The 72,089-nt window shown below is 34.2% G+C and overlaps 4 protein-coding genes across 4 annotated transcripts; 2 read left to right on the forward strand and 2 right to left on the reverse strand.

The window, feature by feature from the left end:
- Window positions 1-22,490: 22,490 nt before the first annotated feature.
- On the reverse strand, window positions 22,491-25,757 carry LOC120082054. The gene is made up of 4 exons (XM_039037273.1): window positions 25,218-25,757; window positions 24,833-24,985; window positions 24,511-24,716; window positions 22,491-22,830 (listed from the first exon to the last, which is right to left on the reverse strand). The coding sequence occupies exons 1-4, from the start codon at window positions 25,680-25,682 to the stop codon at window positions 22,623-22,625; spliced, it is 1,032 nt and encodes a 343-aa protein (XP_038893201.1). The 5' UTR covers window positions 25,683-25,757; the 3' UTR covers window positions 22,491-22,622.
- Window positions 25,758-25,995: 238 nt separating this feature from the next.
- On the forward strand, window positions 25,996-36,039 carry LOC120082053 (ABC transporter B family member 26, chloroplastic). The gene is made up of 18 exons (XM_039037272.1): window positions 25,996-26,629; window positions 26,923-27,050; window positions 27,291-27,333; window positions 27,960-28,004; window positions 28,136-28,258; window positions 28,336-28,439; window positions 28,892-28,946; window positions 29,023-29,093; window positions 29,238-29,340; window positions 31,347-31,557; window positions 32,323-32,396; window positions 33,243-33,299; window positions 33,387-33,461; window positions 33,805-33,879; window positions 33,958-34,239; window positions 35,098-35,162; window positions 35,313-35,373; window positions 35,706-36,039. The coding sequence occupies exons 1-18, from the start codon at window positions 26,177-26,179 to the stop codon at window positions 35,784-35,786; spliced, it is 2,106 nt and encodes a 701-aa protein (XP_038893200.1). The 5' UTR covers window positions 25,996-26,176; the 3' UTR covers window positions 35,787-36,039.
- A 1,818-nt stretch (window positions 36,040-37,857) lies between these two features.
- On the forward strand, window positions 37,858-49,341 carry LOC120081123. Its single transcript, XM_039035796.1, has 17 exons — window positions 37,858-38,148; window positions 38,350-38,398; window positions 38,801-39,241; window positions 40,276-40,637; window positions 40,721-40,912; window positions 40,981-41,166; window positions 41,311-41,385; window positions 42,075-42,141; window positions 42,276-43,356; window positions 43,436-43,492; window positions 43,962-44,072; window positions 45,759-45,927; window positions 46,139-46,479; window positions 46,587-46,839; window positions 47,299-48,015; window positions 48,120-48,366; window positions 48,498-49,341. The coding sequence occupies exons 1-17, from the start codon at window positions 38,062-38,064 to the stop codon at window positions 48,929-48,931; spliced, it is 4,869 nt and encodes a 1,622-aa protein (XP_038891724.1). The 5' UTR covers window positions 37,858-38,061; the 3' UTR covers window positions 48,932-49,341.
- A 165-nt stretch (window positions 49,342-49,506) lies between these two features.
- On the reverse strand, window positions 49,507-53,844 carry LOC120082000 (inorganic phosphate transporter 2-1, chloroplastic). The gene is made up of 3 exons (XM_039037203.1): window positions 52,895-53,844; window positions 50,695-50,886; window positions 49,507-50,567 (listed from the first exon to the last, which is right to left on the reverse strand). Exons 1-3 carry the CDS (start codon window positions 53,648-53,650, stop codon window positions 49,743-49,745), a joined length of 1,773 nt encoding a protein of 590 aa, XP_038893131.1. The 5' UTR covers window positions 53,651-53,844; the 3' UTR covers window positions 49,507-49,742.
- Window positions 53,845-72,089: the final 18,245 nt, after the last annotated feature.

Raw genomic sequence — 72,089 nt, forward strand, 5'->3', positions numbered from 1 at the left:
TATTTTTTATCACTGACTATTAGTGATAAAAGTATATCTTTTTATCACTATCTATCAGTGATATAAAGCTATCATTATCTTCTATATATCACTGTCTATTAGTGATAATAACTTTAAGAATAATTTGTAGGATGAGAGAATCGAACTATGGCAGTTGGCAATTGAGTTATATTCATTTCGACTTTAAAAAAGAATTTGAAAGTTCGTTTGCTAACAAATTTTCAAATACCCATACTTTAATATATACTTTTTTTTTTATGAAAGTATTAACGAATTCCAAATTGATAAACTTAAATCCACTTATTTATTTTCCATGATGAATTCAAGAGAACTAAACTTTAAAAGGGGAAACGTACTTGATCTATTGCAAAGTTGAAATAGTGGGAAAATGATCTTCCAAATCTAGATAGATCGCGTTTTCTTCTTATAGCTGATCTCCTTAGTTTCTCCTCATTTTATAGGTAGAAAAATAATTTTCTCTAATGATGAAAGAAAACGACGTAATTGCTACATGACGTTGGGGACCATTAATACGATCAATTTAATTCTAGTGCATTCCCTCGTTAAATTAGAATTAGTATGGTTATTAATGTAGGTTTGAAGAAACACGCAACGGAAGAAAATAGAATCATTAAGCATTCTAATTCCTCAATTTTGACTTCAAATTAAGCATGTTCATAAGGTATTAAGAGGGTTTCAACACATACCTTTGAAGATCCTCTTCAAACACGAAATTCAGCTGCAATCTCCTTGAATTCTTGTTGTGGATCACCACTAGAGCTTCCCTACTATTCTCTAGAAACCTTAAATTGAGTTGTACGATTGAAAACAAACAATAATTTAGGGAATTTTGTGGACAAGGTGGCTGATTTTTCAACTTGGTGAAGAACACTTCTTCAACCTCAAGACCTTTAGCAATATGATCTATTCCACTCAATCAAGAGTGTATTAATGGAGGAGCTTCATGCAATCTGAATGCATAAAATAATTCCACCTCCACCTTCATTTTTGAGCTATAAAATGGAAGTGGAAAGTGATTAACCTCTTTACTTGAAAGTGGGAAAATCCCACATTGGGATTTTTCTTAATTGTCAATTCTCCTTTTGTTTTTTAAATTGATTTTTCAAAACAAAACTTTTCTCAATAAAATTGAAAATGTTAAGTTTACAAAAATTAATTCAATAATCAATTTTTGTAATAAAATTAATTAAACAATTTAATTAATTCTATTAGTTTTAATTTAACCATCAATTACCATGAACCCTTATTCATGAAATTAATATTTAAATCATATTTAAATATTAATCGATTCTCCAATTTCGTTTAATTCTAAAATTAAACGTGTAATTATATCATACATAATTATTAATTCCCTTAATTCGAATTTGAACTTTTCAAATCAACTTACCACGCTATTGTAAGGCTTATTCCGTTTGTGAGCTGTTAGGAGACCTAATGGACCTACAGATCATGGGCTCCAACAATCCAAGATTAATTGCTAAACTCTTTATACCGAATTAACCCTCATTCATTAACTACCGAGTCACTCCACTAAAGTCCAGTAGTTGCACTCCTCTCACTGTAGATATATTGTGTCCACTCGATATAATCATGATTAGTAAGTAACCCTTCACAGGTTATTCGTAACAACAATTGGGTCAAAAGGTTGTTTTACCCCCGAGATTACCTCTTGTTTCTTAAGTCACACTAATCCTCTAATGAACAATTGATTTGTGATATGATCATTAAATCGAGTTCCTCTCGAGCCAATGAGAGGGTGTGGCCCCTTGTTAAAAACCTGGAGTTAGTACTTAAGAGAACAATCTCTCTATAAAGCAGGTAGGAGTGAATTCTATTTCGCACCCTATGTCTCCAACTATCTACCCAATCTTACCCCTAAAATGGTCGAAGGCTTATGAGCTAGCGCTGTTGAGCCAACCTTTACCTTTTGCAAATCTAAGGATAATCCCGAGTAAACAGGAGTTCATAGATTAAGGTTAAGTTACCTAGGTCATCGTTTCGAAATAGTCACAGTAAACAACATTATAAAGTAAGAGTGACTTATTTCTTGGTCCGATTTTGAGCAAACTCATTGCACATGATACCTTCACTTTTCATATCACTACATGAACGAATCAGGATCACCTCGTTTGTAGCACTTTACAATTCCTTGTAACAACTACAGAGTGGGCCACATCCGATAGTGTTACCAGAATAAAACATCCAACCTTATTCGTATACTATAGATCATTTTGACTATTTACTCGAATCTGATCCAATATTATGACTCCACATAAAGTTCAAGTACTCATGGAATAGTCATGGATTTTATAATTTATTGGATTTATTTTTAAAATGAAATAAGCAATTCATAAATTCAATAACAAGTTTATTGTTTACAAACCATAAAATTCAACAATTAATACATATACCTTTATAGTTCATATTCTTTTGAAATGTATAATTATTTAACTCCCATTTATTAATTTAGATAGCAAAAATAAAAATTAATTCATTAACGAACATGTGGGCCCATAATAAATTTCCAACAACCTCCCACTGGGCCACATATGTCAATTAATAATGTGTTTGACCTTATAAGCTCAAAAATTGCTAACCCAAAAGGGAGTTAACTTAAACAATCTGGTCCATCAGCTATATTAGTAAGGGTCAAAGAGGATTTCTTAATATTAAAAATAACTAAACCATTTAGTAGGCACAATACCAATATTCTAAATGAATAGATCGAACCTGAAGGAAATCAAACACAGGGATTTCCATGAGCAGCGGAAGGGATCGTTCCAAATTTCAATATGATTGAACATAAACAATTACAATATAATGACAGGTATCTAATAGATCATGCACAACAAGAAATTATAGCATGCTCAAAGATGATACAAGGGATAGAAGATGCATACATTTGAAGAAACATTCTTCACGAATCCCTCGATCAATCTACAAGCATCCAAGAACAGCAACGACCAGACTGCTACCAACAGTACGAACACAACGAACGCAGACTCCACAAACCAATTGAGTCTAACTCGATCCACAAACTGAGTGAGGACACCATCATAATGGTTACCTTGGTATTATCGGTGTGAGAATCCAGAAGTGGAGTCGTGGACTTTGTATGATCTTGGCTTGAGGAAGAGACTAGAGGACTACGATTGAGTAGACGATTGAGCAAGTAGGAGATAATACACTGTCTATCGTATAGACGATGTGCTCAATCATTAAGTAAACGAAAACCTATCGCATAGACTTATCACTCGATCTTTTAGCATTGATCAAAAGATCAACGATCGTATTGATAACTCTTAAACGATCATTTAGATACGATCAGCTGAACAACTATCGTATAGTCAAAGGTAAGCGATCGCTTAGCTAATCGTGTAGTCTCTCAAAGATATCGCTTAGTGAAAAACTTGCACTTGATAGTTTATCTGTGAGTTCTTTCCGGATGATGCAACTCTTCATTTTAGGAAAACTTTTTTCCTTTTATCTCATGGTTGCCATAAAACCACCAATAACCTCCCACTCAATCGGTTATTAGAGAAAAAGAAATTAATTATCATATAATTAATATATTATAAATAATTATGATAACCAACTTACCATATTATATTTATAACCTATAGTTTTAGTATTTCATCGCAAGAAATATACAAATCATAGTTTTTTCTATTCTATGGCACTTAATGTAAATCATATTTACCTTAATTTCTCCACTTGATGTATCTCATACATCACACCAATTATATCATATATAATTGAATTTTCTCTTGTTATTTTGAACACTTCAAACTAACCCCAAGAACTGATTCTCAATTTGAATCTATTGAGCTACTAAGGGGACCTTATGGACCTGTAGCTTGAAGCTCCAACGGTACATGAATAATTGACTAAACTCTTTAGTCACAGGATCCACCATCCGTTAACTGTCGGGCACTCCACTAAAGGCCGACAGCTACACTTTTCCCATTACATATATATTTCTGTGTCCATATCAACCAATCAACAGTGCAATAACCCTTTACAAATTGCTCGTAGTACAGCTGGACCAATTTTCCGTTTTGTCCCTGTAGTTACATCTAACTCTTTAAGTATCACTGATTTCTCTAATGAACAATAAGTCATAGTCCTACTATGATTGAGTCCTCTCTTCCAAAGAGAGGATGTGGCCACTATGTTTAAAACCTAAAATCAGCCCTTAAGGGAGCAATCTATCTACTTACTCCTGCTTCGGGAAAGAAGTGAATTTCGTCTTGTGTAACTGAGTGTCCAGCTTCCCAATCAGAAAAATCCCCAAAAGGTAGGCTTGTTGAGTTGGCAATCTGACCACTCTCACCCATACTAATCAAAGGACCACCCTCATAGGCAAGAGTTTCCAAAATATTCAAGATTAAGGTCATGTCATTTATGGTCGTTATAGTGTAATATAAGTCTCAATTATCAACGGCGTTATATAAAGACGCGGATCATCTCGTGGTTCGGTCTTCTACAAACTCTTTGTATAGGACACCCCTGCTCGCATGTCTCCACATGAATGGTTAATATTGGACCATCTGTAGTAGTTCACAATACTTGTAAACCTCTACAAAGTGAGTCGTATTCGTAGTGTCACCAGGATAAAGTATCCCTCATTTATCCTTATACTACAGACCTTTTAGGTTATTACTTAAGGCATTATCCACTTGTATATCTCATATACATGCTTAAGTTTACATACAATAACCACAGATCTTTGTTTATTGGATATAAATAAATGAAAATAAAATAACTCTTATTTCATTAATAACAATGTGTACAATGTTTACAAACTACGAGACTCTAGAAAAATTAGGACACCAATCCCAACAGAACCATGAATGTATAGCATGGAAACTACATGTAATATAATACGTACATGCCTATTTCCAACTGGTCCTTTCTTACTTGAGTGAGATCAAAATTTCAACATAATAGGGCATATTAAAAGGAATTTAATTTATGATCATAATAATTATTCAAAATTATATAATAAATATGTCCAAATCAAAATGAAGTAGTTCAAGACCCAAAATCAGCCCTTAAGGAAGCAATTTATCTACTTACCCCTACTTCAGGGAAGGAGTGAATTCCGTCTTGTGTAACTGAGTGTCCAGCTCCTCAATCAGAAAAATCCCCAAAAGGTAGGCTTGTTGAGTTGGCAATCTGGCCACTCTTACCCATACTAATCAAAGGACCACCCTCGTAGACAGGAGTACCCAAAATACTCAGGATTAAGGTCATGTCACATATGGTCGTTATAGTGTAATATAAGTCTCAATTATCAATGGCGTTATATAAAGAGGCGAATCATCTTGTGGTCCGATCTTATACAAACTCTTTGTATAGGACACCCCCGCTCGCATGTCTCCACATGAATGGTCAAAATTGAACCATCTGTAGTAGTTCACAACACTTGTAAACCTCTACAAAGCGAGTCGTATTCGTAGTGTCACCAGGATAAGGTATCCCTCATTCATCCTTATACTACAGACCTTTTAGGTTATTACTTAAGGCATTATCCACTTGTATATCTCATATACATGCTTAAGTTTACATACAATAACCACAAATCTTTGTTTATTGGATATAAGTAAATACAAATAAAATTACTCTCCTTTCATTACTAACAATGTGTACAATGTTTACAAACTATGAGACTCTGGGAAAATTAGGACACCAATCCCAATAGAACCATGAATGTATAGCATGGAAGCTACATGTAATGTAATACGTACATGCCTATTTCCAATTGGTCCTTCCTTGCTTGAGTAAGATCAAAATTTCAACATAATAGGACATATTAAAAGGAACTTAATTTATGATCATAATAATTATTCAAAATTACATAATACATATGTCCAAATCAAAATGAAGTAGTACAAACTCCCACCAAAACATGATATCCTCATGTAAAACAACCCCCATATGAGCAGTATGATCATGAAGACCTAAGGTGGTAATCCTTTTATTAGTGGATTTGTTAGCATTGAGTTTGTACCAATGTGCTCTATGGATATGTGTCCACTCTAGACTCTTTCCTTTATAACTAGAAATTTAATGTCTATATGTTTTGCCTTAGTTGAGCTTTTATTATTGTTAGTATAATAAATTTTGCATGGTCTTTCGACACCCTTTAAAATATGCAATCCTGTAATAAAATTTTGTATCATATTCCATGATTTGATGCCTCATAAAACGCTAAAAAAATTTCTATCATTGTGGAAGAAGTCATGAGTGTTTGTTTAGCACTTCTCCAAATTTTCTATCATTGTGGAAGAAGTCACGAGTGTTTGTTTAGCACTTCTCCAAGATATGGCTTGATTAGCCAACATATAAATATTTCCTAAAGTGGATCTTCTTTTGTCTTGGCATCAAGCATAATCAGAGTTAGAGTACCAATGATCTCTAATTGGTCCGATATTTTATATGAGCATATAACATTTTATCCTTTGCAAATACCTCATAATCCATTAGCTACTTTCCAATGTCATAATCCATTAGCTACTTTCCAATGTTCCATACCAGGGTTACTTAAGTATCGACCTAACATCCCAAAAAATGTATGTAATATCTGAACGTGTACATACTGACATACATTAGACTCCTATTGCAAATGAATAAGGAATCTTTTCTATTTCTTTAACTTCTAGATTGTTTTTGGGGCATTGGTTAAGACTGAATTTATTTCCTTTAGCGACAAGGGTGTCACTAGGTTTACAATCCTGCATCCCGAATCTCTTAAGTACTTTATTGATATAGCTCCTTTGTGATAATCCAAGAACACCTTGATAACGATATCGATTTATTTGAATTCATAATACAAACAAAAAAAAAAATCACTAAGATCTTTCATCTAAAAATTCTTAGATAGAAATCCCTTACTATCATGCAATAAATTTGTACTATTTGTGGCAAATAGTATGTCACCGACATACAAAACCAAAAATATATACTTACTCCCATTGAATTTGTGATACACACAATCATCTACAACATTCATTTCAAAACCAAATGAGACAATCACTTGTGAAACTTGTAGTACCACTGACAAGAAGCTTGTTTAAGCCCATGAATGGATTTATTTTAATTTGCATACCATCCTTTTTGGGTCTCCTGATACAAAAATTTCAGGTTGTACCATATAAAATGTCTCACCAATGTTACCATCAAGAAATGTTGTTTTAACATATATTTGATGAAACTCAAGATCAAAATGTGCAACAAGTGCCATAAGAGTTCTAAAAGAGTCTTTCGATGAAACTGGCGAGAAAGTCTCTTTATAATTAATTCCTTCCCTTTGAGTAAAACCTTTAGCTACAATATGTGCTTTATACCTTTCCACATTATATTTTGCGTCTTTTTGGTTTTCAAAAGTCATTTACAACCAATAGGTTTGCTACCTTCTAGTAATGGGACAAGTTCCCAAACTTCACTGTCTTGTATAAATTTATACTCCTCATTCATGGCTTCAATCCACCTTTGAGAATTTGGACCTTATATGGCTTGATGAAAGTTGATTAGATCATCTTCTATCATGCCAAGATTATTTTCATGTTCTTGGAGAAAAATGATGAAATCATCTAGAATGACTCTTTTTCTTTCTCTAATGGATATCCTTAAAGGTATTGATTATGGAGGTTGTTAAGTTTGCTCTTGAGAAATGATTGTCTCAGTTTGAACAAGGGATTGTTCAGCATTATATGGTTGAGGATCCTGATATGCTTCTTCTTCAATGACAGGTATATGAATTTGTACATTGTCAAATGCAATAGTCGGAACGACAACCAATTCTTCCTCATCAAAAGCAATATCTTTTTAATTTATTTCTCTCCCTAACCTCAACATCCCAAAAAAATGTTGCAATTCCCGTTTCAAAAATCTTTTCAAGTGTGGGATCATAAAACTTATACTCCTTGGATTGCTCAACATAACCAATAAAGTAAACTGCTAACTGTTTTGGACTCCAACTTTTTTTCATGTTGTCTATACGGCTTAACCTTAGCTGGACATCCTCAAACATGAAAGTGTGCGTTAAACTAGGTTTCTTTCCCATCCAAAGCTCATACTAGGTTTCTTTCCCATCCAAAGCTCATAAGATATCTTTGCAACTACTTTAGTTGGTACTCTATTAAGAATGTAAGTTGTTGTTTTAACTGCTTTTCCCCATAGTGACTCTGGTAAGGTAGAATGACTAACATACTCCTTACCATATTCTTAAGAGTACGTTTCGTCTTTCTGCCATACCATTCATATTAGGAGAACTTGGAAGGTTGTACTGTGGAACAATTCCACATTCCTCCAAATATTTAGCAAATGGTCTTGGATGTTGTTCACCTGAACCATCATATCTACCACATATTCACCACCACGGTCAAATCTAACGTTCTTTATGAATTTATGAATTGTTTTTTTAACTTCATTCTTAAACATTTTGAATGCATCCAAAATTGTGATTTTTCATAAATCAAGTATATGTAGTCATATCTAGAGTAATCGTCTATGAATGATATGAAATATTGTTGTCCATTCCAAGAAACTGTAGAGAATGGTCCACAGATATCTGTATGAATCAATTCGAAGACATCCATGGCTTTATTTGCACTTATATTCTTTATTTTGGTTTGTTTTTCTTTTATGGAATCAATGGGAATTTCAAAGTCCATGAAGTCAAGCGAACACAATCTTCCATCAGACACACTACAAGAAATTTTGTCTCAGCCAATAGTTTTCTTTGCCAACGCAATAAAAAATATCGATAGATCTAATTTTTGTCGACGAATTTTTGACACATGAGCATAATGATCATTTTTGATGACTAAAATATATGTGTGGGCAAAAAATTATGTGGTTTCACTAAGTTGGGTTTCTACCGACGCAAGGAGCATGGTCATAACTTTTTAGTTTCTCACCATGCAATGTGTGTGGCAAAAAACCTTTTAAATCTCATATTTTTTTCCTATACTTTCTTAAAACCTTACCCCATTTCCCTCTTCTCACTCTCCTCTATTTTCTCTTTTTTTTTTTTTTCTCACATAACCACCTACACACTCAAACCCATGACCCTCGACTTCCCCACAAGACGATCAAGACCCATGCCCGTTCAATCACTGCCACACCATCGCACGCCCATCCGTTCAATCGCAACCATTAGCTTCTCGCACTACCGTCCACTCACAGGCACTGTTAGCACGCCCGTTAAATCGCAACCATCAGCTTCTCACCATCGAGGTAAGTTGTTCCTTCTTTTTTTCATATTATTTCATATTTGTTCATATTGTTAAAATTCTAAGCTAAAAAACATACACATTGGTAAAAAAAAAAAACTGCCTTTTCCCCCTTCCCTTACCCTTTAAATCATTATTTGTACATATATATATTTATTTATTTGTAAATCTCAATCTTGATTTGGTACCAATACAATATTTTTGATATGTAGTTTAGTATCCTACCTTTCTCCTTGGGTCTTCTTAGACAAAGGTTTTTCCCCCCTCTTGATTCTTGCCGAAATTAAAGACAATTTGTAAATTGTAATATAGAAAGGCATAAAATTGAAAACTTGATTAGTTTGGCTCTAAAAATTCTTTGGCTCACAAAACATTCTTTGGCTCACAAAATCGCTACCATTAGTTTGGCTCTAAAATTAATTAGCTTGATTAGTTTGTGAAATTACTGTACCGTTTGCCTCTAAACATTCTTTGGCTCACAAAAGAAGAAAACAAAACAAAAACACAAATATATGAAAGTCAAATTATGGTATTTTTTTTTTAGGTTGGTTTTGAGTTTGAAAGTCAAACTTAGGCCATTTTAAGTTCTTTTGAGAGTTAAAGTGTCACTTAGACACTTTTTAAGAATTTTGAGGTCGGGTTTGAGTTTCAAATTCATACTTAGGCATTTTTAAATTCTTCTGAGAGTTAAAGTGTCAGTTAGACACTTTTTAGAAATTTTTAGGTTCGGTTTGAGTTTCAGAGTCACATCTAGGCATTTTTAAGTTATTTCGAGAGTTAAAGTGTCACTTAGACACTTTTTAGGTAATTTTTAGGTTGGTGTTGAGTTTGAGAATCACACTTAGGCATTTTTGGCTCATGTCTTTTGAGTTTGAGCGCCATAAGCTAATAAAGTGCCTTTTGCACCTTCAAATACTTGGGTATTTCTTGAAATTAAAGTTAAAAATCTTTTCATGCACACATGTATATTATGTGTGGCTATCCTATAGTTGTGATAGCAACTCATGCATATATTGGCTTTATTATGTGCTTGAGTTGTAATGCATTGTGGCTATCCTGCAGTTACAGTATCCTATTCATGCATATGGTACCTTTTTTATAGGTTTGTGCTGAGTATAGACTAAAGTTGCATTTATGAATGTTTTTAGTTGTTTTTGGAGTCACTTACATACTTGGACACTTAGACACTTTAAAAACTGTTTATGTTGGTTTTTAGACACTTTGACATTTTTTTTGTAAGAATTAAAGGTTGACTTAAACATTTTTTTGGAAACTTTGCCATTCATTTTTATAATCAAAATGACTTTTATGGATATCTTTTGCTGTTTTGGGAGTCAAATTGTCTCTTTGAAACTTTGTAGATACTTTTTAGGTTAGGTTTGAGAGTGAAAGTGTCACTTAGATACTTTTTAGGTAGCTTTTAGGTTTTGTTCGAGAGTGAAAGTTGCACTTGAGCAATTTTAGGTTGTTTGAACCTTGATTTTTTTGGAGGATTTGCACTTTAACATGCACATTTATGATATTTTTATAGGTTTTAGGTTGTTTATAGCATATGAGGCTTGAAAATCATGGAATTAGGTGCATGTTTTGGACACTTTTGATAGGTTTCGAGTGAGTATAATATAGCATATGGGACCTGAAGCTCATGCAAATGAATTCACTTTATTAATTTTGATACATGATTCATTTCCAACAAATAAGATCGAGCATGTTGTGCTTATGACTTCAATATATCTTTTTCAGGTCTATAGATTTTGAAGACGCTAAAAATGACCTGTTTTGTAAAGACCAACTAATCGAGCTAAGCATTTTTTGTGCATTTAATATTCTTTTGTTTAATTTGGTGTACATAAATGGAATCTAATAACTCATGTAACAAATCTAATAGTGCTAAAGAATTCGTGTTCGGATGATACATTTGTTTAAAGAATTAATGGTTGAATACATTTCCTTTTCTAAATTTCTTGTTGCGATGTTGAATATATTTTGGTATAGGAAATTTAATTTTTTATTTGAATATTGATCCTAAAGCATATAATAATATAATAATAAATGTGGAATAAATTAAATTAGTTTCTGCCAATGTTTTTTTTTTTTTTTTTGTGTTCTAGAAATACATGATGGCCACGTATCGTATATGTTGGTAGTTAAAAAGCTCTAGCTAAGTTTTCTGCATGGACGAAAATGAAACAAACACTATATGTCAACGTATCATGTGTGGGCAGAAATGAAATTTCGGTCCAATAAGGCTAACATGGGCAAATCTTCATTTCTATCGACAGATTATGCATGGAAAGAAATTAAGTTGTGTCGATACAAGTTGTTGCATTCGTAGAAAGACTTTATGCCTACGCATAAAGTGTGGGCAAAAAGTCTTTTCTACTGATGTCAGCTGCGTGGGCAGAAAAGGTAAATTGGCCCACATATTCACTTGTGTGGGCATTTCTACCAATACAACGTAAAAATGAGTGGGCAGAAGCTCTATCGACAGACTTCCGGCCACGTTAACTGTCCATTAAAAAAAGACGTCAACAAAGGCTTCGCCCACGCTTTTCTTAAGATTTACCGACGTTTTATTTTGTGTTCAAAGACCAAATTTCTTGTAGTGATACAAGACGTTCAATTCTCGATTTAGAGATGTGACCCAAGCGTTTGTGCCATAAAAAGCTGAATATTCCTAACTTCTTTTATATTTTGAACTACAAGATTCTAAATATAGCGAGTCATTATAGGAAACAATTGTATCAAACATATATAAATTGTCAAGGGCATTAAGATTGAAGGAATCAAATTTCTCAGTCGAAGCGCGTGAATGTGTGTGCTTCGAAATTCGTTTTGGAAAAACATGAAAAACAAAGAAAATTAAAATAAACAGAAGAAACATAGAACTTATATAGGCATGCTTATACAGGGTGGAAAAAAAAAAGAGAAGATGACAAGATGATTAACCCTCAAAGGCAATCTTTAATGCTTTCCTCTCTGTCACGAACACCTTGTTCCACGAGCAATTCCCTCGAGTTTAACGTACAAGAACACCACCACTGGGCCTTCCTTGCTATTCTCTGGAATAAGAATTGAAAGAGTTATGGGCTCTTCGATTTTGGTAAGGGTATCTTGGTTTGTATTTTGAAATAACAAATTATTTATTTAATAAAATAAGAGGTATTTTATTTGACATTTAGACTACAACTCAACTAAGATCCAAGGTTATGTGATGTCACTTGAATAGTATGTGGTAGACATATAAGTGGTTCATATCCAAGTTATAACCTAAAAGGTATGCAGTAAATGGATAAAGTTAGGTGTCTTATCTTGGTAACACTGCATCTACGACCCACTTTTTAATTGTTAAATAAGTTGTAAATGTTACAGAAGTCATGTTGTTCATGTGGAGACATGTGAGTGGGGGTATTATGTATAAAGAGTTTATACAAAACCGGACCATGAAGTGATTGATTTCTCTTTATAATACCGTTACTTGAAGAAACCAATATTTCACTAGGATGACCATTGATGATTTGACCTTAATCCTGAGTGAGTTGTGAACTCCTGTTTATGAGGGCAATCCTTTGATCTGTATGGATGAGAGTGGTTGTGTTAGCCGACTCAACCCTACCATTTTGGAGATTTGTCCGAGTAGGGAGCTGAGAACACACCTACACAAGAAAGAATTCACTCATTCCCGATCATAGAAAAAGTAGATAAATTACTCTCTTAACAACCGATTCTGGGTCTTGAACAATAAGGCCTCAACTTCTCATTGGCCCGAGAGGTGTTAGTTTATAGTTGGACCATAAACTGCTTTTTCATTAGAGGAATCAATGGTGCTTAAGAAGTTAGATATAACTATAGGGGTAAAACGGTATTTTGACCAAGCTGTAGTTATGAGCAATTTGTGAAAGGTGGACTCGCTGTTGATTGGTTATATCTATAGACATAGAAAAATATCTAAGTGCGAAGAGCGCAACTATCGATCTTTAACGGAGTGGCCGGTAGTTAATGAATATTGGTTGATTTAATTAAAATGTTTAATTAAATTAATCTCATATCATTGGAGCTTTAATTCTGTAGGCCCATAAGGTCCATTTGTTAGCTCGCTAAGGATAGAAAAAAGGAATAATTTGAATTGTTCAAATTAATTCAATGAATTTTATATTAATATGATTAATATAAACTATAGTGAATTCTAGTAGATATGATCTATAATCTAAACTATATTATAAGATAGATGTATTTGAATGAGATTCAAATATTAGATTTATATGAATTGGATTCATAAAGAGATATATGCATATAAATATGTGATATTTGTATGTTAATTAATTAATTAACTTTATATTAAATTTGATTTAGTATATAGTTATTTAATTTATATGGTAATTAATTAATTAGCTAAAAGGAGGAAAGTGGAAAAGCTTAGAGAAGGGGTTATGCTCTCTTCTTATAAATATATTATTATAAGCCTTTTTAGGTTAAAGGTTTGTTTTTGTAAAAAATGACCTATTCTCCACCATTTCTCTCTAATCTATTTTCTCCAAAAAGAATTTCACTCTAAAAATTCTACCATCAAAAGATCTTGGAGCCTACACTTCCAATCCTTTTTTTTATTCTAAGAGAATAACAAGGTAGCCTTAGAGGTGGTGTTCTTGTTCGTTGAGCAGCTCAAGATTGTTCATAACTTTTGGAGGGAAAACGTTAAGAAAGAAAAGAATCTACAAGGGTGAATTCATTTCTTCCCTTCTTTATTAGAAGCATACTTAGGTCCTTTTGTATGTTTATCCTTTGAATATTTTTATGAGTTCACTGATTTTAATTTTTCACAAAATCGTTTTTCAAAATTGTAAGGCGATCACACGCTTCTGCGGGAATCAGATTCCCTTCAATTGGTATCAGAATCCAATTCTTGTAATTTTATTTCAATTTTTAGAAGCAAAAATTCGAGAAAAAAGGTGGGTTGTTTTCTCTGCATTATGAATGTTTACAAATAGACATTTTTGAATTTGGCATTTTAGATTACTGTTTTTACTTGATTCAATCATGTAAGGGCCCATTGTTTTTAGGCATTTAATTCGGTAACCAAGTCAATAAGTCCGAGTCACAAGTTTTGCAAATGTTGCTGATGATCGAGATGAAAAATAGAGGATTTCGGTGCAATTTTCAAAGCAAATTGTTGCATTATGTGATACAATGTCACAACGTTGTACCCTAGCATCGCGACATTTCAACACGAAGCGGAATGCGAGAATTTTCCGTAGTGTCGCAACACTAAGGTACAACGTTATGATGCTCCGAGATAAGGCGCGCACATGACAGTCCGTCCAAGCAATTGCAAGTTCGAGTTTTCCTCCAGGCTTTGGCAGTGAATTCCCTTGTTTTTTAGTTTATTTTAATTAATTAGATTAATATAAATTAGTTATATTAATTTAATTAGTATTTTTAGAGGTTCCAAATCCGGTCTATTTCGTTATTTAATTTAATTTTATATGTGATATATGAGTAAATTAGTAATATGCATAATGCATGTCATATAGTTTAAAATCCCACTTTAGAATAAACATGTTTCATGAGTCTTTTTCCATATAAATGTTATATTGTATGGTTGCATGATTAATTAGCATGCTTATGCATCATACTAGAATATAATTGTTAAATAATATGGTAGTATGTGAATTATTTTCATTAGTAATAATATAATTGTTGTATTGTTTAATGTAAATGAATATGTAAGTTTATTTTCATGGATGATAATTATAAGTGTTATTATTATTGGATGAAAATAAACTTTACATTGAGAATGATATTACTTACATAAATATAATTGGTGTATTTGATCAATGTCATTAGATGCAAATTATTAGTTTTAATAATTTCATTATTTTATAATGGTTATAAGTTTAATGAACTAGATTAAAATCTATAATCATGAGTTGCATGCAAGCATAGGTCCAAATTAATTTTAAATGGTTTAAAATTAATTCACCTAGACTTATGTTAAAGGTATTTCTAATATCATTAGAAATAGGTTAATCTTTTAATTTGTTTTAATAAGATTAAAATTAATTTCGTAAAAAATTAATTTATAAAATAATTTCCTATTAAAAGACCTTTGTCCAAAGAACGTTCTATCTAGACTGGATAAGCTGGCGGAAACGAAACATCCCTACCTGGGAACCAATCTGGGAGGTGAATTAGTCAAATATTTTATAAGCATGCAATAAATGTTTTCATTTATTAAAGAGTTTAATAAATAAAATTACATATTGTTAAAATATTCAATATAAACATTATATTGAGTAAATTAACAAGAACTCAGTTAAATTATTTAGCCGAATTTTTCTGCGATAATAAACCTGTTTTTTTAAAACACTTAGTGGAAGGAAAAAGAAGTATATGATATGTTATTTTTCTAGTCACGTTTTCCCTAAAAGTTTACAAGGTGGGATTCATGCTCAACCTCATGGTGCCTGAGTGCACTTTCCTTTAGAAAGGTGTTTGCATGGGTCAATATAAAGGTGAATGGAGAAGTGTTTATAGTAAGTGGGAGAAGGACGTGTTTCAAGACATCTTGCAGTCTCCTCCATAGGTTTGAAATATTTTTTTCCATGCTCAGCCTCGTGACACCTTGGGAGCGTCCCTCTTAGAAAGGTGTTTGCATGGGAAAAGGACATAACAAACTCCAGAAATGGATAAGATCACTATAATTAATTGCAACAATTACGTTCTACCCTGAGGCAGACTGGTTGGGGAAAGATTAGGGTTGAACATAAAGGGTTACACTTGCAAGAAAACATTGAGGTAGTTAATGATTTCTAGACCAAATCAATGGTAATTAAATATTATTGGAATAAGAGTTATTCTGGTATAATATTTGATTGAGAATGTCTCAGTTTAGTGAAGGACTATTCGCCCCGATGTGGCATTTATTCTAAATCACTAAAGTATCATTGCAAAATAAAATGATGTTGGGGTTCATTATTTCTTTTGCTAAACTGATTGGATTAAAACGAAATTTTGCATAAGTTTATATAATATAAGTACTTAAGTTGATGGTCTACAAAACACCTCCTACCTGGGGACTATAATCGAATAATTGAGTGTTCTTAACCAGTTTTATAAGCATACATGAGCGGTGTGAGGTAATAAAACGATTTACCACCTAGACATCATAGGTTTAAATCCAATTATAAGCGTTATACTAGATAAACCACTTAGACTTAGGGTTGTTTTAATTAGCCGAAAAGAGCCTAAGTATAATTTTACCTAAATAACAGAACACTTCAGTGGGAGCTTAATAACTTATATGATAAAGTTATAAGAACACTTTAGTGGGAGATTAATAACATATATGATACGTTATTTTTAGCTCTCATGTCCCTAATAATTTACAATCAAGATTTAAGCGGTACTTCGTGTCGATTATACCTCGACTGCTCCATTCGGAAAGTATTTACATAAATCTGGATTCCGGTGAATAAAGGGAAGTCGTTCAAATATAAGAATCAAGTATATGATACATTTGATTTCAATTTTCACGTCCCTACAAAATTCACACCATGAGATCCATACAACGCTTCCTGTCGATTATACGTCGACTGCTCCATTCGAAAAATGTTTGTATGGGTTAAGAGCAAGGTGAATGGGAGAAGTAATTCATAATAAGTGGTTGAAGGATATGCGTAAACATATCTTGCGGTCTCTTCCATTAGTTTGGGCCGTGAGATTCCTATGTTGCACCTACTGGTTTGCTTTAGGCAGCCATTGCTAGTCATTTAACGACAGCTATCCCCTTGGAGGGTTGTAACATAAGATTCATAACAACTCAAACTCTAGAAATGGATAGGATTTCTTAGGTCCATTCCTAACCTTGACTCACCTTTTCGGTAGTATAGTTGGGGTCGACCTCTAATGTCTGAAAACGGAGGGTTACACTTACAGAATTACTAAAGTATTAATAATTTCATACTGAAAATAGTAACTAAACGACTATAGAAATAAGAGTTATTTTGAAGATAGTGTTTGGTCAAAATTGTTTTACTTTAGTGAAAGAGTATCTGACTACCCCTCGGTAGCACATAAAATAACCTTGAATCTTTCTTTAATAGATTGTTCCTAATATAAAATAATCAATAATTATTTTAAATAACATATAACTATGAGGTTTTAGGATATACATCCCAACAAAAAATCACCAGTTCCAACATTACTTGAATTCAAAGACAAAGTAAATATATTGTTTCCAAAAGAACAACTAAAACCAGATTTGTCCAACAAGGAAATTGAAATCAAACTCCCTCTAAATGGTGGTACAACAAAAGGGTCTTTTAAATCCAAATAAAAATAACAAAATATCAATAATCTAAAATGTCCAATTGCCTATACTGCAATCGATTAGCCATCACCCATAAAGATGTTTCTTTCAGTATCAATAGGCTTTCGGTAATTCATGCAACCCTTTCTTTTACAATAAGATTGGTATTTGATACATTCCTTCTTTGCATGTCCAAATTTTTTTACAAAAGAAACAACCTCTATTTTTTGATACTTATTGTTTCTTATGAGCTGGATTAATAGCTTTAAATTCCTTCTTTCTTTTGCCCCTTCCTTAGAGGTGTTGGCCAGAAGAACACTTTCTATTTTATCTTGATTTAATCTTTTTTCCTCTTGTACACAGTAAGAGATGAGCTCATAGAGAGTCTATTCATCCTTTTGATGGTTATAACTAATTTTAAATTAGTTAAATTGTGTAGGAAGAGAGATCAATATTAAATGCACAAGTAAACCATCATATATGTCAAGTTTAAGTACTTTCAGGTTTGATGTCAGTGAGACATTTTCATAATGTATTCCCTAATATTCATTTTCCTTTATATATTGAAATCAAACGTTGTAACAGCATGCTTGTTTCAGCCTTATTGTTTTTAGCAAAACATTTTTTTTTTAAAAAAAATTTTGATAAGGAAATCTTTGGCATTGGTTATCCTTTTAGATATCACACCCCTAAATGCCTCTGGATGCCATATTTTATGATCATTAGACACATGCAATTTGAGCGGTTCCGTTTCTAAAAAAAATTCCTCTTATTAGGAGAACATTGATTTGAAAGGGAAAAGGTTACTCAATCCTCAGTGCAAGATCTAGATCTATACATCATAAGATTATAAAAATATTTTCCTTCCAATCTTTAAAGTTGAACCATTAAGAATAGGAATACTGTTGAGGTTAGCAAATGTAGCAACGTTAGTTGTTAAGAAACAAATTTGAATGTACAAGAATGTCTACATTCATAGTGATCGATATCAAAACAATGTCCCTAATTCATAAAAAATAGTTAGTCACATTCCAAGATATTTAATACAACATTAACATTAAGTATTTGGACAATAATATTGATCATAATTGATCATAAGCAGTAGTATTGGTGAAATAATCAAATATTGACAATAAATGCAGGTTAAATAATAGGGGTGTTCATGGGTTGGGTTGGGTTGGGTTGAAAAACTTTTTTGACCCAACTCAATTGTTCGGGTTGTAAATTTCTTCAACCCAAATAATTTTTATTAAAAAATGAATCCAACCCAACCCAATCACGAAATATTTGGGTTGGGTTGGTTCGGATTAATTGGATCATTTATTTAAAATTTTGTTCTAAAAAAAAGCAAAACGTAAATATGTAAAAATCTAATTAAATTATTTTCATATATTGAATTAAGATTAACAACTTAACTTAGTGAAAAATTTCTTTCTAAAGTGCAAAAAAAAAAAAAAAAAAAAAAAACTACATTTAAGAGTCGATGAATAATAAATTATTCTTAAAATATTAGAATTAAATAAAATTAAAATCAATATATGTATAAATAATCGTGTTATAAGTAACAAAATAAAACATTTTAAAGTTAATAATAAATTCGGGTTAGTTTGGGTTGGTTTGGGTTATATTTGGTGAATCCATGAACCAATCCAACCTATAAAATTTTTGTTTATTTGAACCCAACCCAACCGAGTTTTTTGATCAAATTTTATTTTAGGTTGGGTTGGGTTGATCAGTTTTTTCGGGTTATCGAATTTTTTAAACACCCCTATTAAATAATAAAATTGTCTTTATATCGATTTATTATTTAGACACAAGAAATCCTTATAGTTGCCACATATTATCACTCTGTTTGAAATTCACATAGGTTGATCAATATTTGCATAAACATATAAAACTCGACATTTAAACGATCTCATGAATAATCTCCACAAGAGAGGTTACTTTACCAACATCAAATTTCAATTATTGATTCTATTGTTTAACATGACATTAACCATAAAATTAAAGATAACAAAACATGAATTTTTTATCTTCCTTAGATTTATTACAAAAATCAAGAAAAAGAAGTGTTAAACAACATGAATTAGAAACGATAATGATTTCTTGCCATTAAAGGTCAAAATAATTAAAGACAAAACGTAAATTTAATTTTTTTTAAAGACATTTAATAAGATATAAATGCAATAACAATTAAGTGCCACTACATGTCATTATTGCAAATTCACATTACAAATTATCGTCAATATGTAATTAAGAAAAAACAACAACTTATTTGAAGTGAAAAAAGTAAGTGAAAATAAAGTGCAGTGATCACAATTTATCGAACAATGCTTTAATTAATGCAGTTTTCACTACGAAATTATTGGATGATATTTTATTTATATATTATTATCCCAATATGCATAGAATGACCTCAAATAAAATCCAAATGCATACATACATATAATAAAAGTTATTGAGAAAAAAAATTCTCAAAAATCAATGATGAATGGACTCTAATACCATTTAATGAAGTATTAAGAAATTCTAAATTAATAAATTTAAATCCACTAATTTATTTTTTATATTGAATTCAAGAGAATTAAACTTTAAAAGTAAAAGCATAGCCAAATTTAAAGTATAGCCAAATCCATTGCAAAACTGAAATAGATAATGATCTTCCAAATCTAGATAGATCACGTTTTCTTCATGTGTTTGATCTATTCAGTTCTGCTTCTTTTATAGGTAGAGAAAGAATTCTTTCTGACGGGATAAGAGAAAACAACGTAATTTCTATCTGACGTTAGAGATCATTAATACGAACAATTTAATTTTAGTTCATCCCCTTGTTAAATTAGAATTAACGTGGTTATTAATACCTATATGTTTATAGTTCATATTATTTTGTAATGTACAAGTATCTAACTCTCATTGATTAATTTAGATAGCAAAAAAATATCCATTCAACATGTGGGTCCATAAAAAATTTCCAACAGTTTCATGTTCAAAGTCAAAGCACTAAAGTTGAAAATCTAATCAATGGCTCTTTGGTGGTAATTAAATGTGACATGTAAAAAGCACGTTTATTCTTATCTATGCACATAATATTTACATAAATACAGTGAACAAAATTACAATTCACAATTGTCAATGGCTTTTTTTAAAAAGCGATAATGAACCTATTTTACCTATTTGGATTGACAAGAGATTTTTTTTTTAAAAAAAGATCATTTTTATTTAATTTGTTTAAAATACAATTTGAAAATGTTTTAAAATCTATTTTGAATGGTTGTCAAATGCTTCAATTTTTTCTTAAAATGACTTATTTTCAAAATTAAATATTTATCCTTTATAATTCATATTATCATGGTTGATCTACATAATTTATTCTAATAGTAATAGACTATATTTCTAACCATTGTTTTTTTCCCATTCTTTTTGAATTTTAAAATTGAATATGAAGCTTCGCTTTCTAAAATATATACAAATATTGATTTTTGTAAGATTAAAATGAAATGCGGTTTCGTTGATATAATTTTGATTTCTGTGATTTACGCTCCTTCAATTTTTATCTATATACTTTCAAATGTCTAATTTTATTCCATGTCCTTTTAATAGATCTCAAAGTTATAATGCTATAATTTAATGAGAGTAAAATAACTAAAACACATATGAAAATAAAACATACATACTTCAAAGTACAACAATGCAAGGGCCCAAGTAATATTTAAACTTATAAGTTTAAATATAGCATTTTTTTCTTTAAAAAAAAAATTAAAGTCGGACAATTGAAAAGTTGGGAATCTAGCATCAATGGTTAGGATGGTATTAGATATCATATCATATAAAACATGCATGAGTTGGTAATTTACTTAAATGTGCTTGCGTTGACATAAATATAAGAATTTTTTTTATTATTTTCATATTCTCTGTCAGCTTTTTCCTTTTTTTTTTAGTATGTACAACAAGGAGATTAAATCTTAGACCTCGAAGTTAATAGTACAATTTCATGTTAGATGAACTATTCTCATATTGGCTATCCACTTATTGTCATTGGCTTTTATAATGACAATCATACATTTTACAATTCACAGGGTAATATTTAAGTTGCATAGTTTATTTTGATTTTGATGGACTATAGTTCTAACCATAGTTTTCTTTTAGTCTAATGAAGGGGTGGATATTTTGATTGAGTTTATAATGCTTTAACTAATCGATGATGCGTGTTTAGATGGACATAATTCTAACCATAAATGCGATAATCACAATAATCATAGTAATTGCTAGTTTATGCAAGTTAATCTTTGTGCTATATTTACCTTTTATTGTTTACTTATTATCACGTGTTACATTTGTTGTCACATAAGGGTTTATTACATTTGTTGTCAACTATGACAATAAGGTGAGTTGGCAATAGATGCTTTCCTAGTTTAACAAAATGAATATTGCAATGGATAATACATCATCACAACCTAAATGCTTATTAATTGTTTAAACTTTGGTTCATACCAAAGAATAAAGATGACAATTCAGGACTAAAACTCAAAGCCTTGTTTAATATCCAAGTGAAAATAAATGAATTCAATCATCTCCTGATTTTGGTCCAAATAAAAAAATACTGGTCCTCATAAAAAAAAAAAACTTAAATGCATCTAAAAAAGTACTTATCTTCGTACATCCCATTAAATTGTTCGATCATAATTTGTCATGTGACGAATCCTTCTTATTTCTTATTTGAAATATTTTAATTATTTTTTTTGATGTGGGTAACAATACAAATACATAAAGCCAAATATTAGCCTCCTCGTAAATACAAATTTTGATATTTGACAATTCTTTTCTCAAAACTTGGAAGCAACTGGCAAACTCGAGATAACAAGACAAGAATAAGGGTCGGAAGATAAAAAAAAGAAAGTAGTTTTTGATTAGCACTAAACAAATTCATTTTTAATGTTTAAAGACCTTATATTATATTATGATGATATCGTAAAAATACAGCAAAACCCACCGGCACACTCGAATGAATAATTATACATCAGGCATTGACAGTAATATTTACATTTAAAAGAGTGTTACTTTTGAAGTAAAAGGGCAGCACCAACCAAACCGAGCCACAAGGTTAGTCCAAGCCAGAAGGCTTGGCTTTTTCCCAAGCCAATCGGAGGTCGCCAAACAAGAAAGTCCCCCAAATAGTCCCTAGACGACGGAAGCTGATTCGTGGTTGACCAGCTTCCTTTCTGATCTTTGTCTTTGTTCTTGTCGCTCCACGTTGCTGCGTAGCTGCATCAATCACGACTCTTGTTAGAAACCATGTGAAGCTATGTTTCTGAATAGCGACATTCAAGAGTTAAGTGCATTTTGAACATTTTCTTATTCAAAAAGCAAATTCAATACGCAACCATCCCAGCAGGACAAGCTTGCCAAGAACGATCCTCTATAGTCGCGGAACCAAGGTTCATTTAACCATTAATCACGCTCTAGCCACAAGATGTTAAAATTTAAAGACACAATCGTACAATCTATAGAACAGATCATAAACAAGTAGGTCATGAAAGCAAATTCAATACACAATTTTTGCTTCATGTGAAGTTGTGAACAAAGACTAGACTCAGGGTTAACATATTACGTATAGAACCGGATTTTCTTCAAATGGTTGAAACAAGAATGGATATAAAAAAGAAAAGGCCAAAACACTTTTTTCAATTAGTTGATTTGGCCTTTATATGAGTTATTGACATTCAAAATCTTGTTGTATTTGCATTTGAGATATATATGAATAATGGTCAGATAACGGAAGCAGATCATATGCGGTCTATTCAGTTCACTTGATCGTCCATGTTAGGTATGTTGTTTCATGAATTTTTTTTTTATGAAACACTTTAAATCTTCTTGGTAACCATTTTGTTTTTATTTTCAATTTTTCACAATTAAGCCTATAATCACCATTTTCATATATTGATTTATGTGTTTTGTTGTTGTTTACATTTTAGGAGTGTCTTCAAAATCCAAGCCAAAATTTGAAAAAACAAAAAAAAAGTTTTTAGAAACTCGTTTTTTGTTTTTGTAATTTGGCTAAGAATTCATCTGTGTACATAGAAAATATGAAAACCATAATCAAGAAATTGTGTGAAACAAGCACAAGTTTTAAAAAATAAAAAACTTAATGATTACCGAACAGGCTTTAAATGTAGGGGCAAAATGTTATAAGATTTCCCTTGATGTCTCCCCCAATCCGGGCCTTAGGGTGGGTTCAGAGGTTCGGATATAGGAAACAAAGTTCAGACTCCCCGTTATAAAATATAAAATGTTATAGGGAGATTTTCAAAAATAGAAATATAAGGAAAACTATTTACACATAATAGCAAAAATTTAATCTTTTTTAATAGAGACTGACAGAAGTCTGTCAGTGTCTATCATGATAGGAACTGATAGAAGTTTGTCACTGATAGACGCTAATAGAAATCTATTAGTGTCTATTAGTATTTTTTTTTTACTATTTCTATAAATAGTTTGACATTTTTTCTATCTGTAAAAATTTCTCAATGCTATAAGAGTTAAAACAAGTACCAAAGGAGTATATTTTAAGTTTTCAACCAAATGAAAAACAGGTTATCAAACCAAAACAAGAAACTTCAGAGAAACAGACAAGTTATGTTTCCCCCTTTTCCCAATTGCATTTTCTTCTAAAGGAGAAGGTTTTTACTTAGGGACGTCCAGATGTCAGTAATGAAATTTCTCTAACAAGAATGTTGGAAAATGATGAGGAAATCCATAGTGAAATTGCAGACAGACATCTTAGCAGCCCAAATGCTTAATTAAAGCTCTAGGATATGTGATGATAACATTATGCATAAAGGTAAATTCAAAGTCGTGCTAATGCTAAAATTAAAGAAGAATGAGGCTCCAAGGTACTGAAAATTAGTCGAAGCAGTGATCAGAGAAGAGAAATCAGTTAATCACCTGTCGTAACTAGAACCAATTAGAGGTATTGTCACCATTTCCTCCTGAGATATCTTGATTTTTGGTGCTTGCAAAATATAGCGAAGATCGGCCGCTTGGCGCCTGATGCTGACACTGGGATGCGTCTTCTCCAATTGCTGGTACAAAGCAATGCAATCTCCATGGCGGTTATTTGCCTCATAAGCCATAGCAAGCCATATTTGGATCTGAAAACCAGAAGGGAAATTTGGGTTTCAGCCAACAATAATGAAACTGTAAACTGTAAGGATCATAGCTCGAAAGGAAAATGTTAATTGAAACTCCATTGGAGCAGTAAACTGACCTCACCACCGAATAAAGTAGGCCTGGGAATGATTGTGAGGGCGCCTTCTAAAAACTCAATGGCTCGACTGTACATGCCTCTGCCGTATGCCTTCTGACCCAATTCAAACATCAACTGAGCCGTCGCTCTTCGTTCCGCCTGTTCTTTAGCTACCTAATCAGCCGCAAACAGAAAACAAAAGTGCATCTAATCGCAATCAATTTTCACATCTCCCAAAAACACGAACGTTTATCAAGCAAACAATATAGATTTTCAGTATGAAAGCAAGAGAGAAGTTGAATATGATTGGACAAAGAATGCAATGAGATGGAAGAATAGTAAATTAATGTCCTATTGATAGTTAACAATCGACTAAAACTGCAAACGAATTAACTAGATTACTAACCTTTTCAAGCTCTTTTCTCACTCTCATCCTCTTTTCTTCCTCGGTTTCGTCTATGCCCTCGCTTCCTTCTTCCTCTATTTTACTCTGTAATTCTTCCGCTTTCTTCTCCAATTCCCTCCTCTCCTCTATCTCCTTCACTCTTTTCCGCATTTCTTTCTCCCAATCGAACTTCTCCTCTTCGTCCAAACCATTACTGTCCCAATTTTCCTCTTCATCGCTCTCAAACTCGACGCCACCGTTCTTCTTCGAATTCGATTTTCCACGAGCCACGATTCTTTGGCTCCTAGGTTCACCATCTGGTTCGAAGCTTTTGCCAACAACCGCAGCATAATAGGCGTTAAGGTCCCTCTTGTGTAGGCTCAAAACAACGTCAAGAGCCAATGGACGAGCCTTTCGATCCGCCAATACAATCCGAGGGGACGTTACGTCCAGCAACAAAGCCCAATTTCCAAGAACCACAGCCATAATCGAAGAAGAAGCTCGCTGTGAGGAGGAACAATTACAACTGAGATATCGGCTTCTTTCAGTCGATTCAGGGCAAGATATTTTTCCATTGTTGACAGTTTCTAAAAGACTTAAATACCATCCACAAGTCCACCACGATTCCAAATCCCAACTATAGATATTTGCATTTTTTGAGGGTATTTTCGTCTTTTTGACGGAATTTGGCGCCACGCGGAAGTCCCGACTATCGCAACAACACAAGATGGAGAAAGATTGATGATTGTAGACGACACGTCGTCTCGGATTATGAATATCGTTTCTTTTTCCCTTTTTAAATGTCATAAAATTTCTTTGCTCGAGCAAAATTCTACTGGCTCGGCGAGGAGTGAGCTTTTTGGTCTTTCTGCTGTAACAGGGCAGCGGCTTTTTTCTTCTTCTTCTTGTCCTTCATGAATCTTCAGATAACAATTCTGAGCTCCTAATTGATTGAATCCAGAGCCATTGATTTTCCATTCATGTCTTCGTTCATTTGCAATACACAAGTTCCTCGTCCCAATCTTTTGCTTTCTCGCCAGCTACATGTAGATAAAATTCGCTCTCGAGGATTTCCTTTCACCAACAATAAGGTTCTGCGGTGGGATCATTTCTCAATCAATTGTAGATTCCTCTTACCTCCTCCGAAGTCGGCCATTAATGGATATGGAATCTCGGTCCCGAGTTCTTCGGAAGAGCGAGAAGAAGGCCATGGCGAAGCTGAGTTTGATATTGTAGATAAGCTTCGGGCATTGCTTGGCCATCTACGTTCGATTTTGCCTGGTGGAAGCTGGTGGAGCTTATCCGATGAAGCTGAAGTCAGAATTTCGGTTCAGCCAGTGACTGTGACGCGGGCTCTTGGAAGGATGTGGGACCTCGTTGCTAGAGACCGTTGGATCATCTACTCCGCATTTTCTGTTTTGGTTATTGCGGCGGTATCTCCCTCCCTCTCTCTCTATCTCTCTCCCTTCCTCTCTCTCTCTCTCTCCAGTTGAACTTTGTATGTTGTGTTTCGTGGCATTAGTTGAGAGTCCGAGTTTTAGCATCTGATCATGAGTTTTGAAATGGTTTAAACTGATGATAAATTACTTTGTGGTTGAAATGTTTAAACGCTTATAGTTATGTAGGTGGAATGAAAGGTACTGTAATGGAATTTTAGGGAATCGACGTGATTTAGTCTCTAGTTGCTTTTGTAATGTTTTCTGACTCTTGAAAATTTATCTTTCAGCTTTCAGAGATATCCATACCGCACTTCTTAACAGCAACGATATTTTCTGCTGAGAGTGGCAAAATTTCAGTATTTCGCAGGAATGTGCAACTCTTGATGTTATTGTGTGTCACTTCAGGAATATGCAGGTCAAAATCTTGTATGGCCAAAGATCCCTTCTCTAGCTTTAAAGCTAACTCTATGCTAATAATTTTGGAACTAAACTTCCCTAATGTGTAATTTATTCTCATTGTTGGTCATTGGCAAATTAAAAATTTTATTTTAAGCTTCAATTTTTTCCCCATTTGTTGCAAGGTGACAATTTTTAGGGAATACTGCAACAGAAATGCTCATGCATTGACCTAATTCTTTATCCTTTTGAATTTCAGTGGTGTTCGAGGTTACTGTTTTGGAGTTGCCAACATGATCCTGGTGAGTTTCATCTCATAATTTTCCAGGCAAAGAACTATGTTTAAACCTGTCAGTGTCTCTACAGCATAGAACATTTCTTAATGGATGAGAGTTTTGGGGTGTGTGCTATTTTGTCAAATTTTTGGGGTGAGCATAACAATAGAACGTTTGAAGGTGTGGAGGGGGACCCTTTTGATGTATAGTCCCTCTTTAGATTCCATGCTTCCTTTTGGGCTTCGATTTCGAAGGCCTTTTGTAGCTATTGATAAACACTATCTTTTATAGTTGAAGCCTCTTTCTTTAGTTTGGACTTCTTTTTGTGGGCTTGTGTTTTTGTATACCATGGTATTCTTTCATTTTTTTTCTCGATGAAAGTGGTTGTTTCCAATAAAAGAAAAAAAAGGATGATGGTTCCACTTTCATTTTATACATTATCAAGATATCCTGTTATACCTTCTAAGGATTCTTCCATAGGATGACATGCTATAAAACAGACCTCATGATATGTGAATTACTTATTATTTGCTTTAGACCCAAAGCGAACGTTCAGATGCCAGGCGGGTAAAAATTTATTATTTTTCTATACCTCTTGTTGAATATATATGGTGTGACTTTCACAATGACTGGATGTCTCTCATAAACTGCAGGTCAAAAGAACAAGAGAAACACTTTATTCTGCTCTTCTTCTACAGGTTCTGAATAATTGAGAAGCCAACTCCTATAACTTTCTTTTCCAACTGGTGGAATTCATCAAGTTGCTTCAATTCTCTCTCTCTCTCTCTCTCTCTCAATGTAATTTATTTGGTGTTACTTTTTCTTGTAGGACATATCATTTTTTGACAATGAAACTGTTGGTGATCTCACAAGTAGGCTTGGTGCTGATTGCCAGCAAGTATCGAGAGTCATTGGAAATGATCTTAATTTGATATTACGCAACATTCTTCAGGTTTTCTTTTGTGTAACGATAACTGATGCATTGCAAGATGATCGATTCTTAATCTGATACTTTTCTCTTTTTCCTAGGGGGGTGGTGCTTTGATCTATTTGCTTCTTTTGTCAAAGCCTCTTGGTTTATGCACACTGATCATATGCTCCACTTTAGGAGCAATTATGCTAGTGTATGGCCGGTAAGAATGATGTCCAGACACCCTAATCATTTGTCCTTCCCCGTCAAAACATCCCTTTTGTTCTGAATTTTAAGCATACCACAATGTTTTAGCTATGTAAATTAAGTTTACTTTTTTTATTTTTCATTTTTCTAAGTAAATTAAGTTTACTCAAAGTTAGAATATTGTCAGGCAATATCATTCAATCTGGAGTCTGGCTTGTTTCATGATCTTATTCTACATCCTTTTTTTAGCATAGAGAACCCTATCAATTAATCAGAGTAATAGGCAGACTGGTGAAATAACCAAAAAAGTACCATTTTACTGCAATAGACACTTTTTGTATCGGAGATGTTATAGATTGACATTCATGTTTGTTAACCTTCTTGTCTTCATTCGGTTATGCTTATGTTGGAGTGATTTTGTTAGCAATTTGTTATAAGTAACATTACGATCCATGTCCGTCATCATAGATATCAGAAGAAGGCAGCAAAGATTGTCCAAGATGTCACTGCTTCTTCCAATGATGTACGGTAGATTTTTCTTTTACATATTTGGTGATGTTTTGTTTCGAATTTTGAAAGAGATTCTAATTTTCACATAGGTTGCACAAGAAACATTGTCTTTGATCAGAACAGTTCGTGTTTATGGGACCGAGAAGGAGGAACTTGGAAGGTAGACTAGTGTTACAAGTCCCATCTTATTTTGATTTATCAACGTTTCAGTAAATATAGGTTCTTTTTAAATATGTATTAATCATAATAAATCAAATAGTGTTTAGTTTTTCAAACTGATAAATGCCTATTTCTTAATGCCTAGGTATGAGATGTGGTTGGAAAGATTAGCTGATGTGAGCTTAAGACAGAGTGCAGGATATGGCCTTTGGAATTTTAGCTTCAATTTTCTTTACCACACAACTCAGGTTCTGCTCTTGTGTTGTTTTTCTTTGTACAATTGCAAAATGAATATTCCCTTTTCTTTTTCCTTTAATTTCCAACTTTTTTATGTCTTTTCAGTTAGCTACATTACAATTCGTTCATGTTCAATTTCTTTTCTAATAAACATTGGACTACGTAATAATTTGTATATATAGTTATGTATATGTTTCAGTCAGAAGTATGTTATAAGTATTGGATAAAGATTCCAGATAACTTGGAATTTGGAGATTGGAAGGAGCTTACAATTTTCCAGTTTGTTGCCCCCCCCCCCCCCATTGTAGTATAAATATCAACTTGGTTCCCATAAAATGGGTATTAGAGCACTTGTTCTCGAGCACAGATTTGGGGGTTGGTATAAACTATAAATTGGAAATGTGTCATTCGTTGGTGGCAATGAAGAGTGTTTTGGTAGCGGAGCAAGCATTGGAGGTGAAGTGCGGGGATGTTTCCTTGAGTTGATGGTGTCAAATTGAAGCTGGTTGGAGGGAGATATGTAAAACCAAATGTTGAAAAACCCAAGTTGGAAGGGCCGGGTTAAAAATGTCCAAACCCATACAAATGTATGAAAAGGTATGAATTGCGCTGAATGGTGGCTGGTTATTAGTGATGGTTCGATAGCCACTGGTGGTAGGAATGGGAACATGTCTGGTTGATGGTTCTCTATATGACTTGGGCTTGATGAATTTCTGCAAGGCAGTTCTGACTCATGTGGCTTTTGCAATTTTCGAGTGGTTTGTGTGAAATCTGATGCTAATAAGGCTGTCTTGTGTAATTGTCAAGGCATAGGAACTGCACAATCTAGCCTCAAATAATTTGGGTGAAATGTTCCCCTCGAGTTTGTTAGGGTAAGGAGGTTAGGAGATTTGGGAGGTAGGGAAGGATTTGGTAAATATACCAAAGGTATATACACGGAACTTGGAGAGTAAGGGAAGGCTCTTGGATTTCTTTCTCATTTTGCAGTTTCTTTCTTATTTCAATATGGTTAACATTTTGATTCTGTTCTTATCAGAATCTTTTATTATAAAATAGCCCCATTAGAATGAACATAGAAACATGGTGTTAAAATGACAAGACAGCATACTAACAAGAATTACAGCCACTAAGTAATGAGCTCCCATTATCAGATTAATATGGGTTCCATCTCAAAACCAATTGACAATGAAAGATTTAACCCATATATCTTAATAAAAATTGTGAGATCTCCCCATCGCCCTCTCAAGATGGTGTCTCAGGTTCACCATTCTTGAGTCAGATTTTTTTATTATTATTTTTATTTTGAATACTCAATTGGGCTTTATGAGTTTTGATACCATATTAGATAAATATGGAAGTCATCTCAAAACCAATTGTTAATGAGAGAAGTAACACATGTATCTTATAGTGATTGTAAGGTCTCCCTAAGTTTCCAACGTGGGATTCTTAATACCAATGCTATGGCATGGGCTATTTTCAAATAAAAGAAAATGAACCAACTTATTTATAAATATAGCAAAATGTCACTGTCTATCGGTGATAGACTATGATAGACATCTACCTGTATTTGATAGATGTTTATCGTGGTCTATCGGCCACTATTAGATGTCTATCACGTTCTACCATTGATAGACAGTGACATTTTGCTATACTTGAAAATATGTTTAGCAGTTTTACCATTTAAAATAATTATCCTATATATATATATAATATTGCATTTTTCAAAACCCAACGCAATGGTTGAAGGATCTATGTATTCCCAAACTATACCTTTCTGTGCATCCAATTTTTCTTAAAATTAATACAAAGTGAGAAAAGAGAAAAAAAAACATGTTTGGACTATTAATAGCACTTATAGTGAACTTGAAATCTAGATATAATGTTTTTGCTTATTAATACTCAATAGGAGATGGTGTAAACCTGCCCCAACATCCCCCACCCCCACCCACTCACACACACACATTATTATTATTATTTGTTTGCTTGTTTTTTTACATTGCATATTTTCTGTTTCTAGGTCATTGCTGTGCTATTAGGAGGAACATTTATTCTATCTGGTCGTATAACAGCTGAACAACTTACAAAGTTTATATTGTATAGCGAATGGTTAATTTATTCAACATGGTGGGTGGGGGACAATTTATCCTCCTTGATGCAATCTGTTGGGGCAAGTGAAAAGGTTTTTCAGTTGATGGATCTCTTGCCTAGCGACCAATTTGTATCACAAGGCAAGCTACTTACTGAACTGTGATGGAGATGTTAAGGTCATCAATATTCATTTGATGAAGTTAATCTGTTTCATGACTGTTTTCTCCCCTGAAATGTGCATCAGATGGGTCTGGCACATGCAAAAACCTCTAAAGCATGCGAAATCATAATGTTGTTATAACTTTTCGAACTTAGATGCGAGGCTAATACATATATACACCTAGGCACATATGAGTTTAGTTGACTAGATGTGGGAAAAGTTTCACGATGAGACCATTTGATCAGTATAGGACAGGCACTACAAATGTGTTTTGACTAGATCTTTTTCTGTTTTGAAGTCTTAGTTTTGGACTTAAGTTAGTTCAAGATGGAAAACCCCTCGAGCAACTTTTGATTGACCGAGGCACCATAAATATTCTTTCACACCAATGTTCAAAATATTGTTCTGCCTCAAATTACTTCCATTTGTTTGTGCAAAATATTTCATGATGCAGTTGCTTCTTCAGATTTTTAAAATTAGTTTTACAAAATATTATTTTATGGCTATGGCAATGCTGCTTATGCCCTTGCTTTGGGTTTTTTCCTTTTCCCTGCTTCTTTTTCTTTTCCTTCTATGATTTCAACATATAAAGCACTCCAAAGTGAGGAGTCATTTATTAACTTGAACTAATTATCTTCATGGCGTAAATCACTGAAGGTTTTTTGAGCTATTCATTTATAAAGAAAGCATAAAGAACTTGGTTACTTGAAATCTTATGTGGAATTTGTATTATTGACACTGACAGGAACAAAGTTGCAGAAACTGTCAGGACGCATTGAGTTTTTTAATGTATCTTTCAGTTATCCTTCAAGGCCAATGGTAAATTTCTTTTTAGTTGTAACATCTATCAACCATTTCTTTCAACACACTGATTTTTTGTTGTAATCTACAGCGCTCTACAACAGAATACAATGTTTTTGCTCATTTTCCGGATTCTTAAAAATATAATAGCTTGGTATTATATTTCTTATTTCTTATGTATCATGATACACCTTATATTGACTGAAAAATCTGGTCTCACTTTTATTCCTCTTGTGAAAGAATAAGCAATATGTACATTTCTCAGCCTTTTGGCTGAGATCAAATATAGCTTGTCTTCATCAGTAATTTACTAATTTAAGGGTAATATCAACAATAATTCATAGTGTCATCTAGTTGCTCATGAAGATTCTTTTGTTAAGAGTGTTTGATCCTTAGAAGTGTTTCTTGTGACTTGTGTTATAATGCTTAAACCTATAAGGTTCAATATTACCTTAATATATATTATACCTGGACTTGACTATGTCTTCCAGTTTCCAAGATGACATTTCTAGCAGTAGGAGGAGCATGCCAATATAGGTGTAGCCTATACTGGAAGATATTACTTGATTAAGTTGGCCTATAAGCAGCATTATAATTTATATCAGCTACTTTACTTTCTTCTCTCCTTTCCGCAACAGACTTATTGTGAGTTACTCTGCATTCCAACATCGATCTGCATGCTTAAAACTTTCTGCTAGGTAAAATTCAGATGATTAGCTTCCACATATCATGATGATTTCTTATTAATTTATTTTGCTGAAGCTGGCTGTATCACATTATTAATTTTATCATCATCATCATTCGAACTTTGGATGCTTTTCTTGCCTACTCTCAAGACGATTGTTGATACAAACACTTCAATAGGTCTCTGTACTGCAACATGTAAGCCTCTCAGTGCATCCAAATGAAGTCGTAGCAATAGTAAGTATTTTCCCTCTCTTTTACCGACTGATAATGGGTTCTCTGTTGACTAATAAGTTGATGCTATTTATTACCTCCTTTTTTAAGGTTGGTCTTAGTGGCAGTGGCAAAAGCACTTTGGTAAATCTTTTACTCCGACTTTATGAGCCAACAAATGGGCAGGTAATGTGTTTAGCTTTTACACCCCCTTGTAGTGATATAAATGCAACTATAATTTGTTTTTTCTTGCTGCAATTTGTGTTGGTTTAGAATAAAAGATTTTAGTTAACGTATCAAAGAAAAAAAAAAGTTCTTTTCCAATAGCTAAGAGTTATATCACCCACAAGAGTAATTGCTATTAGTTGTTCAAAAGAGGATTGGCAAAGGGTTCCATGATCCTCCTGCTTCCCTCTCATTATTTGTCATATTATTAGATTGGAATCCACAAAACTTATGCATAAATATCTTTTGCATGCCCATGCCCTTATGACTTTTCTCATTTTTGTGTAGTTTTTCGTATTTGCAGATTTTAATTGACGGTTACCCTCTTAAAGAGTTGGACATTGTATGGTGGAGAGAAAAAATCGGATATGTAGGGCAGGTACGTTAATTACTTCCCAATTAGTCTGAAGTTCAGTGTTGTTTAATATTTCTCCTTTGACGTGATAGTTTTGGACAGGAACCTAAACTTTTCCGCATGGATGTCAGTTCAAACATTAAGTATGGATGTAGCAGAGACGTAGGACAAGAGGATGTTGAATGGGCAGCCAAGCAAGCTTATGCTCATGACTTTATCCTATCGCTGCCCAATGGTTATAAAACGCTTGTTGATGATGATTTACTTAGTGGGGGACAAAAGCAGAGGATAGCCATTGCACGAGCTATTCTTAGGGATCCAACTCTTTTGATTCTTGATGAGGCCACTAGCGCACTGGACGCAGAGAGTGAACACAATGTGAAGGTAACTACTTACACAAAGCTCTTGATGCCCTCTCCCAGAGAAGTGGGAAAAAGGGAACAGAGATAAAGAACGTGATATGTGTGAGAGGAAAGAAATAGGCTAAGAAGACTTGGGCTTCATTTGAGAACTATTTGGTTTTTTGTTTTAGAGTTTTGAAAATTAAGCTTATAAGCTCTACATACTTCTATGTTATGTTATCTACTTTCTACTAATGTTTTAATTTTCAAAAACTTGTTTTTGTTTCTAGAATTCGACTAAGAATTCAATTCAACAAATGTGAAATCCATAATTGAAAAATAGGGAGGAAACAAACATAAATTTCAAAAACAGAAAATTAAAACAAAATCGTTATCAGATGGAACCTTAAATAATCAAATTGAGGTTGAAAAGCTTTATATATAGGTTACAGCTTGGCTATATTACCATATACTCACGGAGTTCAAACAATTGTGTTACAACTTACAAGCACACAAAAAAGGGAAGGATTGTGCAACCGTACTTGTAAAATAAAGACGATAATGGGTAGAGAATATTTAACAGGATTCTATATTTCTGTTGCTTCGGGAAAAAAAGATCTCTACTCTGTTTGAAGATATGCTATTCATTGTATTATTTCCCTTTAGTTTGTTGGTTATTCTTTTTTTCTTTCCTCTGCCTACATGTGCCTTTCTTCCTTCTGTTGCTTGCTCAATTCACTGCAGCTGTCACCTGATAGCTATTGTGGAGTTTATCACCTTTCTTCACCTTTCGAGAATGTTCTTGCAATTTTTCTGCCTTCTCTTATAACTTTTAGAGACGTGCATATGGGAAAAGAGAAACATGAGGGATTGCTTACATGTTGCTTTTAACATTATTCAGGGTGTTGTTCGTGCTGTGAGAAACGACTCGAAGATGAAAAGAACTGTCTTAATTATTGCGCACAGGTAAGCCCTCTACCCCTCTATTGCACATGTTTCTTGCAGGCTGAGAGCGTTAAATGACAGATTAACCTAAAAGTTTAAGTTGATAGGTTAAGGTAAATTTAATTTTATCAATACTTCAACTGAAAGTTCGAATTTTCATTACTTTAACAGACTTTCAACTATTCAAGCGGCTGACCGGATAGTGGTTATGGATGGGGGTCACGTAGTTGAGGTTGTTCTGCTCTCTATTTTGTTTAATTTTTTTTATAATATTCATCCAACTTTTTGAACATTTTAGCATGCTTATTTTGTAGGCGATTTTTGAACGTTAAACTTATAAACACTACTTCCACCTACAAAATTCAAAGTTATATTGTGAAAATTGTATACGTACGTACATATATATATACATATATATTTAAAATTTTGTTTTTGTTTTTGGAATTTAGCTTAACTCATTATGGCCCAATATTTCTCTTTTATCTGAATACGCCTGTTGCTCCAACATATTGAAATCTTTAAGCTGTGGACAAAATTGTCTTATTGATTATTATTATATCACAGATGGGCACTCACAAGGAGCTTCTACTAAAGGATGGTTTGTATGCAAGATTGACTAGAAAACAGGCTGATGCAGTTGCATGAGACTGCCCATTAATTTCCAATTTAGCTATATTCAGTGTGCATGGGTGAAGCATATTTTCAACCGCTGACCCACTCAACATTCTTAGACACTAGATTTGTAAAAGGGAAAGAAGCGTAGTATACCTATCACAATAGCAATTATAGCAATTCAAAAGCCCATGATACACTCGATTTGTATGAAATATTCAATGTTTTAAGACAGAATCTCAATATTTGTATGCGTGTATCGTTTTTTTGTACAGTGTTTTCGTAATTATTGCTGTCCAATTGATTGATGCTATAAATTCTTACTTAAATTCTATTTAGGTTTTTTGTTAACTATTAAAAATATAATTCTAGGTGGTCATATAATGGCTAGTTTTTCTTTAACCACGCGCTTCCCTCCCCACATATATTGTTGACAGGATAGAAACTTTTGAGAGATAGGTTGTGGGTTGTTTTGCCTATTGGGTTGATTGATTCTTTCCAAACAATTATTTCGATTTGAGAATGGTGAATGTCTAAAGCATTATAACTTTTTGGATAGTTTAATCTTTAACAAACTTGATGAGTTGCCAGGTTACGAACTTAATTGGTCAATACATATATTATCGTCTAAATCTTTAGAGTTCTAATTTACATAACTAGTTTTTTTCCTTTGAAATTGATTTAATCAGTTAATACATATGTTTTTGTTCAAAAGGTTTAGCGGTTTGAACCTTTACCAAATATGACAAAAGATCACCACATTTTTACTATAATTTTTTTCCTCTTGGATTGCTAAGATTTCCTAAAACTTTAGGGGGTTGATTTGAATTGGGTTGAGTTGAGTTAAACTTAATGTTTAGCCCGTCAACTTCATAAGTCGGTGTTAAATAACTCAATTTCACCAACATCTTAAATATTCATTATTAAAGTTTACACATTTATCTAAAAATTCTATATTTTCCCTTTTCTCTCTTCATCCCTCCAATATTTCCAATAACTCCACTTGCTAGCCTCTCTTAATGACCAACTTTGGCGGTAATCATCGTGGATGATGATATGCTCCAACGACCACCTTTGATGACCCAACTATGGCAACTATCTCCGATGCCAACTCCGCAACAAACCACCATCGGCGATAGTAGTCGACTCACTGTGAACAAAATGCTTCGACGATCACCCCTAACCTACAATTTGACATAAGATGCCATAAAAAGTCTTAAACCTTTTTTGACCTATTTTTTTGTACATATTACATTCATACATCCCATTAATGTGAAAGTATATTGTACTAATTTTATTGTTTGTATGAAACAATAGTGTCTACCTCAAGTACAATGGTTATATGTAAAAAATTGTAAAATATACGTAAAAGTTTTAAGTTGACATCTCAATTGAGTATTGAAAAAAAATGAGAAAACATACTTGCAATTGAAAAGTTAAACAAACAAAAATAACCATTAGAAAATCATACTTTTTTATATTACAAAAAATCAGATAAAATACCTTTAATTAATAATTCAACTCTGCATTTTAAACATAATTTTCTAACTTCAAACATAAAAAGTATACACATCAAACATATACTTTTTTAACTCCACATATATATTAACTCAATATTTTAGAACTCAACACAGGCCTGACTAATCCCTAAAAAATTAAAAAAAAAAAAAAACAAAGAACAAAAAGTATATGTTCAAAGCTATAGATTTAAGTCAAATGAATCTCAACTGATATGCACTGTATTATTGAAACATACATACAAAGAAAAACGCTCGTAAATATTAATGTGGGCTTTAGAAGGTTAGGCCCAGTTTGTAGAAGAAAGAAAATCGAAGTCGTTGTTGTCCTTTTAGCCCCCACCACCGACGGCAGGGAATCCCAATTCTAACGGCGACGTAACGGTGACAACTCGATGCAATTCACACTGGACTTCTCGGGCTGTCCCTTCCCTTTCCTCAGAAAATTCCCCTTTCCTCGCTGGGCGTAGTAATGATGTTGTAACTCCGAGCTTCAACCCTCAGCCCTTCTCCCTATTCCAAGAACAACCCCTCAATTATCTACACCTGTCTCTTATACACATCTAGATGTGTATAAGAGACAGCCCTACCACCACCAACCACCCTTGAGGCCTCCAGTTCCTCCCCAGGGTCCATGGTTCCCCAACCAATTTCAATACTCTGCATCCCCGACTCCTCCTCCGCCTCCGTCGCAGTGGGGACCGCCGCCGCCTCACTCCGACCATGCTCCGCCTCCTCCTCCTCCTCCTGGTGCTTATCCTCCACCTCCTCATCCTTATGCTTCGCAACCTATGCACCACAACCCCTTCCCGCCTCCTCGCCCTCCTATGTATCAGCACCTTCCTCCTCATTCTCAGGTTCCGCAGCCTTATTCGCAGGTGATTCTGGCGAATTTCGTTAATTAAATGATTGCTAACTCTGAAATTTCTGACTTCCCTGACTGTTTTCTTGACTTGTGAGAATGTAATGGCGTAAGTTGGTGGAGGAAATGAGTGATTGTTTGAGCCGCATCAATGTACTTTCTGTAGGTTATATTTGACCATGTAAGTCATTTCTTTACAATCTATTGATTATTGTAGGAATGGAACAATCCGAATTGGGCTCCGCACCAAGGCTGGGAATATCGAGGTTTGTTACTTGATATCTTTATTAATTTCTCCTGTCAGATTCTACCTGGAGTAGCTTCAGTTTGCAAGAATTTACCTGCCACCTAACGAAGTATAGATGCTATTCTGGATGTTCTTCAAATGCTTATAAAAAGAATAGCTTATATTTTATGATCTTGATTTATCTGTATAGCATGAAAGATAGTCAAGGCTCGTAATTTATACTATCTGCATCATTACGAGAAACAGTTTCTCCACTTTCATATTATAGTTGTGTTATTGTGTTGTTGAGTCTCATTCTTTTATGAATTTATTATTATTATTATGCTCCAAATTTTAGGATTTCATTTTGTTCCTTTGAAATCGTAGTGTTCCTTCAGTTTACTGGCTTCTGTGCACTTTCTTTTAAAAATTTTAATAACAGCCCAAAGCAATGAAGAAGATTGGGCCGCCAGAGCTAGGGCATGGGCAGATGCGAAGACTGCAATGGAGAGTCAGCAATCTCAGTTTGCACCTACAGGAAGACTTGAAGAACAGAACTATTATCATGATCAGTATTCACAGCCAATTAATTCAAATCATCCAGATATGTCTCATCAACCTCTTCCACCTACAATCTATGACCAGTTTCCAGCTTCAGCCACATCTGTTGCCCGGCCACCAGCAACTCATCACTTGGACTCCACACCTGTTACTGTTAGCAGGGAACAATCTTCTTATCCTTCAGATGGGCGTCCAACATACGCTGTTGGTGATGTTAGTTATGGAGGCAACATGAGCGCTGCTTTACATCGTCAAGGAAAGTTATCTTCAAGTCCATCGGTTCATCAGCAGGAGGTACCTTCTAGTAATTATTCTGTTACAGGTAATGATTCACTTGTGTATGAGTGTAGTTATTCCTGAAGAATCCTGCTTTCAAACCCATTTAGTAATGAAACAGAAATCTTTTTTGTATCAGTATCATTAATATTGTGCTCTGCCCCCCAACAACTCTCTTTCCTTTTAGGGAAAAGAAAAAACTCTTTGATGGGTGACTATTCTTGCAGAATGGAGATTCTTTTGGGTGCTTTTAATAGTAATTGTTTGCTATCATTGATTCTCTGTGGGCATCTATCACTATGAATTGTATTACTTTTATCATTGTATTGTTGTTGTTCTTATGTTATTATCGTTGGTGTTATAATAATAATTGCATACTGGCTTGTCAATATAATTTTCTGCATAAGGTTGGGTGGGGAGCTCTCTGGGCAATGGGCGCTTTAGCGCTTATAGGGAGCTGGATTGCTGTTGTTATGTTCTGCTAATTACTCCAAGGCGGCCTTTCTTATAGTTTAATCTATCTTTTTCTAAGTAATGGAAGTTATAATCTCTATTCTCTACAGGCTAATAAGATCCTACTTGGGAAAATAGGATGAAATAACCCTCCCTGCCCCATCCCCCATTCCTCACTCTGCATGCGCTCACAAAAAGGAAAAAAATGGTAGAACGATCATCTTTGTCGATACTTTATTCTAGTTTAATCAGTGTCCAGTCTAGATTCTAAGACTTAGAACAACTGGTCTTTGAATGAAGTACTGAGGCTTATCATTAGGGTTCTCTGATAAGTGTTTGACAAATAATCTTAGGTGAAAATTGTGTTTTATATTCAGCTTTTTGCTACCATCAAGAATGTGATTAACTTTTTCAGAATCATAATCATGTTGAGAGTTAAGTTGCCAATTGTACCCTTACACGAACTTTTGAATCTCCTGGGCAAAAGCTTATTTGAAGCAGAGATTTGTTCCCACGTTTTAAATCCTAGGAGTCCTACTATTCATTTTGACTTACCTCTCTTTATTGCTTGGTGCTACTGTTGTTTCCTCTCAATTGTTTAATTTTATCTCAAATACCTAATGGCAGGGAAAGAAGATACTATAGATCAAAATGTACAGTCTTTCAAATCACTACCTCTGCAAAATTCATCAGTTCATGATGGACCGCAGCATTTCCAACCACCTAATCCTCCGCCCTATCCATATGGCAATGAGCCAGGGCCAGTTGGTCCTGTAACGAATCTTGCAGATCAGCCTTTAGATTTTGCTCCTAGGTTCAGTCATGACCATGGTCTAAGAGCGCACGCTGGCTTTGCTCGCAATGATTCAGGTGGATCCACTAGAGGATTTGATTCTGGTGTCCCTATGCCTTCCTTAAATTCATGGTCTTCTATTGCTCCTGGCATGGTTTATCCACCAATTCCTCCTACTTTGGCTTCAGGAACACAGGTCTTGGTTTGTTATATATATATATATATATATTTGTTTTAAGTCATCAAGATAAATTCCTGAAAATTGTTATAAATATGCAGCTTGATCCTTCAGTAGCTGTTCCTTCTTCTGTTCCTGGGCACACACCGCCCCCATTTGGAAGGTTTGCTGGTTCTGGCATGACCCCTGCAGTTCCTCCTGCTGCTTCTCCATTTCCTGGGGCTGCACTTCCTCCCACAGTCTTATCTGGTGATGCATATGGCATGTCCAATATGTCTGAACGTCCAAAAAAGGTAAACAGCCACATGACCTGATATTGGAAATATGATAAACTGCTCGTTAACTGATCCTGTAAATTTAGGCTTCCGTGCCAAATTGGCTTAGAGAGGAAATCAAGAAAGCAGTGATCACAAGTTCTGTCGACCATCCTAAGGAGGATGCTGAACTCATGGAGGATCAAGGCGTTGACAAGTCTTTTGCGAAGGGTGATCAAACTGATAGTAAAAGTATCGATTCATCTAGGTCAACTGAAGAAGAAGATGATGAGGTTCTATATAATATTTTGTTTTTGGAACAATATTAGCTCCACGATGCACTATTTTGTGGCTTAGAATGAGCACTTTATTTTATCCAGATGAGACTTCCTCTGTATTCTCTTTTGATTGTGGAGTTCTTCTTTTGTGCTATGCAGGATTTTGTGGAAGGAGCAAGAACGGCAGCAATAAATCAAGAAATTAAGCGTGTGCTGACTGAAGTTCTTTTGAAGGTTTTGTTGCTAAATCTGACCTACATGTTTTCGAAAAATCAATAACCATTATCAAATTTCTTTTCCCCACATATTACCATTTCATGTAATCACAGAGTCTGGTTGTAGAAGGGACTTTGTGATATTAAACTCCCTTCTGCCGACCAATTATTTCTTTGGAATTTGGTTTTGGGTTATGACATTTGCCATGGGGATCGGAGTATGTGTCCATCTCTATCTAGATGCTCTCTTTGTTGTATGGATTTTGAAGTCATGCTTCTATTTTGTGGATTTGCAAGGAAGCTAAGATTACTTTCTGGAGTTGATGTACGTTGATTTTTTCATTTGGTTATCATCCCATAGCTAAGTTGGTTTTTTTTTTTTTGTTTTGTTTTGTTTTTTTTTTTTTTTTTTTTTTTGGGGGGGGGGGGGGGGGGGGGGGGGGGGGATTGTTGGTTTAAGCACGGGAAATTTAGAACTTTGGGCATCTCTTTTGCTTCAGTTGTGATTTGTTTCATATTACTATTTGATGAGAGGATTCTGTGTCTGCCGTACCTTCGTTTAATTAATTGCTCTTACCAAATGTGTGTGAGTATATATGTCTGCATTGAAACTTATTCTGCAGCTTAGTTGACTTAAGAAATTGCTATAAAAAATTTCTCGGACGTAATATGTTTATACGTATGCATGTTTGTATGATTTCTACACAGGTTACTGACGAACTGTTTGATGAGATTGCTACGAAAGTTCTGGATGAAAACGATCTTGCTGTAGAAGGTGCTACCTCCTCCCCCACCCCCCCCCCCCCCAAAAAAAAAAAAAAAAAAAGAAGAGTGCCTTCGAATTTCTGCTTTTCTCCTCTATCTCTCTCACGTTGCTTTTTTTTTTTCTTCCCTCCTTTTTCCATTCAGCCAAGCCAAATCAGAATGTCTCTTCATCTACCTTGCCAGTCTCAACACCCAAAGCTTCTGCCAAGATTTTGATTCCAGTCAAAATTCAGGAACCTGATAATGATGATACTAGTGAAAAGTCAAATTCCAGCTCACCTGGAGATGTACTTGGGCTTGGAAATTATGCCTCTGATGATGAAAAAAATGATGATAGAGATGGTGAAAGTCAGAGTTTAAATGTGCAAGGTTCCAATATAAAGGTCAATATGGAGCCATCAAGTCCCAAAAGAAATTTAAGAGAGATGCAGGATGCAGTTAGGAATGCTAGCACTCAAGGAAATGTTATAGAGCACGGTGGAAATCATGCAATAAGTGAAACCAATGATGGTTCAACCATCTCAGTTAATGAAACGAGTAAAAGCACATGCTCAAATAAGTTGAATGGTAATTGGGTGGATAAAGAAATGGGTCAAGAACATTCATTGAATCCAAGCTACAAAGGTAAAGATAATGAAAAAAAACTTGGTGATGGAACTGCCTCTGGGACAAAGGATATTTTAGGCATGGTATCTGACCAGCATGGGAAGAATGTGAGTGGTAAAAAAGGATCTAAAGATTCTCCAGATGGGGAAACTAAAATAAAACCTCATAAAAGTGGTAAGCAGGAGAGTATGAGGGGTTCTTCATTGAAAGACGGTGTTAAGGATGAAGGGGAGGTAAAAACTAGAACAAATGAAAAAGCAGATGAGATTCGTCGGAAGCAAGATCATAGGCACCTGAGGAAGGAAGAGATAGAAGATCAGAATACCCAAAAGGAAAAATTGAAGGACCGAGGTGTTAAGTCTGGCGAGAAAGGTAAGGATTTTGACTCTAGACACAGGTCTACGCATCACAACTCAAAGGAGGAAAGGAGAGAAGACAAGCTTCTCAGGTCTAGCACTAAAGATGGCACTGACAGAAAAAGGGACCATGCAAAGGATGAGGAAGGCAGAATGAGACAGAAAATTTCAAATGACTCAAGTAGGCACAAGAGCAGTAGAGACCGAAATAAAGACAAGGTAGTTGATCATAATTCAAGTGATGACTCAGATGTTTCTAAAAGGTATTTCTTATAGATGTTTCTATTCCTTTCCCCTTTTGAAAAGGTTATATGGAATTTCATTCGTTGTTCCTTTCGGCAGGAAGGTGAGTTCAAGAAAACGTGACAAATCCCCATCTCCAATCAGGTCTAAGAGAAGGTATTGTAATCCTAAATCTCAAATTCACTTTTGCATCTTTGACATTCCAGGGAGGTTTGACTGTTATTTTCTGTTCTTTCTATTGGAGTACAAAAACGAATATTAATTCCGTATGCTTGGTTATTTGGTCATTATGATCAAAAGTGAAGATGTTCACGGCCCTATAAGCAGTTAATCAAATACATCTCTTGGAAATTGGAAGATATGGGCATCATCGCTGCCCTGTTTTCAAGTTTATCATTTACTGCAGGAGTTGAAAGGAATTCTGTGAATTAGTACTCGGTTTCTTTTCTTGGGATTATACAATTCATGCTCGTCTCTTCACATAAAGATTGAGGTTATCTTTTGTGGTCTATGCTAACAAATAGTTTCTTGTTAAGTTTCACACTGCACAAGGCTGAGCATCTATCTTCTAAGCTTTTGCATGTTTAACTCACCAAATCAGTATAATGGATGCTTTCATTTCTAGACAAGTATCGCGGTCACCACATAGCAAGCACTCTCAGCGCAGGCATTCTCCCTTCTCTTCTCTTGAAACCACCAGGTATGCCGCAATGTCTCATAGATTAAGTTTGTGTATGTGATCTAAAGGACATATGCACACTCATCCTCATAACAGTAAGCTGCTCCAATGGATGCTTCAGATTCTTTGTTACCACTTCTTTATGTCTAACTATACATATCATTCAGGGCAAGGAGGTCAAGATCTAGGTCTCCTGCAAGACGGCGCAGATGATTGTCAAATGGCTAAGAGAATCCTAACTAATTATATTGGTTTGGAGTCTCAATCTTGATTTCAATACCTGAATCCGAGCCACTCGAACAAGATTCATAAGCTGCAGATTTTATCGGAATTGGAAGAGGTCGAATTCAATGAAAGTCTGTTTCAATGGCTTCACTAGGTGGTTGTGATACTCTTGAGGGCCATGCACGTGAAGGATTGATGCAGTCTGTTTGAACTTCGAACTGGCAATACTACATACTGATCTAGGAGCTGCTGCTGCTTTAATATAGAGATATTGGTTACTCATAGGTACGTTTCCTTCGGTGTATGACGATCGTGGATTTGAAGGGAAAACCTCAGAAGGTGTTTTGATTTTTTTTAATGGTTTGACCTTAGTTAGGAATGGGCTGCCAAAAGTGTATGATGGGAAAAAGAAATTTAACTCAAGGTTTGAAATTTTTGTGTATGTATTTGAGTTCTTAAATCCCAATAGCCCCCACCACCTGCATGTGTTTTACATCTCCCACCATCTGCCTGTGTTTTACATCTTCTGAGTTGCTTTATCCAAAGAAGAGCAAAACGATGGACGATGCTCATCGTTCATAAGAAGGCTATGTTGGTTCAAAACGATGGGTGTCGCCCATCCTAGATTCACATACCCCAAATCGAAACTTTTCCATGGGCATAGGATGGACTTCAATGGATATAGTCTGCTGCTTCTCCTCAATCTGGTGTCTAATTTTCAGTGGCATTAGCATTTAGTAAAGTTTTAAATTATGAACTTTGTTGGTTTGAGTTGTTTTTGTTTAATATATATATAGATAAAGGTAAAAGAAATGAACTCATTTTAATATTAACTTTCGTTATTCTGATATATCAAATTTTAGAGATTGTTCAAACAATCAACTTAACATGTATTTTATTTAGTGCGTACTCGACCTTAACTCGATAAATCAAGGTGGACCGAATAGCTCAGTGATTTAGGTTTTTTTATTTTAATTTGCATTTTTTTTAAAAAAAAGAAAATTTAGAGTACACTATCATAAATGTGAGTTCGAACAAGAGGGATATCTTAACGATACATCTTAACATTACGAAGTATATATTGAGCATTCAAGTATTAAATATACTGACTTGTCTATTACTTATGTAAAAATCTGAAAAACATAAGTAAAATTGGTGTTTGTTTTTTAGTACAATAAAAGTGGAGGATTTGAACAACAATCTTCCAATCATTAACCAAAATTTGTTTGTTTGTTTAGTTAATTATTTCAGCTTCTTTTTCAATTTTTATGATCATTTTTCTTTCGCTGAAATAGTTGTTGAGATTAGTGTAAGATTACTAGGTGTAACTGTAACAACAAATATCTATCGGAGAAATTAGTAAGGAAGGAGAATTATTACGACTTTAAATCGGACGTTGTTGTAATTGAGAGAAAAAGATTTATAAATGATTGAAGTTAGAATGATTCTCTCTCTTCTTTTTCTGTTTTTACGTTAAATAGCTCATAGCTTCATTAATTACGGGACTGAAAAACGCAGAATGCTGAAAATGGTTCTATTGAATTTCGATATCAAATTCACATTCATAGGAAAGAACGAAGCCTTCTCAGTGGACATTAAACTATTATTGCGTTCAGATAACGACAACCTTCACATGGCCGGTGCGGTGGCGTGCACCGTTGCTGACGCCGCCGCAAATGGAAGTGTGGTGCGTTTGTTACTTTTGCACTCCATTCTTTCAGTTAAAGTCTCACCGGCAATGGATAAGCAAAATCTTTTACCTCTCTGTATCCATGGCTGACCTTCATACACCAACATAGCAGCTCATCATGAAGGTTCTTCGCCTTTCCGATTCCATTTTGTTCCGTTCAATTTTGTTTTTTTTTTTCTCTTGATGTTTCGTTTCTGTTTCTCAACAGGCAATTGAAGCAGGACTTTGCTCAATCTGGCTTTCCGGATTGCTATTGATTGCTCTCTCGTTATATGCTACTCAATGTTTGCCTTCCTTCAAGGATCGTTTCGTGAAGCCCACGCTTCGGTCCAGAGCCTTTGGCGATTCATTCAATCCTTCAGTTTCAATTTTCTCTGCGCCTCGCGCTTTTACTGGTAATATTGGAGTTCGACAGAGCTTAGCTATTCGTTCATGGCTTGCTCTGTCCCCTCAAATTAAAGTTATTCTGTTTAGCCAAGACCCTTCCATTGTTTCTTCTGCAAGTTCTTTTAGTTCGAGGGTTTATATTGATAGCGACATTGATTTTACGTAAGTGAAATTGTTATTTTGAACATAGTAGTAACTAGGTACTGAAAATTTCAGATGTATTTGGAAGTTTGCTTATGTTCATTTTTCTACTTGTTTTATTTGTCTAGATTTCTTGGAACCCCATATTTCCATTCAATGATGGTGAGATCTCAGTCATTTGCATCAGACATCTTTGCCTTTATTGATCCTGAAACTATTCTTCTTCCTGATTTTATTTCCACTTTGAATTACGCTTACAAACTTGACCGTGATTGGCTGCTGGTTGCTTCATCGCGAAACATTTCGTACATACCATTCTACTTCAATGAGTCCAACAGTTATTTCTCAATGGAGGATCAACAATTGACAAGAATGCTGAAGGTACTAAAGTACATGTTTGGAAGTGATTTAATTTTTTTTTTTCTCGATACAATTCGCAGTAGGGGTCTAACCATAGACCTGGTGGTAACTAACACACTCGCATGTCAGTTGAGCTATGCTTGCTTCGACCGTGATTTTGAAATAGTTTAAATCACTTTTATCATATTTAAAATCACTTCGGAACACACCCACCTAAAATCAATTCAATGTTTATTTTACTCGTTTGAATGCATTTTTAATAGCACTTTTCATGCTATTAAGTGATTGTGAATGATTAAAAATATTTTTCGAGTGCTTTTAAAAATGACAAAAGTGATTTTAAGCATTTCAAAATCACTCCCAAACATGTCATAAGTAGCATTTTTCTAACAGATTTTTGGATCGAGACAATAGTGCATTAAAAGTTGATAATATATAATGAGCAGCCACCCTTACATTCTGGTTTTCTTTTGGTTTCAGGAGTTGCTCAATGAACATTGGCAATGGAGTCACTGTGGAGGGAAAGAACTATTAGCGTGGAACAACTGGGACAGTCCGTTGCACAGTGGAGTTCTTCCACCCTTCTTATATGGAAGAGGGATCCATAACCATTGGGTCATCAATGAAGCTATGGCATCTGAATTCAGGTTTGTGTTTGATGCCAGTTGGACCATCAGTAGTTTCCATCTCCAAGATCCTGACCAATCATCCAATGGAAGAAATGAACATTCAAACTCGACAAGAAGTTGGGAATATTTTGGAAATTACCTTCTTGGTTCACTATATGGATCTTCATTTCATCCCCAAGCTAAACATTCTAATCTAATGAAACTTGTCAAGTGTAATGGGCAATATATTCTGATCAACACGACTGAAAACACACTGAATCAACCATTGCATTTTGGGAGGAAGAAGAAACCTATAACTTGTGACCATGGTTTTCAATCACTGGAGAAACCACATGATTGCTCAGTGACAAATGGGATATCGTCTTCGACAACTTTAGAGCTTCCATTTTCCTTAGAGCTTCTCCTTCCCCTAATTGCAGACAAGAATAAGACAATTGTGCTGGCAATTGCAGGTTATAGTTACAAGGACATGTTAATGAGTTGGGTTTGCAGATTGCGCCACCTACAGATCCCCAATTATTTAGTTTGTGCTCTTGACTCAGATACCTATGAATTCTCAGTCTTGCAGGTTCTTTTGCCTCTTTGTTCTTTGTGTTCTTTAGGCTTCTCTCTTATGGTTTTTATTAGATTTATTTTACTTTTGGACATTCAATAGTTCAATGTTTATGCTAGGGCTTGCCTGTGTACAGAGATCCATTGCCTCCAACCAATATCAGTTTCAATGACTGTCACTTTGGAACAGAGTGCTTTCAAAGAGTGACAAAAGTGAAGTCCAGAATGGTTTTAAGGATATTAAAGCTGGGTTACAACGTACTTCTTAGCGACGTTGATGTATATTGGTTTATGAATCCTCTTCCCTTTCTTTACAGTTTTGGTTCTGGTGTTCTTGTAGCACAATCTGATGAATACAAGAAAACAGGTTTTCATTTCTATCCTAGATGCTCTTTTCTACTATTGATGAAGTACACAAAGAATATTAAAAACTAGTATTTGTTCTAAGTAAGTTATCCAATTATTTTCCTCACTTTCTGGTTTGATTTGTTTATGCAGGACCAATTAACTTACCTAGACGCTTAAACTCTGGTTTTTATTTTGCTCGTTCGGATGAATCAACAATAGCTGCCATGGAGAAGGTGGTGAAACATGCAGCAACTTCAGGACAATCAGAGCAGCCAAGCTTCTATGATACCCTTTGTGGGGAGGGAGGTATTAATCGTGTGGGTAGTAATGAATGCTTGGAACCTGAAACAGATTTAACCGTTCATTTTCTGGATAGAAATCTCTTCCCTAATGGTGCATACCAAGAACTTTGGAAAAAGAAAAATATCAAAACAGTCTGCAGGAAGAAGGGCTGTTTTGTTCTCCACAACAACTGGATTAATGGAAGACTAAAGAAACTGGAACGTCAGATGTTTTCAGGCCTTTGGGAGTATGACATGAGCACAAGGATGTGCAAACATAACTTGCAAGGTCAAATGTTGTGAATTCCTTCTGCAAGTGGAGGAGCTTCCAAGGCTAAACCTATACGGTTGGACAATAAACTGAATGAGGAGCCGTATGAGGTGAAAATCTCACGTATGGTTCTGTTATGTGGTAGTAAGGGTGACTTATCTATCAATTTCTTCACTATTACCCCCAAAAACCAAACTCTGCCTTACGTAAAGTTGCCAAGATATGCTTAACTTCAAGATTTGAAATCACTGCTCATTTACATGGTATTGGCCATAATTTACAATAACATTTTATAGTCTTAGTAAGATAGGGAAGGATTAAGGATTTACCTGGTGTGAGATGTCATTGTTCGAGGAACCCTAGATGCTTTCAAAGTAAAGGATCGTCAAGGTGGATTTTGAAATTTTGGAAGGATGAACTCCCACATGCATGAATTTGGAATAGAGATACTATTGGAAGGTAAACTTTGGGCTTGTCCTCAGATTATAGGTGCATGAAACAATTTCTTCAGATAAATTTTAAGAGTTTGATCAAATGCTCTTACTGTTTGACAGCAGAAAAATACTATTAAGTGTTAGTATAGCTATTTGATATATTGAAAAAATGATTACACTGCCAGAATAACACAAAATTCATTTCTCTTAGTTCAATCTACAGAAGTACAGAAATTTTCTGCAAGGATCCCAAATATCACGAAGGAAAAACAAGCAACACACCAGTTACTCGCTTGCTTGATGATTTATAAACAGCCATTCCCATTTGGAAAAGGAAGAAGATATGTTGAATGAACCAAGTAAACAAATTGTTCCAAGAGGCATATCTGAAGTTGTTCATATACATGCCTCATAAAATATATGACATAAGCTTGGTCAAGATCCATGTATAGAGAACTGAAAGGAAAGCACCAACAGGAATTGTCACAGCCCAAGAAAGAACTATCTCTCTTACAGTTTCTGCTCTAACACTGTTAAGTCCTCTTGCAAAGCCTACACCCATGACTGCACCAACCAATGTATGGGTTGCTGAGATTGGCAAACCAAGTTTTGATGCAATTAGAACCACAGAAGCAGCAGCAAATTCTGCTGCAAATCCTCTTGTTGGTGTGAGTTCTGTAATCTTCTTTCCTATGGTTGCTATCACTCTGTAGCCCCATATCATCAACCCGGCTACGATTCCAAATCCTCCCCAAGCTAGAACATCAATTGGAATGACAATCTCTGCCCCACCGACGCTGCCATGAAGTATGGATAATGCAGCTGCCAACGGACCGATTGCATTGGATACATCATTTCCACCATGGGCAAATGACATGAAGCAAGCAGAAAGGACCTGCATATATCCAAATACCCCATAAACTATCTCCAACTGAGTTCCCTTTGGACCTGCAATATCATCAAGGAACCCAATGTTTTTACCCTCAATCATACTTTCATCGGTCTTTTTCGATGACGAAGCAGCTTTGTTGAGTAGATGGCCAAGTTGTCCCTGAATTAATTTGTCGACAAGAAATGCACCTACTGTTCCAAAGGCAACGGCCTGCACTGCAGCCCATTTAAGATTCTTACTTAATGGAAATGATACAAATGATATTCCAGTTACGCCGAGGAATACGAGTATTGGTGCAGCTGCAGCAGCAGCCTGTCCTGGGTTCTTTGCACTGTACACAAACTGAAAAGTGCTTACAATTAATTGTGCTTTTTAGGATTTGAGTTTTTAATAACGCTTGCAGGTTATCTAATGTAAAATCAAGGCAAGAAGCTTGCCTGACTCATAATGCCAGTGAGCTGGAACATACCCTACGAATGCACTTGTAGACGAGGAATGAAACCAGAGCTCCAATTAATGGAGAAATCACCCATGAAGAAGCAACTCTTGCCAGTGAGCCCCAAAAGACAGCACCAGCTCCTCCATAGACAAGACCAAATCCAACCATTGATCCAACTATACAATGCGTCGTCGAGACGGGCCAGCCATAGTATGATGCAATCTTACAACATTGATGATGAAAGAGTAAAGTTAGAAATTTTTTGGTTAATTCTTTTATTGTTCTCTTTTAGAATAACAATTCTCTCATTAAGATAAAGATTAGGGGTATTACTAAGCCCCCTCATGACCATTGCGTTTTTTCTTTTTTATTTTTGAAAATTAAACCTATTTTCTCACATTTTCTCACAAAAAGTACGATAGATGAATTTTTAGCTAAATTTCAAAAACAAAAACAGGTTTTTTAAAAAATCACATTTTTTAGTTTTTAAATTTTGGCTTGGTTTTGAAAACATGGATAAAGTAGACAAGAAAGGAAGAAGTTCAGAGGTAGTAGAGGTATTTGTAGGCTTAATTTTCAAAAATAAAAAATAAAAAATAAAATGGTTACTAAATGGGATCTAAGAGATCCTAAAACTGTCAAAAGGAACTGTAAGACCTTTATATTCGCAATCAATTTGATTCTCAAAGATATGTTGATATAATGTCAAATGCCTCTATTTTTATTGAAATAGTTCAAGAACTATTGGCCAACAATGTCTGAACGAAAAGAAATTATAGAGCCATAATAATTGCCTACCTATAGTTATGCATATTGACATCATGCAGTCAATTAATTTTTATGATCAAAAGTGCTTTTGAAGAAACTAATTTTAAAGGTTCCTTCCTAGAAAAATACTTTTTGAAGTAAATTATTATAATCAAAATCATAAAATGTAGGATGTGCTAACAATATTTTCAATATTGCACATTCATGCAAAACTTACCTTTAGAACACAATGTTGGCTAACTTGAATGAAAACTACATTATTGGATTTCTTATTATAAAGCTACAAAAGTGCTTATTTCAATAGTGACCGTATTTGGTTATAAAATTAAAAAGAGCCGTGAGAAGTGTTCGTGGCTAATTTAAAGTAAACAAAGGGGGAAAAAAAATCATAATCAAAACATATATAAAAAAAATACTTGGTGGTTTTTTTTTTTTTTTTTGGAGGAAATACTTAACTAATTTTCTTCCAAAGATGTTTATATAATAAGCATTAAAAATGCTTTTTAAAAGCCATACCAAACACATTAAAACTCATTAATTCAATTCTAAATAACCCCTCAGTATACTGTAAGAAATTTTTATATATATTATTTCCAAAAAAGAAATCTTTTATATAGTCAAATCCAGTTTAACTCAATTGACATGTAGTGTGTATTAGCAGCTCAAAGATCTATGATTTGAATTTCTCATTGTACTATATTTGGGAAAAAAAAACTTGAGAAATTCCAATTTACACTCTTGGGCAATTCAAACCATGAATTTTTGTAAGAGTGTTAATTAGCACCTTTATTCAGACTTACTTTGAAAAACATAGAGTAAAACATGTAATTGTTTCAAGTTAAACTTCTAAACTATTATAAGTTAATCAATTTAGATTTTTTATAAATATTACATACGAAAATTGTCCATGCATTCCATTCTTACACGTGTTTGACTTCTTCAAACATCGGTTTAATAAAATAGCCTCTTAGAATTGATGCTTGAACAATTTTCAAAAGAAATCTAAGTTGATTCACTTACGAGAAAGTAAGGTCAAGTCTCACACGATTTTTATCCAAACGGAATGAGATAGAAAATGTAAATTGATACCTTTTCAAAAGTTAATATTTAAATTCATAACCACAAAGTTTAGGGAGTTTGAATTGTTATTTTTTTTCAAAAGCTTTTATTAGCTAATTTAGGACATATTTGGGAGTGATTTTCAAATAGTTTAAAATATTTTTGTTATTTTTAAAATCATTCTAAACATATTTTTAATCATTCTAAATCAATTTTGATGATATTAGAATTACATTTAAAAATGTAAAATTAAATATTAAATTAATTTTAAATGATTAAAGACGTGTTTAAGAGTGATTTTGAATAACTTAAGTGATTTAACTACGGATAATCAGATTTCATTCTCATCTCCTAACCCTTGATTACATTGAGAGAGGAGGAACAGCCTACAAAATGTTAGTACCTGCAACCAAGAACCAGCTGCAGCCAAAGAAGAAAGCAATCCAGCAAAGTGAAGCATATCCTTTCCTTGGAACACACCCGCAACAAGAATCCCATTTTGCATTGTGCTAGTCACGTGAGTTCCCATAAGTAAAGCCCCTGAGAATTCCAAAACCGCCGCCATAACCACCGCCTGCCGGAGCGTCAATGCACCGGAGCCGACGGAAGTCCCCATAGCATTAGCCACATCATTGGCTCCAATGTTCCAAGCCATATAAAACCCAAACAACAGAGTTACATATGACAGTATCTTTGTCTTCAAAGCAAATCCCTGCCCTAAAGACTTCATAAAAAGTGGAAAACTAAGAGCTGAAAATGCTATACAAGTTATAATAGCAGTGGCAGTTCTTGAAGATATATGAAAAGTCTGAGCTATCCCTGGCAATTCCTCTTCCTCATTAGCTTTCTGTTGCTCATGATTTTGACTAAATTGAATGATTTCTTGCTTCCCCTCTCCCCCTGCTTCAGCAAAAGATGAAATCCCAGCAAAAGGGTGTTGGAATTTTGAGATAGAAGAGAATTGGTGAGGCTTATAAGTTAGGTAAGAATGTTTATTGAGAATATGATTTTGGAGGAAGAATAAATTTGGGCGATTTTTGAGAATTTGAGAGTGGGGATTTGAGGAAGAAGAAGAAGAAGAAGAAGAAGAAGAAGAAGAAGAAGAAGAAGATTTGGTGATTTTTCTGGAAGTTGAAAAGAGGCAATGGGCGAGAGACATGGTTGAAGAAGAGAAATTTGATGGAGAAGTGCTTTTGGGGAAAGGAGATGTTGTTGTATTACAGAGACTTAAGGGAAGAATTATCCAGATGGAATTTTGAGAATGGATTTTAGTGGAGGAGAAATGAAAAGGAAAAAAAGGGTCCCATTGTGATTGAGAGCTTGATTTTGCATCTTTGATCGTCTTCAAATTAAAATGACCTTTCTCTTGGTTGTTGAGTGAGGTCTGTTGGGTTGTTTCCACCATTTGAAATGAGTGGTTCTTGTGCCCTTTTGTTTTTCTGCCATTTCTTCAATACATTTTATTTGTTTTCTGAGTCCACATATATACACACAAACTTGAAACAAGCGCGTCAATGAGAAATTATTTGGTGAGACTGCCGCCTTGTAAATAAATTTTTATTATTGAATGTCCAGAGATAAATATTTTGGATTTATACTTAACGATGAGTGAGGAACATGCATATTTTAGTGATCGGAGATAAAAAATTGTTGGCTGAAAATTTATTTGTTTTCAAAAAGTCAAAAGAAAACCAATCTTTGGTTGGATAATCATACATTGAAAAATTTTGAAAAAGAAGTCTCCCTTTTGTATTTCAATCTTGGATTATGGGTTTAGTCCTCAAGGGGTATCCATATTTTGGAGGGAGTGAAGAGACCCACCAATGTGGGTTTGATGGACGTGTTGCCATTGTCTTGTCGAACAACACTTCTTCTATTCCCTTCGCTCTCCTCTGCTTATTTTTTCTTTGTCCACTTCCATTTTCTGAGCATTCAGTCAGAAGAGTGTGGTTCCAGTTTCGTAACGGTGCATTTCCGATCGGGTTTTCTTTTTTGGGTTGTTTTATCCTGGGGACAACGTGGTAGTATTCCTTGCATGTTGGGTTTTATGTCCTAAAACTTGCAGTTTGTAAAATTAAACATAATCTATTATCAAAAAAGATGTTATTCAACATTTCTTCAATAAAGGTATTGAATCTATTAATTACATTAATAAAAGTCTAAATCCAATAAACTAAGATCCATGGTTATTATATGAATACATAAATTTTATGTAGAGACATAGAGATGAATCAAGTTCGAGTAAATAGCTAAAATGGTCTATAGTACATGATTAAGGTTGGGTACCTTATTCTGGTAGCACTATTGGATGCGACCTACTCTATAGTTGTTACAAGTTGTTGTAAAGATACTACAAATGTTATCCAAATTCATTCATGTATTGACATGAGGAGTGGGGGTGTCCTATGTAATAAGTTTGCATAAGATCGGACCAAGAAATAAGTCATTCTTACTGTATAAACGTTGTTTACTTTTTAAGACTGACTATTTCACTTAGATGACCTAGGTAACTGGATCTTAATCTTGAGCTAACTATGAACTCGTGTCTATTTGGGATTATCCTCGACGCTAGCTCAATAAGCCTCCCATTTCAGGGGCAAGACCAAGTAGATAGTTGGGGACATAGGGTGCAAGATGGAATTCATGCCTATCCGATTTGGGGATAGGAGAAAGATTGTTCTCTTAAGTACGGAATTCAGGTCTTGAACAAAGGGCCTCACCCTCTCATTGCCCTAAGAAGGATCTGGTTTAGTGATTAGATCATAAACCAATTGTTCATTAGAGGATCAGTAGGAACTTAAGGAACAAGACGTAATATCAGGGGTAAAACAACATATTAACCAGCCGTTATTACGAACAACCTGTGAAGGGTCGACTTACTAGTTATGGTTAAATCATGTGGACACAAATATATCTACAATGAGGAGAGCGCAACTATCGAGCTATAGTGGCGTGGCTTGATAGTTAACGAATACTAATTAATTTGGTCTAAAGAATTTTAGCCAATTAATCTTAATCGTTGGAGCTCATGATCTGTAGGTTTATAAGGTCCCTCTACTCGCTCGTAAAACACGAATACCTTGAATTATTAAATTGAGTGAATTTGGAATGATATCAATTTGAAGTGTTTAAATTAAAATTAGGGTTTGAATTTGGATAAGTTCAAATTCAAATTAGGGTTTATATAAATTATATTTGATATAATCATTTAACGTTTAATTTATTGAAATTAAACGAAATTGGAGAGCTTATAATATTTAAATATTGATATAAATATTAATTACATGAATGGGATTCATGTTTGAAATTTAATGTGTGATTAATTTGATATTTGATATTAAATTAATTAATTAAATAAATATGTTTAATTAATTTCTAATTTTAAATTCAATTTAAGAAATAGAATTTTGATATTTGATTAATTATGAATTAATTAAATCAATTTTTGAATTAATTTATTTTTTAAAAAAAAAAATGGAAAAGTTGGATTATGTGGGTTTTGCCCACAAATACCTCAAGTAGGAGGTGTTCTTCCTACAATCACACACAAATCTCATTAAATCTTCAAGCAGCTACTAGCTATTGGGCTGAAGAGATGTTGCTTGCCTGTATTCCGTGATTAAAAGCACTAAATTTCGAAGGAGGAGAGATAAATTGGAGCTGGAAAATCGATTTTTAGTTTATCTTCTTCTTCCTCTCAAAACCCAGAATTTCACTTCACAAATTTACTCAAATTCGAGTTCCACCACTCAAATTCAAGGCTAAGAATAGTAGAAAAGATCTCTTAATGGTTCACTATCGATTTGGAGCTAATTTGGAGTGAAGAGCAACTTGGATTTGGGAGGAATCATCAAAGGTATGTTATTCTTGAAACCCTTTTTTGAATTTATAAAATAGCATGCTTTAGAACTCAAATTAAATATAATTAGAGTACTTCTTGATTTTGTTTGCTTTCGTTGTATGCTTGTGTATTCCATCAATTGGTATCAGAGCGTGATTTAAGCACTCAAATAACGTTTATTTGAGTTTTGGTGGGTGAATTTTTGATATCGCATGTTTATGGACTGATATGGATGTAATTCAGCTTTGGCATTAGATTTCTCTTTGATTTCCAAGTTAAATTTGTAATTGGCTCTTGTTTGATGAGCTTATATGTGTGCTCAATAGTCTATAATTTATTTTGAGTCATTAGAGTTGAAATTAAGTTGTAATTGAAGAAAGAAGTGAAGAAGACCGAGCTGCAGATTTCTAGATCAAGAGCTTCTGTCCAGGCAGCATTGCAACGCTGCTCATAATTCAAGCGCGATTTCAAGTGAGATTTTGATCGAGGTAGCGAGATTTTGTTTTGAGCGAGATGTTGATCAAAGCTCGAACGAGATTCTGATGGAATTTCGAGCGAGATTTTGAATCGAGTTTGAGCGAGATTTCTAGTTCGAGCAAGATTCTGATGGAATTTCGCGTGAGATTTCCATCGAAAATCGAGTTTTCAAGCTTCCAGCGACATTTCAAGTTTTCTAACAATATTTCGAGTGAGGAGCAAGTCTTTGGTACCGGTTTGACTGAGTGAGGAGGGCCGGTTCGATTTGTTTTCTTCAGTTTTGGTCTGGTTCAGCCTCAATCTGGTCTGGTTTAACCATCTTTGGACAAGTTCCACCCATTTTGATGTCTTGGAGGTCCTGTTCGAGCGGTTCGGATCTGGTTTGGGCCGGTTCGAGCTATTCTACACCATTTGAAGCTTGTTCTGGACTAGTTTTGTAATAATTTAGTTATTGTACTTGCTTAGGATGCCAAAGTTCAACCATATCAATACTTTTTTAAAACAATTATGCATATGATGTATGTTGTATTTAAATTTAAATATGTTTGTGCATATTTTATGCCATTTAGATTTAAAAACCCACCTTAGGAAGCATGTTACATGCATTATGTATATGTTATAATCTGTTATAATGTATAGAATGCATGTTTAGGGTTTCTATTATTTAATATAACTGTTATATTAAATTTGAATGCCTTTGATGCGTGTTGTGGATGTAAGAGCATGTCTAATTTTTATAAGTTGTGAAATTGGATTAGATATTGAAATTCATAACAAAGATAAGTTGTATGCTCACGTAAGTTAATCACCCGTTTTAATAAGTTAAAATAGGTCGGCATCTTGTAAAACATAGTTACAAACTCAACCGGTATATAATCTTGTCTAAGGCTGGAGGTACTTAAGTTGATAGTCTACGGAACACCTCCTACCTGGAGATTATGGCCAAATAATTGAGCATTGTTATCCGGTTTTATAAGTATAGTGAGCGTTGTGAGGTAATAAAACAGTTTATCACCTGGATATCATAGGTTTAAAATCCATTTAGAAGTGTTATACTTGGATAAACCACATAGACTTAGGGTAGTTTATTTAGCCGAAATGAACCTAAGTATAAATTTACCCAAATAATAGAACACTTCAGTGGAAGTTTAATAACTTATATGATAAAGTTATTAGAACACTTTAGTGGAGGATTAATAACATATACGATATGTTATTTTTAGCTCTCACGTCCCTAAGAGTTCACAATCGAAATTTAAGCGATACTTCGTGTTACCCTTGGAGTGACCTCCATTCGAAAAGTATTTGCATAAATCTTGATTCCGGTGAATAAGAGGAAGTCATTTGAATATAAATCAAATATATGATAAATAGATTTCAACTGCCACGTCTCCACATAGTTCACACCGTGAGATTTATATGATGTTTCGTGTCATCCTGAGAGTGACCTCCGTTCGGAAAATGTTTGTATGTGTCACCCTACGAGCTCCGCGACTCAGCCTATAACGAGCTTTTATTTTGCAAGTTCCATTCTTTGTCTGACTGTCGTTTCCTAACCGTTTGCAGTTATCCTGATCGTCGCCTGAGAGTTCAGCTGTTTACAACAAAAATGTATATTTTGAATTTTTACAATTATTAAACGCGTTAAAGAGATATGAATAACACTGCTTTCAAAGGGAAATTGAATAGCGCGAATGTTGTTAAAGGATTGAGTTTTTTAGTTATTTATATTTACGGGTTAAATAAACACTCGATATATATTTAGGGGGTGTTTGATAAATGGGTATAGGTTATTGGGTTGGGTGGGTATTTATTACCCATGTTTATTAAGCCCATAAAGAAGAATTGTGAGTTATTAAAACCACTTTTTTTACCCACTCAAAACTAATCCTAAAAACCAGTAATATTTTCATTTCTTTGTCTCTTCACCGTTTGAATTCTCCCCCATATCTGTTTTTTTTTTTTTTTTTTATTGTCAAACCTTTGGAACGTCACTTTCCAAAGTTTCCCCGTGGTGGCTGCTATTGCTAACAATTTCTCAGTTTCTTTCATCCAACGCGGAATCCCCCAGGAATCTCTGGTGTTTTTTTACGCCATTTTTTCTTCTTTCTTCTTCCGACACCCCGCTGTTCGGTTTTTTCCATCATCTTCTCTCTTCTCCTACGGTTTGGTTTCTTCCCTCATCTTATCTCTTATTTCGTCGTCCCTCTTTCTTCTTCCATTTTCTTTCTGCTACTTTTTTTTTTCGGATTTTTGTTCTATTTTTCGATTTCTTCCCTCATGTTTTCATATTTATCTTGTCCTTTGTTTACATCTATTTTTTCTTTATACATCCTAATCTGATTTTCATTTCAAATTTGGTAGCTAATTTAATAGATTTTTTGTGTTATATTACACAAATAATTTTTACTATTTCATTTAAAATTGTTTTCAAGTTACTTTTTAGTTTTACAAAAATTTGATATGATGATTTGGTTCATTATTTTTGTTAGATTTCTTTCAAGGACCGATCTATCTTATGTTATATTCTATCTGAGACCCTCACTATTTTATATGAAAATTCATTCTACTGTCATATTTGTCATATTTGTATTTACTTTGACTAAATCACCTAACTATAGTCTACTTGACTTTATTTAAACTTGAGTTGACATTCATTTTAATTAATTTCACTTTTTAATTAATGAGGTTAGGTGTACTTAAATACACCCAACTCCCTCCCACAACCACTCTCTTTCTCCCTCTTTTATTTACAGACGACTTCCCCTCTCACACTTTTCATATTTCTCTACCGTCTTCTCTAATATAGTATGTTGGTGTTTTGTTCGTTACTCCTTAGTTCAATTTATTTTATTTTATTTCTAATGTAACTATCATTATTTTGTAGGGTCCAAACTAATTGCACAAATCATTCCTAATTAGTTTGAGAGTATCTCCATTCTTTACTAAAGTTGGGGACTTTTTTTTTTTTATGGAAATATATTATTTATTAATTGTTGGTCACATTTTTTTGGAATACTAGTTCAAATATTTTTTTATTAATTGTTGGCGACATTATATTTTTTAATTTGATACTTCTCAAATTTTTGGTGAATTATTGGTGAAATAGTACTGTTATATAATTTTTTTTATCTACTAATACGTTCATTTCAATTTTTTTTCTAGGTTCAATAAGAACCTATTCTATACATTTTTGTGTGTTATTATCAAGTTGGTTTCAGGATTAATTTTAGTACGTCTTACTATCGTTTCACAATCAAAATTGAAAATTAACGTTCTTTTTTAAATTATGTAATTGTAATGAAACGATGTTATTAATATTATAACCAATGTATTTTTGAAAAATATAGTTTCTAATCAGTGACATAAGAATTAAAAAAAAAAAAAAAAAAAAACTACACATCAATATGCATACAATCGGTTCACCAAGTTTTGAAAGTATGGGAAAATGCAGATTTTTTTTCTATATACATCATTTTAAAACATCTTTCGGTGAATATTTGTTGTCCTAGGAACTAGGAGTATGAAAACAATATTTTTAGAAGTTGATACAAATTGTTCATAAGCCAATCTGGGGGGAAAAAATAAGAAGAATAAGAAAGAGAAAAAATAATAATGAACCCACTAAGCCCTTAAAAAGACTTAACTAAAATACCCTTAATCCTATCCTTAGGGGAAAAAACCCCACTAAACCCTTGAAAACATGTATTTTTAGATTATTATAGGCACATTGGGAAATAGCACCATAAAACTAAATTGTAACCCAATATGCCCAGTACCAACGCTTGATATCGTTTGCTATTCCTTCTTAATCATGAAACATAATCCGCCAAATACCTTACCCTTTCAAGAACAACTTGTGTATCCCTTTCCCTATAAAGATGGATACTGTTGACGACCTCTTTTTCGATCATGAGAATTATTTCCACTTTCAAATACAGTTGTTCATAACACTAACCACATTATTGAACAACTACTGAAGGGTAGAGAGACAACCGGCATATGCTAGGCACTGCATTAGGCAGTTGACCTTCTTTTGCCTCATTTATGAGAGTGACTTGGCATGTCGTGAAAGTACCCGAATGGATAGATGTACCTTTACGATTCTATGTAATATTCTACGGTCGACTGGTTGTTTGGAACCAACAAGATGTGTGGACATCGAAGAGATGGTTGTGATATTCCTACACATTCTTGCACACGATGTCAAGAATCGAATGGTACACAGAAAACTTTTCGAGGTCCGGTGAGACGGTTTCGAGATATTTCAACGCATTTCTTAGGGAAGTCTTACAATTTCACACTGTTTTGTTGAGAAAACCAGAACCGATCACAAATACATGCACCGATGGAAGATGAAAATGGTTTCAAGTACAAAAAGTACTCAAGTATTTTTTATATATGAATACGTCATAAATATGCATGCAACATAGATTTTTTTAATTCATTCTGATCACTTGAGAGAAACAGAATTGTCTAGGTGCGTTAGACAGTACATACATTAAAGTGAATGTTAGTGTCGTCGATCGACCTCGATATAGGACGAGAAAGGGAGAGGTTGCCACAAACGTTCTTGTGGTGTGTGATCAAAATGGGGAGTTCGTCTTCATTTTGCTAGGGTGGGAAGGGTCTACAGTCAATTTAAGGGTTCTTAGGGATGCGATTTCGCAACGTACGGATCGAAGGTTCCAAACGGTATTATAATAACTGTATACATTATTTAAACATGCGTACATGCCACAACACATGTGGAATGACATTTCGAAACGTGTACAGGATACTATTACCTATGTGATGCTGGATACCTCAATGCTGAAGGATTCTTGGCATCATACAGAGAGGAACGATACCATCTCTCCGATTGGTGTGGAGCAGGAATCACACCGAAAACTGTAAGAGAATTTTTCAACATGAAACATTCTTCAGCAAGGAACGTTATCGAGCGAGCGTTTGGATTGCTAAAGGGAAGGTGGGCTATTCTTAGGGGAAAATCATTATACTAAATACAAATCTAATATCGAATAATAACTACATGTTGCCTTATTCACAACTTGATCACAAGAGAGATGGGAATCGGTGTAATGCTTGACGTGCCCGATGAGGAGAATTCTACATCAATTGGTCTTGATGGGGATCATATTGGATTTGTTGAATCATCGGAGGAATGGACCAAGTTCAGGGATGACTTGGTGGTCGAATTGTTTACTCAATGGCAGAGAGTCGGATTATTCAATGTTCATTGCTTACTTTTCTTTTACTACTGATATGGAACATTCAAAGTATGTTGTGAAAATTTTTTATGCCAAGACTCTGTGTGAACAAGTTAAATTGAAACATATAATTTCAACAGTTTATCCTTTGTTTGTGCATGTGTTTAATTTATATCATCTTTTCATTCAACAAACGTATGCATGCAGCATAATGGCAGGTAATGGTAAGAGTTGTAAACACGTATGGTCGGAGGTGGAGGATGCTAAGTTGGTGGAAGCCCTATTATATTTGGTGGAGACTGGTTGGAGGTCTGACAATGGGACGTTTCGACCAGAATACCTATAACACTTGGAGCGAATTCTACATGAGAAAGTGCCCGGGTGCACACTGAATCAGAACACCATTAAGTGCAAGGTGAGGAGTCTGAAGAAACAATACAATGTAGTATCAGAGATGTTAAGTCAATCTTTGGCTGGAACGAGGAGTTCAAATGTGTCCAGGTCGAGAAGGAGATTTTTTATCTTTGGGTTCGAGTAAGATTCTAGAAAAAAAATGTACGGGTAAGTGTTATAATATAAATATTAATAATGTGTATGTGTATCAATGCAGAGTCATCCTAATGCGAAAGGAATGTGGAACAAGCCATTCCCACATTACGATGACCTCTCCACTGTATTTGGGAAAGACAAAATAGTAAGATAATCAAGTGAGGACCCATCGTGATGGCAACGAATGCATTCAGAGAGTTTGAAGAACCATGTTCGCCAACCAAGTTTGTTCAGTGGTTGTAACGTAATTAATTGGTTAGTGGGGCCAGGATTCAAAAGAATTGGGCGAATGTGCAAAACCCATCTCATAATGACAAAGGTAACTAAGGGGGTAGAGGCCATTGTGAATACTGTACACCTGCCACCTTTGTCACACACCTGAGGTTCACCAGATAAAATCACCATTAAATCAAGATGGAATAGATGAAAAGCCAGCAGAGAAATCTACAGGTAAAGCGATTGTACCTGTCGGGTCATCTCGAGGCAACAAGAGAAAGAGGCCACCATTCCAAGCTGAAATGATCGAATCATGAGATCGACTGTTGAAATGCAGAACATACACATGGGTAGACTTGCATCATGGTAGAATGAGAAGTATGAGCTGAAGTTCGGGCGTTGGAAGGAAGTAGTAAATGCCATATACAACATTGAGGGCCTGGATGAGGATGATCAGGTCACCCTTATTGACCTTACTGTCACAGATATTCATAAGATAGATTGCTTCCTTGCAATACCAAAATACGCATGGAAGAGGTACTGCCTCCGTCTACTAGGAAGAAACATGTAAACTGACCACTGATATTTGAACCAGTACCTCTGTATTTTGTTTATAGTTCTTTTGGATAACAACAAATGGACAATGGACTGTCATGTCGAAAAGAATGATAACTTTTGCATACGTCATGACATGTTTTTATTATGACATGGATATTATAATTATCGAAAAGAACATATATTTTGTGAATTTTTTTGGAAACGGCCACATGTTCAGTCGATTCATATTATTTTTGTGATCTTATGAAAAATGTTACTATACTACATCACATTCTCACCATCATAATCAAATGAAAGGTAATTATCTTATGTACAATTTCAATTCCAAATATACTATCCATATCATATAAAAATAAACTGTATGATATGTGAAATAATAATGTTAAGTTAGCAAGATTTCATATAGATACATATAATATACCAATTCATTAGTAATTGGGATAATTACCTTCAATATATATACATACATCCAATATATATACATATAACAAACAATATACCAATTAATTGAGTAGTAATATGAAATGTATTTTGTTGGTATGTTTTACAGATTGAAGAGAATTAGAATTATTACAGTTTTTGAAAAGAATATGTGAAAAATAATCTATTATGTTCTACAAATAGAGAAATAAATTGAGATTGTTCAGTTTATGTCATAAATGATTTGAGGAAATACGTGTATATTTGAAAATTAATCAACAATAAGAAAACATAAAAATAAAAAATAAAAAAATGAAATAAAAAAACAAACAGAAAAAAATAGAACTAATCTCATTCACAAAAAACTGCATTAGATCCCCAACTCAACTTAACCCAATTCTACACAACAAATACAAACAATAATTACCAACTCAACTCAACTCTGCAAACAAACACAAACAATTTAACTCCCCAAATAATTTAACTCTCCAGATAATAATTACAACTCAACTCAACTCAACTCTCTACTTTTATCACGCACCAAATACACCCTTAATGGTTATTATGTGGAGATATTTTTTTGGTTTGTGAAACCAATAGTAAAATTGAACAATTTTTGTCGTGAAGGCAACTGTGAAATATAGTAATGTTTATATTGGTTCATTTTGATAGTAGATACATAAATATCCCAAAAGTATGATGGAAGGTATCACAAAAATTACAATGCATATTGAATTTGAAAAGGAAAATATATCAACAAAGTGGCCTTCTTTTTCTAAAGGTAAAAATGAGAAGAAAATTGTGTTAGCATAAATACTTTAAATCTATATTGAATAAATAAACTCTAGGATCATTCATGCCAAATTGTCAAGAATAATAACATATCGGATTCCATTGAGAAACTAATGATAACTTCAAGATGACCATAGATGACTATGGTCTTCCTCAACCAAAACTTTGAATGCCCTTAATGGGATATCTCTATAGATGGGATTCAAGAAAGACCGAGTACTTATTGTTTTGGTATATTGGGGACCATAGCTCTAAGGTCTCTTTATATACTAGTTCAATTAGGGTTCCCATTAAACCCTAATTAATTAAGAATGGGTTTTACCCATTAAGTCCATACTCAATTAGGAATCTAGAGCCTTAATTAATTAGATCATATAATAAGGCCTAATCTAATAAAATAACCCAATGTGACAAATTATTAATCCATATACATAGCTCATACTATACTTTAATTAAACATATTATTATTTAAATATGTCTAACAATCTCACACTTGGGCGATGTCTGTGTACCTGATATAATTAAATCACATAAACCTTAAGCGCAAATAAACAGGTTATTTCAATAATGGAATTCCCCTTTAGTTCAATCCGGTCCATCTCCTGTATTAGCACGGAATCAAGCGGCTTTCGTCACTACCCTTGTAACTAAACCTTCCTTGATCACAAATTCTAATACATTCAATGACATAGATTAAGTATGGATGGATAGTATGGAAACTACAAGCAAAGTGATCTAGATCATGCCTGTTTCTAACTGGTCCAAATTCCTTAATGAGATCATCCTCAAAAACTTTATGCTAAACTATATGCATGATAAACGAGTTCAGATAATAAAACATAAACCATCAACTTTATTCTATATAGAAAATAAACAAAATAAGGTCAAAGAACATCCTCAATAACAAACTCCCACTAAACCATGGAACATAAATCATCAACTTTATTCTATATAGAAAATAAACAAAATAAGGTCAAAGAACATCCTCAATAACAAACTCCCACTAAACCATGGAATCAAAAAAGTGACTAATACCCATGTGAGCAACATGCTCATGAAAAACTTTAGGTGATAAACCTTTAGTCAATGGATCTGCCACCATAGAGTTTGTTTCTATGTGTTCTATCAAAATTTGACCATTCTGAACTCACCAGAAACTTCACGTCTATATGCTTTGATTTCGTATTGCTTCTGTTGTTGTTGGAATACATCACTGCCGACTTATTGTCACAAAATAATTTTAGTGGTCTTTCTATGCCAACCACTATCCGCAGACCAGTGACAGAATTTCGCAACCATATTCCATGATTGGATGTCTCATAACATGCCATAAACTCCACAGTCATAGTAGAATAAGCCATAAGTGTTTGTTTAACACTTTTCCAAGATACAACTCCTCCAACCACATGAAGATATAGTCTGAAGTGGATCGTAAAGTGTCTTGACAACCAGCATAATCAAAATCAGAATACCCAATGATGTCCAAAACTTCTGATCTCCAATAAATGAGCATATAATCTTTTGTTCTATGTAAATACCTCATAATCCGTTTGGCTACTTTCCAATGATCCATCCCTGGGTTACTTAAATATCTGCCTAACACTCCAACTATGAACGCAATATCTAGACGCGTACATACTTGAGCATACATTAGACTTCCAATAGCCGATTCATAGGGAACCTTCTGTATCTCCTTAGTCTCGAGTGTGGTCTTGGGGCATTGACCTAAATGAAATTTATCACCTTTAGCGATCGGGGTATCTCCTAGTGCACAATCTTTCATGCCAAATCTACTCAAAATCTTTTCAATGTAGTTCTTTTGTGACAATCTCAAAATGCCTTGAGAACGATCTCGCAGTATTTCAATTCTTAATACAAAAGAAGCATCACCAAGATCCTTCATCTCAAAATTCCTTTGAGAAATCTCTTAGTGTCATGCAATAAACCTACATCATTACTTGCTATGAGTATGTCAAGGACATATAACACTAAGAAGATTGATTTACTCCCACTGAACTTGTGATATACACAATTTTCCACTATGTTCACCTCAAAACCAAATGAGGTTATCACTTCATGGAATTTGTGATACCATTGACGAGAGGCTTGCTTGAGACCGTAGATGAATTTCTTCAATTTGCACACCATAGACTTTGAATTAGACACAAAGTTTTTCGGTTGCACCATATAAATCATCTCATCAATGTTCCCATTGAGAAACACAGTTTTTACATTCATTTGGTGTAGCTCTAAATCAAAGTGAGCAATCAATGCCATGATTACCCTAAAAGAGTCTTTCAATGAAGCCGGAGAGAGTCTCTTTATAATCAATGTCTTCCTTTTGAGTAAAATCCTTTGCAACAAGACGAGCCTTATATCTTTCGATATTACCATGCGAATCCCTTTTGGTTTTAAATATCCATTTACAACCTATGAGTTTCACTCCTGATGACAGTTTGACAAGTTCCCAAACATTATTGTCTTTCATGGATTTTATTTCCTCTTTCATAGTACTTATCCACTTTTGAGAGTTAGAACTTTGTAAAGCTTGTTGGAAGTTGATTGGATCATCTTCCATTACACCCACATCATCTTGAAGAAACACAATAAAATCATCTGAAATTGCATTTCTTCTCTCTCTAGTATATCTTCTTAGTGGCACTTCTTGAGGTTGTTGAGTTTGAACTTTAGGTTCAACAACGGGGACTTCAATGTTGCCTTGTTCTATAATTGGTTCGATAATGAAGTCAGGAATTGGAGCTTGAACATCATTTATAACCACATGAGGAAAAGAAACCAATTCTTCTTCAAAGATAACTTTCCTTATGTTATCTTCCCCCCCCCCCCCCCCCCAACTCCACAATCCTCAAGGAATCTAGCATTTCCTGTCTCATAGTATAATCTAAAAGTGGGATCATAAAATTTAAAACCCCGAGAGTGCTTAGAATACCCAACAAAATAGCAGCTAATAGTTCTTGAGTCCAATTTTCTTTCATTAGGCCTATAAGGCCTAGCCTCAGTTGGACAACCCCAGATGTGAAGATGCCTAAAACTAGGCTTCTTTCTTGTCCACAGCTCATAAGGGGTTTTGGCTACTGCTTTACTAGGTACCCTATTAAGGATATATGCTGCAGTTTTTAATGCCTCACCCTAGAAGGATTATGGTAGAGAAAAATGACTAATCATACTTCTTACCATATCCTTAAATGTTCTATTACGCCTTTCTGCTACACCATTTATGCTGGGTTTGCCCGACATAGTGTATTGCGGGACGATTCCACATTCCTCTAGGTATTTAGCAAAGGGTCCTGGACATTGTTCACTTAATCCATCAAATCTACCGTAATATTCACCACCACGATGAGATTTGACAGCCTTAATTTTCTTTCCAAGTTGAAGTTCAACTTCAGCTTTGAAAGACTTGAAAATGTCCAAAGATTGAGGTTTCTCATGAATTAAATACAGGTACCATATCTTGAATAATCGTCTATGAACGTAATAAAATATTATTGTCCATTTCAAGAGGCCGTAGGGAATGGACCACAAATATCTATATGTATTAGTTCTAAGACGTCTGAGCATCTGTTGGCACCTAATTTTCTTATTTTTTTCTGTTTTCCCTTAATACATTCCATACAAACCTTGAAGTTGCTTAAATCAAGGGAATCAAGAATTCCATCTGACACAAGTTTCTGAATTCTCTGTTTAGAGATGTGACCTAAACGCTTGTGCCATAACATAGTAGAATTCTCATTTAATTTACGCTTTGTACCACATGAATTAGATAACAGAATCTTGTGAAATGAAGCAAAAGAATCAAGCATATATAGACTATCAACTAAAGAATTGGTACTAATAAGCTTAGAATCTTGAAAAAGACTAACTTTATTGTTTTCGAAAGAATAAAAAAAACCAAATTTGTCCAAACTGGAAATAGAAACTAAATTTCGTCTAAATGACGGTACAACAAAAGTCTCATTCAGATTCAAATAACAACCAGTTTTTAAAAGTAATCTAAAATTTCCAATAGCTTCAACTGGACCTTCTTTGCTATCACTCATATAGATGAATCTTTCAGTATCACTTGGCGGCCGGCTCCACAGGCAACTCTGTATTGATATACTTATGTGAGTAGTAGCACCAGAATCTATCCACCAAGTATCTGTAGGTACAGAAGCTAAATTAATTTCAGAACAAACCAAAGTAAGAAGTTTACCCTTCTTTACACGTCACTTGGTATTCTTGGGACAATCTTTTTTAAGTGACCTTTCTTTTACAGAAAAAACAAAGATTTTCAGTAGTTTATTTCTTTTTTTTTTTTTTTTTCTGCTGAGATGTCCCTTCTGCAGCATCCACAAATTTCCTTTTCTTCATATCACGAGAGCCTATTGCCAAATGAGCACTTTCTATTCTTTCTCTCATAATCTTATCTTCTTCTTGCACACATTGTGAGATAAGCTCATTAATACTCTATTTATCCTTCTGAGTATTATAGCTTATCTTAAACTCAGTGAATTGTGTAGGAAGAGAGATAAGTATCAGATGCACGAGTAAATTTTCATTTATCTCGATATCAAGTGTCTTTAATTTACCTATGAGATTGGACATTTCCATAATGTACTCCCTTATGTTTCCATTACCCTTATACATCATAGAAGTTAAAGAAGTCAAAAGACTACTTGCTTCCCCTTTCTCATTTTTGGTAAAATATTTCTCAATTTGAGCAAGGAACTTATTGGTATTTTCACTTTCTATGATAGAGCCCCGAAAAGACTCTGGAATGGAGTGCCTGATGATCATCAGACACATGCGATTTGACTGTTCCCACTTCTCTATATTAACCATATTTGGCTGTTCTTCAGTAGAAGTAGGTTTATCGGTCCTTAATGCAAGGTCCAAATCCATACACCCGAGAAGTATCTCTAGGTTTTCCTTCCAAATCTTGCAGTTCGATCCATTCAACTTAGGGATTGAACTCAGATTTCCAAATATTTGAGTAAGACCAACTAAAACAATAAACAACAAAACATATGCTCACAACTAAAATATAACAAAATAATTTCACATATGTGGTGGGCCCTTTAACAAGATACATAGCACAACATTGATGTCCAGCCTTTGGGTAAAAAAGGCCAACTGTAAATGGTACTCTCAACTAGGGTTGGCAATGGGGCCAAGCCGGGACAGGGGAGGATCCCCTGTCCCCGGCCCCGTGGGGAAAATTTTCCCCCATCCCTGCCCCCGTCCCCTCCATTTGAAGGCGGGGACGGGGGTGGGGAATCCCGTATTAGATCCTCGCGGGGATTTCCCATTTTTTTTCTTTTAAATTTTTAAGTTTGGACTTGACTTTTGGGCTTAAATTTAGAATTTATCTATTCAATATTGGGCTTATAACACTATAAGTCTATAGTGTACATTATAAATATACATATAAATAAGTTATTTTATATATTATAAATATATATTTATAAAATATTAAAAATATAACTATATAAAATTATGGTCGGAGTCGGGGTTAGGGCGGGGACAATCCCTGTCCCCGCCCCATCCCCCGATGGGTCTCGAAAAAATTTCCTGGTTCGACCCCATCCCTGGTCAAACCGGGATTCCCCGCGGGGACTCGACCTCGTGGAGAATTTTGCCAATCCTACTCTCGACGTAGTAATCAAAGTACTAACAATTAACTCTGTCAAAAAATAGTCTTTCTTTGGGCCGATTATTTTTTACATGAGAAATCCTTATAATTGCACATACTCATTACCACATGTATACCCATAATTTGGCCAAATAATTATCTTCCTTTGGGCCGATAATTACCTGCATAAATTCATGGATATACACATCTTATATTTTAGAATTAAATTAATCTAGATAATAGAGGCTACTTTGTTAATATATTATTTTGACCAACTCAATCTAATATGTAAGACACAATAATATAATAATATTATTCTACAAAAATAAAAGAGGAAGAACACCAAATAGTCTTTACCAATATTCACTTAATAATTGCATACACATAATACAACTAAAACAACATAAATATGTGAATATCGTCAAATATTATCAATCAAATTTAAATTTAAATTCGTTAAAATATCAATCAAATTTAAATTTAAATTTAAATTTACCACAAAATCAATCAAATTTAGATTTAAAAACACAGTATGATTAATCTAATTTAAACTTGAATCATCAATCAAACTCTAGATTCAAATTCACAAACTTTTAAGATAAATGTCTACATAAGCATACAACAATTGCTTCCCATTGAAAACCTAAAAAATCAAACTTAGATTGAACACAATAATTAGAATTACTATATAATGACAAAATTGACATAAAATCCATCTAATTCAAATTAATAATTCAAGACAATTAATCAAATTGTTGAAAGATTCAACATTCTGATTTCAATTCAAGAAAAATTCTCAACTACATACCAATTTATCAATCAATTCCTAACTAATTAGGAATCACCGACGGTTAGATTAAATTCTACTACCTTTTGGGTAATTTTTAAATTGGGTCTTTAGAATGTGTTCTATCACAAATGCGTTTGCCGTCATGACGTCGAAGACGTCCCTTTGCCGGTGAGACCTACAACCCAAAAACGGTGCTTCCACCAATTGACTATGGGTTATTAATTTTTTTAATACTTTAACCATCTTTACCGAAGAATTGAGTCTAAGATCAATGGTCGATTAAATTAAACTCACAATCTAACATAAAAAAATATGCCCCGATACCATTTGTTAGCATAAATACTTTAAATCTATATTGAATGGATAAATCCTAGGATCATTCATGTCAAATTGTCAAGAATAATGACATATCGGATTCTATTGAAAAACTAATAATAACTTCAAGATGATCTCTCCATAGATGGGATTCAAGAAAAATCGAGTACTTATTGTTTTGTTTTGGTATATTGGGGACCATACCCTAAAGGTCTCCTTAATAGGGTCCAATCTAATAAAATAATCCAATGTCACCCTACTTTAATTAAACATATTATTATTTAAATATGTCTAACAATTTCTTCACTCTCCTCTCTTAATATCCTGCTAGTCATTTTTTGCAGAAATAACTAATAATAATAACGAAAACATATCATTTGGTCCTTAAGTTTTAAAAAATATTTGCATTTGGTTCTTAAAATTTTAAATTGGCTAATTTAGTCATTGAGTTTTCAAAAAAGGTCCTTAACTAATAAATTTATTAAATTTAAACATGATATTGATTAGTTGGTGATATGATTGGAAAAAATATTTTTTTTTTAATCTCTCTCTTGCTCTCTCTTCTCCCTCACCATCTTCTCTCTTATTGAGTCTGGATTTAGGGGCTGATCCTGGTTCTCGGAAAAACAACAAATAGCTATAAAAAATTTAATAAATTTAATAAATTTAATTTTCAAAAATCAAAGAACAAATAATTATCAAAACATCCAGTATCTATTTATGCATATTTAAAAACATCACAAAGTTGAAAAGTTCGGGAGACTAAATAAACACAGAAGTCATAATTTAAACAAA

Source organism: Benincasa hispida, chromosome 7 (assembly GCF_009727055.1).
Source record: "Benincasa hispida cultivar B227 chromosome 7, ASM972705v1, whole genome shotgun sequence".
In the NCBI taxonomy this organism is placed as follows: Eukaryota; Viridiplantae; Streptophyta; class Magnoliopsida; order Cucurbitales; family Cucurbitaceae; genus Benincasa; species Benincasa hispida.

Bases quoted from the DNA above. Each gene is read 5' to 3' on its own strand.
- LOC120082054 (XM_039037273.1), bottom strand. From the start codon at position 25,682: ATGGCTGTGGTTCTTGGAAATTGGGCTTTGTTGCTGGACGTAACGTCC. The intron at 24,986-25,217 runs GTTAGTAATCTA...GCGGCTGATTAG, and splicing joins TGAGAAAAGAGCTTGAAAAG to GTAGCTAAAGAACAGGCGGA. The intron at 22,831-24,510 runs GTGATTAACTGA...TGATTGATGCAG, and splicing joins ATTGGTTCTAGTTACGACAG to CTACGCAGCAACGTGGAGCG.
- LOC120082053 (XM_039037272.1), top strand. From the start codon at position 26,177: ATGTCTTCGTTCATTTGCAATACACAAGTTCCTCGTCCCAATCTTTTG. The intron at 28,005-28,135 runs GTTCTGAATAAT...TTTTTCTTGTAG, and splicing joins ATTCTGCTCTTCTTCTACAG to GACATATCATTTTTTGACAA. The intron at 28,259-28,335 runs GTTTTCTTTTGT...TCTTTTTCCTAG, and splicing joins TATTACGCAACATTCTTCAG to GGGGGTGGTGCTTTGATCTA.
- LOC120081123 (XM_039035796.1), top strand. From the start codon at position 38,062: ATGCACCACAACCCCTTCCCGCCTCCTCGCCCTCCTATGTATCAGCAC. The intron at 43,493-43,961 runs GTATTGTAATCC...TTTCATTTCTAG, and splicing joins CCAATCAGGTCTAAGAGAAG to ACAAGTATCGCGGTCACCAC. The intron at 48,016-48,119 runs GTTCTTTTGCCT...TGTTTATGCTAG, and splicing joins ATGAATTCTCAGTCTTGCAG to GGCTTGCCTGTGTACAGAGA.
- LOC120082000 (XM_039037203.1), bottom strand. From the start codon at position 53,650: ATGTCTCTCGCCCATTGCCTCTTTTCAACTTCCAGAAAAATCACCAAA. The intron at 50,887-52,894 runs GTACTAACATTT...CAATGTTGTAAG, and splicing joins CAGCTGGTTCTTGGTTGCAG to ATTGCATCATACTATGGCTG. The intron at 50,568-50,694 runs GTATGTTCCAGC...AGCACTTTTCAG, and splicing joins TCTACAAGTGCATTCGTAGG to TTTGTGTACAGTGCAAAGAA.